Genomic DNA, 72,089 nt, shown 5'->3' on the forward strand with positions numbered 1-72,089 from the left:
CTGATCAATTTGTTTTATTTACTTAGACCTGTGCACATCAAAATTAACTCTGTGTGTCTGCGTAGGTTAAGTCACAGCAGACATTTCTCAAATGGCTGCCTGTGTGTATATCCTATCGGCTCTGTTCACCTGTTTGACGTGAGAGCCTACAGTCCAATGCACTTCACCCCAGTGTGAAACACTGCCAGTATTCTTGTTGGTTACTACTCTGCTCTCTGATCCCCTGTGCTTTGACATCAAAAGGGGGAGGATCTGATCCGTCATCAGAATTCCCATTCTCCTGGTGAGGGCCACGTCTCTCTGGAGCCTGTCTCGGCAGCGCAGGGACCACGAGCCAGATCATGTGATCTGTCCTGTTACCTGCCATACTGATTGACACAGTGCTGATGGTGTTTCCCTGAAGGTCCCTCACTGTGTAGCTCCCCTGGTCAGCTGGAGTGAGGGAGCGCAGTGTCAGAGAGCCGTCCTGCACTGACACTCTCTGCTCGTACCCGGGGCCGGGGAGCCCTGAGCTGCTCAGGAAGACTCTGGGAGACAGGCCAGATCCTGCAGGATCAAACAGCACCTCCACTGGACCAGCAGTGTGGAGAGGGAGAGACAGACTGTCTCCGGACCGCAGGGTGAGGACTTCTGATCGAGCTGAAATTCAAGGTACAGAGTAAGACGGATGCACACAGCAATCAGTCAACTGTTGAGTTTGAGAGCAAACTATTTTTTTAATCATATTTAAGTCTGGAAACTGAAGCTAGTTTCATAACAGCATTACCGTTTTCAGGTTTTGTCCGAGTCAAAATGCATTAAAGTGTTGCAATTCAAAATGTTTGATATAGCGCACAGTCCTTAGACTGTGACAGGGTACCTGTTTTTTTTCTAAAAAAAAGGTAGAAATACTCCAACACCTTTCCTTTATGTTTGTGAATGTGTATGTGCTGAAAGTGTATCATTACACTTCACACTTGTCCCCCAGATCACTGCAGTGATCCCCACTGGAGTATGTTATTGTGTTGGACAAGACGGCCACCTGTCTCCTTTCTGATCAGTCTGGGCAGGCTGGTTTCCCCACACTGCAGTACTAAAAACAACTGCTGACCTTAAAAGGAAAGGTTGCTGAATAATAACTGACGGATGTCTATTTTTTCTTTTTTAAATTTATGAAAAGCCTCACATGTCTTTCTTAAAGTTTATCCAGCATAAACATACAGACTTACCTGTATTAAGTTACTTTGTTTAAAAATGGTCCACCTCTGTAAAAGCTATGAGCAAGTCTCTTTAAGAGAGGATGATTAATATACTGTTTATACTGTGGTGCTTTCAATCTGTATATACCCATGCGCATTTTGCACATATTTTATTGTTTTACAGTGACTATGAGCATATTTTGCACACACCTAACTCTATTTATTTTATGTTGTATTGCTGTACTTATTTTATTTTAATTTTTCGTCTATTCTGATGTCTGTTTTTGCTTGTCTTGGGCTGGGCTGCTATAACACCTCAGATTCCCTTCAGGATCAATAAAGTCTTATCCATGATCCTGGGAAAGGAGGAGCTATTGGAGGGACTGGGAGATGGTTACTTGGTGGAAACGTGGACTGACAGGAGTGTCTGTGAGGGTTTTTTGGTGATCGCTGTCTGATAAATAAATCCAGTTTTGTTGGGACTGTTTGTTATGAAGCCCAACTTTGTTGCTTGGTTGGTGACAGACGTATAGTCGGAAAATCAGTAACCAATCCCTTCTTAATAAATAACACCTAACTCCTCCTATTAACCCCACACATCAGGGACTGACACTCATGAAAGAGTCACATTGTGCAAGTTTCCCACTGGAGCCCAACTCCTCACCTCCCACAGTGATGTGGACAGTGCTGATGGGGTTCCTCTGGGAATCCTACACTGTGTAAGTGCCCCCGTCTTCAGCTCTCACACTGGAGATCTTCAGCACCTGGTCTTGAACCCAGGCCTTCAGCCTGCTGGAGTTCAAGATCACAGTGCTGTCGAGCACAGAGCACAGCCTGCGAGACTCTCCTCCCTCAGGCCTGAACCACAGCTCTAACAGCCTGCTGTGTGTGCAGAGGGACACTGAGGGGGTCTCCCCAGGAGAGACTGATGTTCTCCTCGTGTCCTACAGGAAGACATGACAAGTGACCGGTCAGCAACACCCAGCAAGTCACATGGTTGTGTCCCAGAATTCCCTGTCTGTTCTGAAGAGAGAATTCAGTCATATACCCCAAAATCGTCTGAGTTGAGCCCTGGCTAAGATTGACCAAAGGCCCTGATCTGGGGTTTGGGATGAAGGAGATGGAAGACAAATTATAAACAGAAGATGCTGGTGTACCCTAGAGAACTGAGAGAGAAAACAACTGTAGGTCAGGTTAGCTGACACGAGTCAGGAATCACTACACTGTAAACACTCAATTCCCTCAAACTGCTCAGATCACAAGGAAGGAAAAGGACATTACCTAGAACTGTGAGCTTCACATCTCCGAGGAATATCCTCTCACTTCTGTCATTCACAAATCGACACTCATAGATATCTTCATCCGAGAACGTCACGTTACGAAGGATCAGGGAGCAATCTCCATCTCTGATCCTCTCTCTGGACAGCTCAGTTCTGTTCTCGAACCCAGGGCCAGTGAGGTTTAGCCCTCTGTTGAACTCCAGCACACAATGGTCAGCTGTCTCCCACTGGATAATCTTTCTCTCCTCAGGAGTGTGTCTGTAGGAGCTCCCATCACAGGGCAGAGTGACTGTGTCCCCATAGAGCCCAGACACAGAGTCGAGATCAGAGCACACTGGGAGACAGAGGACAGAGACAGAGAGAGACTTCAGCTCCCTTAAAACAGTGAGACACAGCACTCAGGACGTGACTGTAACTGCTTGTGGACAGCATTTCTTCACAGGAGAGCGAACGACAACTCTGATCTCTTACCTTGAAAGCAAAACACTGTCAGGGCAACAACCAGGACCGACAGGCTGAGGGACCTGCAATACGATTGCAATATGAGTGAGGGAATTAAAGCTTAAAAGAAAACCCATGTCCCAGGTGGTTTAAATAATAAGTTAGGAAAAATACAAGAGAAGAGAAAGCTCTTTGTAAAATGATGAAAAGACACCAGAGTAGTATAAAGCGACACCTTTCGTCAAACTTTTGACAGGTACCACGCCCCCTTTTCCAGCCAATGGTCGTCCGCGGTGGTTGGCTGTCCCGCCCCCTTGCCAGCCAATGCCGTGTTGTTATGTGTGCATGTCCCGCCCCCTCAGGAGCCAATGGTGTGGGTCGGAACTCCCGCCTCCCCCCCGGCCGGTCGGTCCGGCGCCTCAGGGTCCCAAAGCCCCAAGGCGGCGCATCCCTCGCTTTAGGTGTGTGAAAGTGTGTATTGGTTTGGAAGGGGACCATGTCTGCCGCGGGGTTGAGTGCGCTCTATTATAACCCTCGGAAATCGGGTAGTTACTGCGGCGCGGGGAGTCTGGTGCGGGCCGCGAGATCCCGGGGTGTGAGCAGCGCCAGCCGCGGCCGGGTGGTCGAGTGGTTGTCCGGCCAGGCTGCTTATACGCTGCACAAGCCGGCGCGCGTACGTTTTAAGAGAAACAGGACGCTGGTGTCCGAAATGGACTGGCAGTGGCAGGCCGACTTGGTGGACATGAGAGAACACCGCGAGTTCAACGACGGTTTCTGTCACATCTTAATGTGTATAGACATGCTGTCTAAATACGCTTGGGCCGTGCCGCTGAAAACCAAGACTGGAGGGGCCGTGACAGGCGCCTTCGGAAATATACTGCAAGAGGGGCGTGCTCCTAAAAAGCTACAAATGGACGAGGGTAAAGAATTTCTTAACAGGACCCTCCAAAATTTTCTCAAACGTGAGAATATTGAACATTTCGTTACGGCCAGCGATGTGAAGGCTAGCGTGGTCGAGAGGTTTAACAGAACTATTAAAACAAAAATGTGGAGGTACCTGACACACAAAAACACCTTTCGATATATCGACGTCCTTTCAGATCTTATTTACGCTTATAACCATAGTTACCACACGACTATTAAACGAACCCCGGCTTCTGTTACGTCCGACAACTCCCCTGAGGTGTGGAGAAAGGTCTATGATGAGCACTTTAAGAGAAAACCGTCAAAGTTTTCATTTAATGTGGGTGATCGCGTGCGGGTGTCCAAAATAAAGGGAGTGTTTGAGAAGGGATATGAACAGACCTTCACAGATGAAATTTTCATTGTCAAAGAGTGGACCGCGGCTCTGAGACCCTATTACAAACTGCAGGACTACGCAGGCGACGACATTAAGGGCTCCTTCTATGCCGAAGAGCTACAGAAGATAAACCCAGATGCTGAGAACGTCTACCGCATCCAAACGATTTTAGCAGCCAGGGGTCGTGGCAAAAACAAACAGCTTTTGGCAAAGTGGCGCGGCTGGAGCGATAAATTCAATAGTTGGGTGAAGGCTTCTGAGGTCCGAGACATATAGAGGTGGTGAAAAATGAACCCCAATGGTTTCTATGTGACGCTGGCTAGTAATTCATCCTCAAAGATGTTTCCAAAGAACACTAACGCGTGCTTCACAGAGCATCTGGCAAAGGCGATTGACCTGGACGGGGGCTGGGAAGTGGGCCTGGTCGAGCTGCACTATCCGCATACACTAAACACTTTTGATGAAGACGAAGTTTTTCTGTTCGTCAGCGAGGAGCTCAAGACTATCTGGACCTGTACCTTACAGAGAGGGTACTACGGCAACATCGAGCAGCTCTTGCATGAAATGAAACGGGCTGCTGAAAAATCCAAGTTAACGGCTGTAAGTCTTAAATACAACCCCATTAGCCGGTCGGTAAGGATTGTTAGTGATAAACGGTTTGTTATGCAGGTGCGTAACCGCCTAGCGCGGATGTTGGGTTTCAATTCGGGTGTCGCGGGTGTAAAATCACCGCACCCCGTCGATATGACTGGCGGATTTAACACCATGTATATATACACCGATATCATAGAACACCAGTTAATAGGCGACGTCTACGCACCGCTTTTGTGTTGTGTGCCCTTCAGAGGCGTGGATGGTGAATTTGTCACAGTATTGTACGACAAACCCCATTACGTGCCGGTGAGCATCGACCATTTTAACAACATCACTATTGTAATAAAGATGGATCAAAACGAACACGTGTCATTTGCATTTGGAAAGGTCATCGTCAAGTTGCATTTCAGACCTGTGAAAGCGACAAACATCTAAAAGGATGACGGTCATCAAGAGCTACGGGGATCCTTCTTTATATACGCACTACTACAAACAACAGGCTGGTTATGGATTACCAGGATTTTCAGGGCTACCGGTTCAGTACGGTGCTGGTATCGGGGGTATTTTCAGAGCGCTATTTAGAAAAGCCGTGCCTTTTCTGAAACGCGGGTTTGAAATAGCTAAGCCTCACATGGCATCGGCAGCTAAAAACATCGCCAAAGACGTGGTCGGCAACGTTACAAGCGCGGTCATGTCTAAGGTGGCTGCACATCAGCAGGAAGGTTCGGGTCTAGCATACATCCGCAGGGGTGTCAAGAGAAAAAGACAGATGTCATCATCTCACCGTCGGGGGCCGCCGAAACCTGATAAAAGAACGGCTAAGCGCAGACAGGCAACTCATAAAAGCTTCAGGTCGACCAAGAAGAGCGTGACACACCGCAATCAACGAGACACGAAACGAGACATATTTTAAGGATGGCTTTTGTTCACGGCGGGTCTGCAGAATGCACCAAGTTGGAGCTGGACATATTTCAATTAGCACCTACCCAAACAAGCGTCGAGAAAAGCTTTTACATAGAAGTTCCAACCCTCACGGCCCTAACGGAAAACGCACCTCTGGAGTTCTACGTCGCAGGCAACGGTGAAGATTATTTAGATTTAAACAACACCCTGCTCTATTTGACCTGTAAAATAACGGAAGCAGACGGTCGGGACATTGATGCGGCAGCCCGTGTGAGCCTGGTGAACTACCCCATCGCAGCCATCTTCAGCCAGGTTGACATCACCGTAGGAGACCGATTGATCAGCCAGAGCAACAACTGCTATCCTTACAGAGCCTTTATAGAGTCGGTCCTGAACTACAGTGAAGAGACGCTGAAGACGCAGTATTCAACAGGGCTCTTTTACAAAGACACAGCCGGGGAACACGAGTCCACAATTTTGGATGGTCCCAATCAGGGGTTCCGAAAAAGAGCATCATACACGACGCAAAGCCGAAAACTGGAGCTCCTGGGTCACATTCACGCCGACCTGTTTTTTCAGGACAAACTACTATTGAATGGCGTAGACCTGAAAATAAAACTCACGCGAAACAGAGATGCTTTCTGCTTAATGAACAACGCCGGAGAACACAAACTGAGCGTACTCTCTGCATCTTTGTTTGTGAAAAGAGTCAGAGTGTCACCCGGGGTCAGGCTGGGACACGCCGAAGCACTCCTGACGGCCAACGCTAAATACCCCATAGACCGCGTACAGATGAAAGTCTTCAGCCTGCCTGCAGGGAGCCGTGTGTGTAACCAAGAAAAAAAAAAACCTCTTTCTCGGACAGTTACCCAAAGTGGTCATTTTGGGGTTTGTGGACAACGCGGCATTCAGCGGCAGTTTTACCCAAAACCCCTTCAATTTTAAACACTACAACGTTAACTTTCTGGCTCTCTACGCGGACGGTGAACAAATCCCCACTAAACCGCTTCAACCAGACTTCCAGAATGGACATTGCGTCCGTGAATATTTTAATCTGGTGGAAACAGCCGGGAAGCGTCTGAAAGACAACCCACTTGTGGTGGACCACAAGGAGTACGCGCGCGGTTACACATTGTTCGCTTTCAACCTCAGCCCCGACGACGAGTGCACAGGACATTATTCACTTATCAAAACGGGTAATCTGAGAGCTGAAATACGCTTCGCGCTACCGCTACCCACTACAGTTAACATGGTTGTGTACGCGCTGTTCGACAACGTGATAGAGCTGGATATGAGACGTCAAGTCATTTACGACTTCAGCTAAAAAGCACGGGAGGCCACACAACCTGCACATAAAGATGAACACCAAACAGCTGGAAGACATTCTAACCCGAGACCGCTACACCCGAGACAGTTTTCTAGGCGTGTTCCCCAGTGATGCCCTACCACGCGAGAGACTGGCGCAGCGCCCGTTGTGTTTAATAGTTAATACTTACCCACACGACCGCCCCGGTGAACACTGGCTGGCTATTTACTTACCCGACGACGAGGGCGCAGAATTTTTCGACTCCTACGGATTTTCACCCGAAGCCTTTTTTCTTTCCCAAGAACATTATTGATTTCTTAAACAGAAATGCTAACTCCATATTTTACAACAACAGACAATTGCAAGATTCTTTTGCAGTGACCTGCGGTCTTTTTCCTATACCATAGATGTAAAGGCTTATCTTTTAGAAACATTTTAGAACTTTATTCTACGAATGCAATCCAGAATGACCGCCTGGTGGAAATGTTTCTGAAAAACCGACGTCGTGTGAGACGGAGACCCCTGTACCCTTTCAAGCCCTTTGAAAATACGAATGTTCAATTATGCGGGTGTTTACGACAATTTAAAACATGTCATAAATGTTAATCGACCGTCTAAAATAAAAATGAAATCGAACCATTTCGACGTCTGTGTGGTTATTATTTAAAAAGAACACAAAACATGAATTAAAATCAACACAATATTTTTATTATACATTCGCTGTTATAGAGCTCAAGCTTTTTTTAATACATGTTACAGCCAAGCCATTTTTAACCATATTGCGCTCGCTTTTTAATATACATTTCAAGTCATTTAACACAAACACACATACCCAGAGAAAAAATGTTACAAAGACAACCTAGGTATTAATGATCGTCTCCTTTCAGCGGTTATCTTAGAGACCGGGTCGACCGGCGACAACTCTACCGGTTGTTATAAAGTTTTGACCGACGCGGCACACCCCAGCGGGGCAGCCTTGAGTTTTTCAAGTAGCTCTCGGTTACCAGCGTTGGCTAGCAAGGTGCCTTGCACGTTGATTTCTGCCATAGCCTCCATGAACACATCCCAACCTTTTGGCTTCTTACCAACAGCAACTGCTTGCTGCTGCGTGAGAGCCCTGACAAGATCAATCATGTGAGAGCCCTCAACGGGTACCCCCTTGTACACAAATTCCCCCTTTTCATTCCAGGCTATTAATGGTTCATTGCGGGCCATGGTCTTTAACAATATCTCAGCATTTCTCCGGAACCGCTGAGACACGCTGTCCAAAATATACCCAAAGTCAGCGTCGCTCGATGACGGCGGTTGTGCTAACGTGGGTGATAGTTCGGTGGGTGCATTTTCCGGTAATACAACGGTTAAAGTCCCCTTTTCGGAAGTCTCCTGGCGTACTAATGTCAAATACCATTGTAACACCTGGCTGTACAATTTCACTTCTTCATATTCGGCCAGATGCGAGTTCTGAAGAATGTCACGCATTTCATCATCCAGCCGACGGGTTGTTATTTTTCTTACATCGCTTTCGAACCCAGACCACTCTTGGAGTCGATCGAGCTGTTTCTGAGGTACCAGGTACATTTTTTCAGCGTGCTCCATTATCGACGTTGTAGAAGCCCCGTAATCAATGGTACTGCAATACTCAACAGGGTCCCGATAAAACCACCACTCTTGGTTCACCAAGAGTCTCTTTCTTTTAAGAGAAAGACCCTTTCGACTCAAAGTCTTTATAAGCTTACGCTTTCTCTTCAGGGTCCCAAACTGCTTAGCAGATAACGGTATGTTCCCTTTCAAGGTATTCAAAGCGATTTCAGCTATGGCCTGTACAAGATCATTTGTAGCCCAGCAGAGAATAGCTTTCCGCTGCTTGGGAGGTGCTTTTACCAGAAAATTTAAGAGAGTCAGGTTTCTCCGAACGCGTGAAGACATGATGACGCCCCAAACGTGTTTTTTCGACTGAGTCTGTGGTTGCGAGATCACCGACTTTTAGATTTTTTAAATACATAAGCCGTGGGTACATCTGGGGGGAAAAGACCTGTTCGCAAGCGATAGTCATCTGGGGTGTCGGCATTTAAATCCACCAACAAGTAACCGAAAGGTTTTTTAGTAGAGTCATCGAACGCTTCCAAAAAAATTTGGCTTTACCGGGGTACATCTGACGGGACAGGGTTGTAATCTGTAGTTTATCTCTAGGGTTTTTAAACAGCACCATGTACTTTGTATTTAACGCGATGGTTCTACTTTTCCGGCCTTGACAAAACACATTTTGGATGATATACATGATGCTGAGGTTTCGGTGGTGTACGTATTTGGTAAAAGCTTTTTCTATCTCATTATTTTCACACGCAGACTCCATCAAATCATCAACTATAATCAAATTTACTCTACCCGGCGGCAGTAGCTGATCGTCGGAAAACGACGTCGGTAGTCCTTCTATAAACTGAATGTATGGAAATTTCACAAGCAACTCAGCGTATAGAGGTTGCCAGCAGCTGTAACACCGCTCTCCAAGAGCTGTTTTATAAAATAACTTTTACCGCAATTCGAGGGTCCGGACAAAATGCATGAAAAAGGGTGTTTTAACCTGACACCCATCGTGTTAATATCCGTAGTGAACGATGTCAAATTTTCTTGCAGCACCCGCTTGTCGTACACCACCTTCTGGGTTTTCTTTAAGGTCCGGGTCTCAATGCGCCAATCCTTTTTAACACGCACGATCATCGGCTGTTGAATAGAAATGTGTTTAAATTCCCGGCACTCTGCATAAGGGTTAACACCATAGTCATAAACCAAGTCCCGCAGACTCTCAAAGTTAACTTTTTCACAATTGTTCACATTGAGCGTAATGCCTTTTACCTTTAAACAGGCTTTCCCTCCAGACAGTTTGTACCCGTACGACTTGGGTCCTGTTGACACAAACTCGGTGATGTGTTGTCCAGCAGCGATTTCGCTGGTCAGCTCACCCAAGTAGTCACCCAGTTCCGGATTCCACTCACCCTCCCGGCTCACAAAGATAACGGAATCTGTGTCGTGGTAGAGACAGCGGCCTTGCAAAGCATTTAGCAGATTGTATAACTCCAAGAGGGCATAGGCGGTTGTAAAGCTAGCGATGAAAATGTTAGTGTTTGAATGGCCCGTATAGTGGTGTTTAATGTGTTTCCACGTAACACAGGCTGTGTTTTCATCGATAAACTCGCAGGCTGACACCTCATGATATGGCGTAAATAAGTACCTGAACAATTAATCGGGGTTTCTCACAATGATGGTCTGTGGTAAATTGTCTCTTTGCCCATACTTGCCCCACAAACTGTTCAAGGCAATTTTTGAAAGCTGTCTTTTGGCCGGATTCTTTTTAATGTTGCAGGGGTCCAGCCGGACACCCTCTTTTTCATAATATTCGCTGATATATCTTTGTTGTTTCGCGACATCTGTACACCACTCTGGAAACCCCGAAGCTTCCTGTTTCCCTTTCAGATGCAGTTTGATCTAGTCGGTAAAAAGATCGTGTGAGGCCTTTTCGAAATGCCAAATTTCGTAAATTTTACACACTCTATACCCCAGATCTAAGGCCATCTGTAATTCGGGGGTGCACCAGACACCAGTCAAGGCGCGATCTTCATCACCGTGCTCACAGAGGGTGGTCTGTTTTGTTTCAGCACACGTACGACACAGTGTGAAAAACAGTTTTTTGTCAATTTTGGTTGGAAGAACTGGAAAGTACAAACGTCTGGGTGGGTAAACTTTCACCTTCGTTATATATTATTCGGGGGTGCCCCAGTGGGTATTTTTTAGTTTTGTTCACAAACGGATACAGACTGGTGAAATCATAGTAATGAATTTTTTCACCGGGCTGCGCTGTGTAATGAAAACAAATCGCATTTGTTCTCCCCCCAAAAAGCGACTCGTGAGGTTGCAGAGGCTCTGGTAATTGCGCAGCTGTTAGAAATTTAGCCAAACTCCCATTTTTAACAAGCGTGTCTCTGAACTCGTGCTCCCACAAAACACGCACGTTAAAACCTCTCATTTTGAGAAAATTAATTTTCACCATCGTCTTTCTGTACAACCAGCCAAAAGTAGTGTTTGTCAGCGGATTAAAATCGTTTTCACAATAACAAACGCTACAACCGTGAAAAAAGCAACCGTTGAACTCAAAGGCTGTCGGCACGCCGTCAATTACAGCATAACCATCCAGAAAATATGGGCCAACCTTGAACTCACCGGCCGTGGTTAACGCGTGTTGGATTTTAACGCGCTCTGTGAGTTCGATGTACATAAGCCATTGAATGCTGGGTGTAGAAAATCGTTTTTGCTGGCGGTGGTAATTGTCATGGGGTAGCAACGCAATCGTCTCTTCCTGTAAAAACATAAGTCTGAACATGACCATGCAGACACTAGCGATGGTCACAAACTGAAAGGAGTCGATGCAGACAACGCAGGCGGCCCCTGACTCAGTCACCCGTGTCTGTCTGGTCATATTCATGACCTCATCCCGAAACCTGATACAGCCTTCTCTTAGAATTGCCACATCCAACTGGCAGTAACGTTTCAACTCTCTAAGTTAAACACACTTCCCCTGCATTCTTCATACCAAACCAAAAACTCGGCTTTCTCGCTCGGCAGCATGTAGTTAACGCCGTAAAATTCTGGCGGCGGCATCGGTCCGACATAATTTTGGTTTTCTGAAGTGTTCATCAAGTGTGGAAAATGACCCTTACACCCGGGGAACCCCATGGCGGCCGGCAGTTTGCTTAATTTCATAGGCAGAAAGTTTAAAGAATCGATAAATCTGATGTTCAGAGCTTTTACAGTCATACACATTATCTTGCCACCCTGATTAATTAGTTCAACGTCCATCTTTCCAGCTAACAACTGCCTGATAACTAGGTAATTGTCATATCCCTTGCCATTGTGCGATATGAACGTATGGTTTTTGAAACGTCTATCGATAAATTTACACACAAAATCATTTAGACAAGTTTCACGATAAAATTCCCAGCTTCGTTTATTGTTAATATGAAGGGCATGGACGTAATTTGGTATGTGTGTCCCCGTTTCTTGCATGCATTCAAAGTCGAAAAAAATGTACTTGTTTGAAATTTTGGGGTTGTCCAAAGGCGGTATGTAGCACAAATGCGTGTCAGGGGTGTCGATCACATTGTTACAACGCGAGCACAGTTTCTCTTTACATTTGTGACTTGCGAGGTTATAAACCCCACATTTCTCACAAAAGACCCTGCGCTCACACTTACTCACACCCGTCGCCGCATTCCGCAAGTGTCTCGCCAAACACTGAGAGCTACGACAAAAGACCTTACAGGCCGGGCAATTCTGAATTTCTGCATCAATTTCACAACACTGGGGATCTAAACAGGTTTTACAAGCTTTAACACAGGCGTGTGCGTTCTTGTGGCTATACGCCGCATGGCAGTTAGTGCAAAAATACGCCGCCCCCACAAAAGCTTTAATATTTAAAACCCCATAAAAATGCTCTTCATGCAGTAGAACAAAAAGTATTTTAGAAATTTGGTGGTGTGGGCCCCGTTGTAAAATATTTCCAATCACCCTGGTCGTGGTACAAAATTTTAATGACCACCTTTAAATGTTTTTCAAAAGCGGTAATGTCTGACAAACTAATTTTCTGATTCTCTGGAAAACCCAACTCTTTGTGCATTCGTTTAGCGCCCTGTAACATTTCCCCATCGGTACAACCCTCATTCAACAAACCGTACACACACCCGGCGAAACAGAGATTACCGCCCGTGTAATGTAAGTCGATAAGGTGCGCTTTTTTCTGAGCAATTACCCGGCTGTACAGAACAGATTTAAATCTTCGGCGGGCACCCCCCTGCATATTCCTAACTATCGTCACCACTAAGCGGTGGCTGTCATCGGTGAGAACCTCTGTGTGGCTCTGTAAGAGGTCCGAGATGTGGCTTAAAAAATCGGCAGCATTTAATTCTCCGGGTTGTCTCCTGCGTGAGAACAAGGGTTTGTTAAAACCACCCGCAGTCAAACGCAGCTGTACAAAATCATTCCCCCCGATGTTTGGAGAAAGTTCATCCAATATTCTCTGGACTGCACCATGCACAGCGTCTATAGCCTGTACATACGAGGTTATTCTGTCGAGATTAACAAAACGAAATTCTTCATGGTGCTCTGTTGCTCTAAAATTATTATAAGACCTGTTATAACTACGTATACGCTCCAGGAAAACTAAGGGGTCTCTATTCGCCCCTGCACCGCCACCAACCTGATTCAGATCGTTCAGTACAACCGGTTCTCGGTTACCGACATCCTGTTCTGCTACAACAACCTCGGGCCTTAAGTTATTTTCTACCACGGCATTCTCATTGCGTGGTTCGGGCGGCCCTTGGGAAATCTGATGCCTCTCTCTGAATCTTTGACGATGCAACAAACATGCTTTTGCCAGTTTAATTATTTTATTTCACCCAACACCAAGTCTTTAGGCGTGTTATGATTTCTCTCCGCAGGCTTGACACGGCTGGCTTTGGTCAGCGTCTTAACAGCCGTCTCCGATGCAGTCACCACCTTAGGGTCCGACGTTTCCGCCACATTTGTTTCGCCGCTCGTCGATACAGCGGCTGTGTGAAAAAATAAAAGACTTTTTATTACCACGCCAATGCTCCACATCTCAAAATCAGAAAACTACACGGTGATAAAAATAAAAGACTTTTCAACACAACAATCAATGAAATCTAAACTGTCAAAATCCGAAAACTACGATAACTATGATAAAAACGCCACACATGTGGTGCATCCTTACACACAGGGCTGCGGGTGAATGGAACAAGTTACCCGGACATGTTGTTACACCGGTTTCCTTTACGGCTGTGGTGGCGCTACTGGGTCAAGCGGCGTGGTTAACGGCCTATAGACCCGCGCACAGACCAGTCGCTTTTAACTTTAAAAGCTAAGCAGTTTTAAAATAAGGTTTTTAACACTCCCAAACAGAAAACTACGCGAAGTAGGATCTTTCAGCGAATTAACATCCTAACAAAAGAAGTAACGTTTGCCGTAAGTGGATCATAACACATCTTGACCACGCTTAAATTATATTAACCTTTGCTTGTTGATTTCAGACGTTTTGAGCTCGTTGCCCCAGTTAACTTGTTGGCTCGTCGCAGTTTATTTTTTGAAGGTCCGGGGTCTGCACGGAGTGGGAAAATACCATTAGTGAAAAAATAGAAAAACGGTGGGGATTTTTATTATAGACACGTTTAAATGGCCATGCTAAAAGAATGTTTTATATAATACCGACCTCTTCTCTCAGGCGATCTGATAATATCCCCCGCACCGTCTGGTATGACGTGAACATCTGCATGTGTCTCCACAAGGTTTTGGGTTGGTAATGCAAACCCCAAACGAGGTTTTTTAAATGTGTAGCGACTTGTCCCTTCGCCCGCGTCTGCGGAATAGACACATACGAGTTTTGGTGTGGAGTATATACCCCTGTGTCTTTAAGACTCACATGGTCGTAAAGCGTTATTCAAAACATTGTCGTAATTACTCACCAGTGTTGAGCTGCGCCGTAACTGGTCTTTTTACAGCTGTGGTTTTCGGGACTAATGGAAATGAATGGATACACACAGTCACGACCACATTACGGCACAACTCCCCGGTAATTCCATTATAATCATTCAATATTGCCTAGTATACAAATATTATACAACGTTTTGTAACTATAGCTAACACAAGACATGCACCGTGACGTTGTAATTGTCTCACAATAAGCCAGATATACATACCGCTGAAATTCGTGGAGTCCTCGTCTTCGTCTATCAAGTCGAACAGTGTTAAGTCTGTAAATAGACTATCTTCAGACTGTTGTAATTGATCGGCGTGATCCATTCTGACGAGTTAGGCGATAACGTGAGACTGTAGGAATTGGAATCCAGCCAAAACTTCGCCTGTTAAACCGCTGGTACTTATACTCAATCCGATAAACATTCTCTTCTAAGAAACACACATGGCCCCCCATAAAACCATTCATCTTAGGTATCGTTGGGGGTGCACGTACTGGTCTGTAGAAATTATTTTAAGAAACATTTTAGAAAACGTTTTAGACCGTTATAATGTTAAAATCTATATTATTTTAAGGCATACAACGGTGTCTAAATTTCATAGCTGTTAAAACGTGTCGAAAATCTTTGTTTGATTCACCAACAGACCGCTAAGAATATTATCAAGCAAAATGTTTTTTATTATGTATCTGTTCTTTATAGGGACGTGTTCACAAACCAAGCTTGACGTTTTGAGGTTTTATTTTTTCGCGCTGCGCTGTTAAGAACATTTTTGCGTGAAATACATGTGGTGCTTGTAAATTAGAAAACTTTACATGAATTTAAAATGTTTGTAAACTTTCCCTGGGGTCAAATTTAGCCCCCCTCCACCACTCTGCATTCCAGAGCCTTTAACTAATCCCCCACACACACCGCCCGTCTCCAATAACATCACAAATTATCTCTACTGGGAAACAATTTTAAAACTTTAGGACCAATCCGTTAAAGTATGAAGAACAACACCCCATCATTTGTTGCCTGTTAATACCTTAAAGACTTTTATGCTTGCGCTGTGTGGAAATTTATCTCAAACTTTCGAAAAAGCTGAAAAAATGTGTTATTAAAAATAAACTGTGTCTTATTACGTTATTTTAAAAACTTTAAGACCAACCCCGCGTGTTTAAAATTTATTTTCTGGTGAAACACATCATTTGTGTTTGCGTTGTATGTTAATACTTTAAAACTTATAAACTGATATGTGAATACTTTTCGCTCTCGATAAATCAGGGGGGTCATCACAACCAATTGAAAAATGTCTTGTGTTATGTAGGCGTGTTACACCATTGGCGCATATTCTTAAACGCTCCGGCCTGACAGGGTTGCAGTGCGTGCTTGGAGCTGTCAGACACCGCGGAGCTGCTGAGATGGCTTCTTTGTGTGGAGAAACAACGGGGTCCGCTACTCTACAAAGTGAAGAGGTAGGCGGCTAAAATATTTTTTTCTGATCGTGGAATTGTTGTATCGGTGCTTAGCGTATGTCATTTTAATACTTGGTCTTCTTTTTAGCAAAACCAGACCCCACACTCTGCGCCCTGTGACAGCGGCGGGGATGTGAGTTCAGCTGGGGTACCAGATGTTGAAGAACAGCCGGGTGCTAGCGATGATACCATGCTACAAATGGTAAATATTAACGAAAAACCTTAGCTCAAAAGAACAACACCCCATCATTTGTTGACTGTTAATACCTTAAAGATTTTTACGCTTGCGATGTGTGGAAATTTATCTCAGACTTTTGAAAAAGCTGTCGCGAATGTGTTATTAAAAATAAACCGTATCTTATTACATTATTTTAAAAACTTTAAGATCAACCCCGCATGTTTAAAATTTCTTTTCTGGGCAAACACATCATTTGTTTGCGTTGTGCGTTAATACTGTTAAAGTTTAAAACTTATAAACTGATATGTGAATACTTTTCGCTCTCGATAAAACAATGGGGGGGGGGGTCGTTTTAAAGCATCACAACCAATTGAAAAATGTCTTGTTATGTAGGCTTGGTTACACCATTGGCGCATATTCTTAAACGCTCCGGCCTGACAGGGTCGCAGCGCGTCCCTGGAGCTGTCAGACACCGCCCGTTGTTGGGAGCTGCGAAGATGGCTTCTTTGTGTGGAGAAACATCGGGGTCCGCTGCTCTACAAAGTGAAGAGGTAGGCGGCTAAAATATTTTTTCTGATCGTGGAATTGTTGTATTGGTGCTTACCGTATGCCATTTTAATACTTGGTCTTCTTTTTAGCAAAACCCGACCCCGCCCTCTGCGACGTGTGACAGCGGCTGTCGTGTGAGTTCAGATGGGGAACCTGGTAATGAAGAGCTTCCCGGTGTTAGTGATGATACCTCGCTCCAAATGGTAAATATTACCGAAAAACCCTAGCTCAAAAGAGGCGTTAAATGCTCGATATTTTAGGTACAAAGCATGTCTATTTTGTTAAGCCTTCCTTTTCTTTTTCCTTTAATAGAATAAAGAGCATGTGGACGGGTCAATCTTCAGCCTACCGGCACAAGTGAATGTCTCGTGTCTAAGCTTGTGTGTTCGCCCAAATGTTAATAAAGCTGATGCCCATGTCCCTAATGAGCCCGATGTTATGCCCCAGATTGTGAAAGCAGTAGTTTATTGCATCTTCAAACACTGTTTAAAGGGGGTCCTGGTTGATGACTGCCCGGCCTGTTTGATTGACCATCCCGGTCAGCAGGGTCACACATGCCTGTCTGTCGCCTACACAGATGGGTTTGAAGATGTGACGTTTGCAGCTTTAGAAATTTATAAGTCTCTCAGTTTAGCCCGAATTTTATCGGCTGTTCTGTACACCACCCGGTGTCTGGGTTCGTACACCATTACAAATGACACTGAGCGGTGCATAAAACAGTTGCTAAAAAATATAATTATACGATATATAAACATACGAGCATGTACACGCCACCCTTGACCAGCTGGATGAAAAATTAGTAGACGTGACTTTTGATGAGTTGCAAAAGAAACACTATTCTTATTTTTACAGACGCAAAAAAAAAAGATCTATGTAAAATGTGAATACAGATTTCATTCTGTTTTACAGACCCGGGTGTGCCATCGTCCAAAGAATGAAGAATTTCGAATGTATACGTCTGAATTCTTACTAAGAGTGCTTTACACACTTCTCTCTACAAAGCTTGATATGCAAAACAAAGAGTCGAATGCTAATGTCCTTAAATTTGTTAAAGAGATAGATGTGTATGTCGAGAACTTGAGTGAAATTATTGCAGATCTGATGTTTTCAGATCAGAAAAGGAAGCCTGGGGGGTTCTACAGTGTGTATTCCAAAATACAGCGTGTTTTGCACAGAACCTGTGGTAACACCATCCCGCTGATTACGCTGGCAAATTTTTTTGCTCTGCTAGATCGGATCGCCCAGTGTGGTTCGCATGGCTTTAGACACGGGGAGCAGAAGGGGGTTATGAATGCTTTTTCAGATGCCGCAAAGTTTCTCAGCAATGTGGGGGTGGTGGTTACGCGTACCGAACTAATTTTCCGCACCAACATTTAATTGTTGAATGCAAACAGGAGCCGGTAACGCATGTGTGCTGCGTTGTTTCAGTGTTTGAAAACCCCTGTTGAAATAAAGCGGTTCACATTTCACATACTTGCAAACTGGAGTCTGTAACTTGTGTGAAAAGTGCTGCTGCGCTGTTTCTGTGTTTGAAAACCCACTGTTGAAATAAAGCGGTTCACATTTCACTTGGTGTTTGTCCTGCGAATTCTTTCCGCGAGACTTTACGCAGTCAGTGTGTGTGTGTGTGTGTGTGTGTGTGTGCTTACACCCCTGCTGCTTTTGAGACACGGCTTGTGCAGCGTATAAGCAGCCTGGCCGGACAACCACTCGACCACCCGGCCGCGGCTGGCGCCGCTCACACCCCGGGATCTCGCGGCCCGCACCAGACTCCCCGCGCCGCCGTAACTACCCGATTTCCGAGGGTTATAATAGAGCGCACTCAACCCCGCGGCAGACATGGTCCCCTTCCAAACCAATACACACTTTCACACACCTAAAGCGAGGGATGCGCCGACTTGGGGCTTTGGGACCCTGAGGCGCCGGGCCGACCGGCCGGGGGGAGGCGGGAGTTCCGACCCACACCATTAGCTCCTGAGGGGGCGGGAACTGCACAAATAACAACACGACATTGGCTGGCAAGGGGGCGGGACAGCCAACCACCGCGGACGACCATTGGCTGGAAAAGGGGGCGTGGTACCTGTCAAAAGTTTGACGAAAGGTGTCGCTTTATACTACTCCCAACATATGATGTGAGAGTGAGGAACCTAACCCACAGTGCCACCAGAAAGGTTGCACTAGAAGTGTTGAAAAAGCCCTACAAACATTATCAACAGACATCGTACAGCGTGTACTATTCTTGTGTTGCGGTACATGAATATAATTATATCGTTATTAATTTCTTTAGATACGCAAATCCATATTATATTCCCTTTTAATCAAATTCTAAAAGTTTGCTTGTTGACTCCGGTATCACGTTAGTTAAAGACTTCGATGCTTAAAATGTTTAGGGAGAAATGGAATACTGGTGTGTATGTTTTCTTTAAAGTACCGAGACCAGCCATATACTGTATGTTTATGTTCCAAAATTAATATCGTTTATGGCCTTCACACACGTTACAGTATGCTCCTATTCTTTTTATGCTCACCTACTAAGATTTCCCTTCGGTGGTAAAATTCCATATAAATCGGGCACAGTAAAGACATTAAATATACATATACAGTACATACTGTATACAGTACAGTTTGCATACAGTTTATGTTCCTAAATCAATCTCTTTTATGAGCATGTGAAAGGCATGGCGAATCGGAGATTCTCAAAAATTACTGTACTTTGCATGATTGGAAACAAATGCCTGACTGCGAAATGCTGTGGTGTTACTTTTACAAAGACGGTCAATGAAAAACAGAATGTGGACCAGGGCAATAATTTGAGTTTACAGCTTGTCCAAGGTCATTCATTATTAAGGTGGGTAGCTGCGTCAGCATGCGTAGGCTGCAAAGGAACAAGTAATAGGTTTATTCCATGCTGAAAAAAAGAAGAAAGAGAACACAACGTTTCGGCCGTGGAGCCTTCTTCAGGTGTGAGAGAGACAGGGCAGTAGGCAAAGGTAAAGTAGCGGGAGAACAAAGGTTGGGAGGGAGGAGGAGTGAGAGGCGGGAGCAGGGGACAGAAAGAGAGGCCAATCAAGAGGTGTGAAGTCAGAATGGGTGCAGAGAGGTGTGAAATGAAACTTCCAATGAATGGAGAAAATTTAAAAGAACAGTAGTCTGTCGTTAAGGGAAGGGAGAAGGTGTGATCCTAGCTGCAGAATAATTTTAGTTTCGGTGGTCTTTCTGATGTATGAGTTTGGAAAACCGTCTTTGAGAACACAGACGGAGAGATTAGAGTGGTCGTGGCCGTCAGAGGTGAAATGAGAAACAATGGGCTTGGAGAGATCTTTAATCTTTACAGCCCTGACGTGTTCTCTGAAACGGTCTCCGAGTCTCCTTCCTGTTTCTCCAATGTAGATGGCTGGGCATTTACTGCAAGAGATACAGTAAATAAGGTTGCTGGAGGTACAAGATGCTGTCTGGGTGATCCGGAATTGTCCTGAGGGGCCTTGAATGAGTGTGGTGGTGGCTGTGTATTTGCAGGTGATACAGCGAGCTCTGTTGCAAGGGAAAGTGCCTGGTGTGGATGGTTGTTGAGGGCGGTCAAGGGAGCTGTGAACAAGGAGGTTACGCAGATTAGGTGGTCGGCGATATGAGATGATAGGGCGATCAGGAAAGAGGGCCCCAATGGAGGGATCATCCTGTAGGATGGAAAAGTTGTGGTTAATGGTCCTGGGGATAGGAAGTGTGTTAGGGTGGTAAGGAAGCACCAGAGGAATGCAGTTGTTACGGCGGGAGTTCCTGATCGGGTTGATGGTCCGGGGGGTGTTTTTGGCTCGGGCAAGGGCCCTGTCAATCACACTGCTGGGGTATCCTCTGTTGATGAAAAATGAGTACATTTCGAGGGCTTGGTTCTCGAAGTCGATGTCGTCGCTGCATAATCGTCGTAACCTAAGGAACTGTGAAAAAGGAAGAGAGTTTTTAGTGTGGTTGGGGTGAAATGAGCTGTACAGGAGGTAGCTGTGTGAATCCGTGGGTTTGTAATAAACTGAAGTGGACAGTCGGGGGTAGTTGATAGACAAGTGGATGTCTAGAAACGGAAGAGTAGTGGAAGATATGTTAATCGTATATTTGAGGGACGGGTGGAAGTTGGTGAAATGGTGCAGGAAGAACTCAAGCTGATCGTTGGAGCATGTGGCGGCACCGACGCAGTCATCAATATATCGTTTGTAGAGGTCAGGGACATAGCCAGTGTAGGAAGCGAAGAAGCGTTCTTCTACCCAGCCGACAAAAATGTTGGCATAGCTGGGTCCCATTCTGGTGCCCATGGCAACTCCACTGACCTGTTGGTAAAAAAGATTATTGAAAGAGAATGCGTTCAGTGTGAGGACCAATTCTGCAATTCTCATTTTTGTCGGCTGGGTAGAAGAACGCTTCTTCGCTTCCTACACTGGCTATGTCCCTGACCTCTACAAACGATATATTGATGACTGCGTCGGTGCCGCCACATGCTCCAACGATCAGCTTGAGTTCTTCCTGCACCATTTCACCAACTTCCACCCGTCCCTCAAATATACGATTAACATATCTTCCACTACTCTTCCGTTTCTAGACATCCACTTGTCTATCAACTACCCCTGACTGTCCACTTCAGTTTATTACAAACCCACGGATTCACACAGCTACCTCCTGTACAGCTCATTTCACCCCAACCACACTAAAAACTCTCTTCCTTTTTCACAGTTCCTTAGGTTACGACGATTATGCAGCGACGACATCGACTTCGAGAACCAAGCCCTCGAAATGTACTCATTTTTCATCAACAGAGGATACCCCAGCAGTGTGATTGACAGGGCCCTTGCCCGAGCCAAAAACACCCCCCGGACCATCAACCCGATCAGGAACTCCCGCCGTAACAACCGCATTCCTCTGGTGCTTCCTTACCACCCTAACACACTTCCTATCCCCAGGACCATTAACCACAACTTTTCCATCCTACAGGATGATCCCTCCATTGGGGCCCTCTTTTCTGATCGCCCTATCATCTCATATCGCCGACCACCTAATCTGCGTAACCTCCTTGTTCACAGCTCCCTTGACCGCCCTCAACAACCATCCACACCAGGCACTTTCCCTTGCAACAGAGCTCGCTGTATCACCTGCAAATACACAGCCACCACCACACTCATTCAAGGCCCCTCAGGACAATTCCGGATCACCCAGACAGCATCTTGTACCTCCAGCAACCTTATTTACTGTATCTCTTGCAGTAAATGCCCAGCCATCTACATTGGAGAAACAGGAAGGAGACTCGGAGACCGTTTCAGAGAACACGTCAGGGCTGTAAAGATTAAAGATCTCTCCAAGCCCATTGTTTCTCATTTCACCTCTGACGGCCACGACCACTCTAATCTCTCCGTCTGTGTTCTCAAAGACGGTTTTCCAAACTCATACATCAGAAAGACCACCGAAACTAAAATTATTCTGCAGCTAGGATCACACCTTCTCCCTTCCCTTAACGACAGACTACTGTTCTTTTAAATTTTCTCCATTCATTGGAAGTTTCATTTCACACCTCTCTGCACCCATTCTGACTTCACACCTCTTGATTGGCCTCTCTTTCTGTCCCCTGCTCCCGCCTCTCACTCCTCCTCCCTCCCAACCTTTGTTCTCCTGCTACTTTACCTTTGCCTACTGCTCTGTCTCTCTCACACCTGAAGAAGGCTCCACGGCCGAAACGTTGTGTTCTCTTTCTTCTTTTTTTCAGCATGGAATAAACCTATTACTTGTCCCATTCATTATTAATACTATTTGTAATATCTTCATTAAAGACTTTGATGGCAACAGCTCAAACATGAGAGGTTGATTCCAGATACTATTATTTTACTTGCGGTACTAAACGAGAATTTACGGTAACTCGCGGTAGACTGCGTAAAGCGCACCAGAAAATAATGCGGTATCACCTGCTTGTTTTGAATGGCTGCATCTGTAACTTCCATCAAAGAGAGATTTCATCAGTTGCATAAAATTGAAACTTTCGACTTTTTGTCTGGTATTGAAAATATGTTAAAAAAAACATAAACAATTTTCTAACGAACAACTAGATTATTGCCAGGATCTATATTTAGCGTTCGGTAGTGATAACACTGCTGATATTGATTGAGTAGAAATCTATGATGTATTGACAGCTTTATCTGAAGCGAGAAGTCCTAGAACGCCATCTATGAAGTTTTAGGATTCATACCAAGAAATGCCTTTTGTTTCCCACCCCAACTGCTGCTTTTGCATTACACATTATGTGAACATTACCAGTTTTGGTAGCTTCTGGGCACGATTTTCCTAAACTGAAACTTATTACAAAATTCTTTAAGATGAACCATGTCCAAAACTTGTAAATCAAGACTAATTTTAATATCAAATGAAATTACTACAGAAGAAAAGGTTTAACTGAAATATGAATAAGACTATGCAAGCCTGAAAAATAGAACAATTCAATTTATATAACTTATTTTTTTATTTTTTGAGAGATGGGCTCACACACCGGAAGACACTAACGTTTCTCTTCGTTAGAGTATGTGAATAACAGTTTAACCCCAAATGTTTGTAATTGTGATTCTGTTAAAATTTAAAAAAGCATCTATCAATAGTAAGAAATTATTAAGAAAGTAAGAAATTGTGTTATTTCATAAACTGTAAGACATGAAGACATTTACAGGTTATATTCTTTGCTTTGTCTTTTAACGCAAGCGGTCAGGATGTTCGGACGGTTGTGTTTCTCTTGTAATCATCAAATGTCATTGTTTTATCCGTCAGTTCTTTCTCAAGTTGTACCATGGATATTTTATACCATCAATACTTTTCATGCTCTTTTGCATTTTCCTTCACATACGGAAAAAAACTCAAGGCGTTCTTGTCACTGTGCTACACAGTACAGGACACGCAGTGAGGAATTCGCGCAGCTTTCAGCTCAGTGCGGAATCCAGGGGGAGGACTCACTCGGTGAATGATCTCTCAGGAAATCCCGGGTGAGATTCAACATCCCGGGTGAGGTTTTTCTGCAACAGCCACGACAAGTGTGAAGACGTTCTCTGGATTTCCTGAATGTGACTTTAAATAAGTTCACATTCTTTGGTAGTTAACAAAACTAAATGCTTTGGAGGTACATTTAAAACTGCAGAGAACACTGTAGCACTTCGAGTTTAATTGTGTAAACCTGGCTCTCTATGAACACGAGCAAAGAGATCTCACTCAACAGAAGACTGCGATGTGAGCACAGTAACATAAAGCACTTCGAGATGCCAGGGATTGAACCCAGGATCTCATACATGCAAAGCATGCGCTCTACCACTGAGCTACATCCCCGACATAGTAGGCTGTGGAAGTGACTTAGAGATGTGCAGGTGCTCACAGAACACAATCCATCTTTTGCATCTTTTAAGTGCTCTTGATTAAACTATGCATAGAAAAACAGCAGTACTGATGATTTTCATGGACTGATGCACACTTGTTCTGTACAACTCCAGTGATAAAACCTTGTCTGTAAATATTGTAGAACGTAAAAGGGTGAAACAACGCTCCAACCACAGGAATGGTAACAGAAAGGATCATTTTCTTAAATAATATGTCCTTTTGAGATGCCTTGTCAACGCACACAGACGTTAGAGCTGAACAAATATTTTGTGCACAAGACGGCAGTGCGATATTAGAATTCCTGTCTTCTTGATGGATTCAGACTCCTTCTCAGAGGTCCATGCTCGCCAAATAACTTTACAGCTGTAGCGGCAATGCTTGTTAATAAGACAGAATTAAGCTTTGCTGTGCTTTCCTAAATGAGGCCCCATCTCACCCTCCATCTCTGTGGTGCACAGAGAAAGTATTCATGCAGGCTGATTTAAGATGTTTTCTTTTGATAAGGGACAGCTCCCAAAGGGGGATGCACTTAGCTAAGCCTGGCTATCATGATCAATGGTCATCCATTGGCGCCTATCTGTCTAGGGAGTGCCGAATGGACATCTGGACTGCATTCCTAAGTGTCAGGAGTAAGTGACTCATATCTCACCTTGATCAACCAATCAGGGACTGGTAGGGCTGAGTAACCCATGTAGGGCAGGGCGTGGTAGGACCACGTGGGTCTCCAATGGCTCCAATGTATTTCTGATGGAGCGCTATGAGCAAAGATTTAATAAGCTACTCCTGCCGATGATTCAGCTTAAAGAAGTAAAAGCTTCACAAACAAAAGCAGCTCGCTACCACAGCCAATATTAAATGTACTTGGTGGCACATTACCATTTGCACTGGCTCAAAAGTGATCTCGGCAGACGTTGTTCCCTATGTAAAGCTGAAAGCGCCAAAGAGCATTTCCATTGAGAAAAAAGAAATCTGCCTTGATGTTAAACATAGAGAGCCTGCCTTTTAGAAGTTCTCCCTCTAAACACCTTGTGCAGCCTCCCGACAGCCTAACAAAAAGTGCCTTTTCGCCAACTCAATTTATAATACGCCCCTCAAAACTCACAACCGAATAACAATTCATCCGTATATTTGATTTCCAAGATCCATTCAAGGCAACTTGACTCTTCGCAAGCAAATAATTTCAGGGAAGAAACTCAGTTTAGTCAACTACTGGTGCATTCAGCACACCCCTTGCTCTTGCTTGTCAGGGTGGCTGAGTGGTCTAAGGCACCAGACTCAAGAACGTGTGTCTTTCGAGCTGGCTTGGTTGTTCTGGTCTCCAAATGGAGGTGTGGGTTCAAATCCCACTCCTGACAGCTTCTGTTTTTACCTCTCTTGAATTGTTCCAGTGCTAGCTGACAGTGAATGACTGAAATATAAAAGCAGCAGAAGAAAGCAAGCAACTCAGTGCAATTTGTGAGTATTCTGCACTGTTAAAATGCACACGAGTAGTATAAAGCGACACCTTTCGTCAAACTTTTGACAGGTACCACGCCCCCTTTTCCAGCCAATGGGAGTCAGCGGTGGTTGGCTGTCCCGCCCCCTTGCCAGCCAATGGCGTGTTGTTATGTGTGCATGTCCCGCCCCCTCAGGAGCCAATGGTGTGTCATTAAGGGTCGGAACTCCCGCCTTCCCCCCCGGCCAGTCGGTCCGGAGCCTCAGGGTCCCAAGGCCCCAAGGCGGCGCATCCCTCGCTTTAGGTGTGTGAAAGTGTGTATTGGTTTGGAAGGGGACCATGTCCATGCATGACCATGCAGCGGGGTTGAGTGCGCTCTATTATAACCCTAGGGAATCGGGTAGTTACGGCGGCGCGGGGAGTCTGATGCGGGCCGCGAGATCCCGGGGTGTGAGCAGCGCCAGCCGTGGCTGGGTGGCCGAGTGGTTGTCCGGCCAGGCTGCTTATACGCTACACAAGCCGTGTCTCAAAAGCAGCAGGGTTGTAAGCACACACACAGTCTGCATAAAGTCTCACGGAAAGAACTTGCAGGACAAACACCATGTGAAATGTGAACCACTTTTTTCAACAGTGGGTTTTCAAACACAGAAACAGCGCAGCATCACTTTTTACACAAGTTACAGACTCCAGTTTGCAAGTATGTGAAATGTGAACCGCTTTATTTCAACAGGGGGTGTTTCAAACACTGAAACAACGCAGCACACACGCATTACCTGCTCCTGTTTGCATTCAACAATTAAATGTTAGTGTGGAAAATTAGTTCGGTACACGTAACCACCACCCCAACATTGCTGAGAAACTTTGAGGCATCTGAAAAAGCATTCATAACCCCCTTCCGCTCCCCATGTCTAAAGCCATGCGAACCACACTGGGCGATTCGATCTAGCAGAGCAAAAAAATTTGCCAGCGTAATCAGCGGGATGGTGTTACCACAGGTTCTGTGCAAAACACGCTGTATTTTGGAATACACACTGTAGAACCCCCCAGGCTTCCGTTTCTGATCTGAAAACATCAGATCTGCAATAATTTCACTCAAGTTCTTGACATACACATCTATCTCTTTAACAAATTTAAGGACATTAGAATTCGACTCTTTGTTTTGCATATCAAGCTTTGTAGAGAGAAGTGTGTAAAGCACTCTTAATAAGAATTCAGACGTATACATTCGAAATTCTTCATTCTTCGGACGACGGCACACCCGGGTCTGTAAAACAGAGTGAAAGCTGTATTCACATTTTACATAGATCTTTTTTTTTTGCGTCTGTAAAAATAAGAATAGTGTTTCTTTTGCAATGCATCAAAAGTCACGTCTACTAATTTTTCATCCAGCTGTTCAAGTATGGTGTGTACATGCTCGTATGGGGAGCGGTCGTCAATTATGTTTTTCAGCAACTGTTTTATGCCCTGCTCAGTGTCATTTGTAATGGTGTACGAACCCAGACACCTGGCGGTGTACAGAACAGCCGATAAAATTCGGGCTAAACTGAGAGACTTATAAATTTCTAAAGCGGCAAACGTCACATCTTCAAACCCATCTGTGTAGCCGACAGACAGGCATGTGTGACCCCGCTGCCCACGATGGTCAATGAAACAGGCCGAGCAGTCATCAACCAGGACCCCCTTTAAACAGTGTTTGAAGATGCAATAAACTACTGCTTTCACAATCTGGGGCATAACATCGGGCTCATTAGGGACATCGTTAGCTAAACCTGGTTGGGCATCAGCTTTATTAACATTTGGCCGAACACACAAGCATAGACACGAAACATTCAGTTGTGCCGGTAGTCTGAAGATTGACCCGTCCACCTCCTCTTTATTCTGTTAAAGGAAAAAGAAAAGGAAGGCTTAACAAAATAGACATGCTTTGTACCTAAAATATCTATCATTTAACGCCTCTTTTGAGCTAGGGTTTTTCGGTAATATTTACCATTTGGAGCGAGGTATCATCACTAACACCGGGAAGCTCTTCATTACCAGGTTCCCCATCTGAACTCACACGACAGCCGCTGTCACACGTCGCAGAGGGCGGGGTCGGGTTTTGCTATAAAGAAGACCAAGTATTAAAATGGCATACGGTAAGCGCCAATACAACAATTCCACGATCAGAAAAAATATTTTAGCCGCCTACCTCTTCACTTTGTAGAGCAGCGGACCCCGATGTTTCTCCACACAAAGAAGCCATCTTCGCAGCTCCCAACAAGGGGCGGTGTCTGACAGCTCCAGGGACGCGCTACAACCCTGTCAGGCCGGAGCGTTTGAGAATATGCGCCAATGGTGTAACCAAGCCTACATAACAAGACATTTTTCAATTGGTTGTGATGCTTTAAAACGACCCCCCCCCCATTGTTTTATCGAGAGCGAAAAGTATTCACATATCAGTTTATAAGTTTTAAACTTTAACAGTATTAACACACAACGCAAACAAATGATGTGTTTGCCCAGAAAAGAAATTTTAAACACGCGGGGTTGGTGTTAAAGTTTTTAAAATAATGTAATAAGGCACAGTTTATTTTTAATAACACATTCGCGACAGCTTTTTCGAAAGTCTGAGATAAATTTCCACACATCGCAAGCGGAAAAATCTTTAAGGTATTAACAGTCAACAAATGATGGGGTGTTGTTCTTTATACTTTAACGGATTGGCCTTAAAGTTTTAAAATCACGTATTAGAGATAATTTGAGATGTTTTGGAGACGAGAGGTGTGGCGTTTAGTTAAAGGCTCTGGAATGCAGAGTGGGGGAGGGGGGCTAAAATTGACCCCAGGGAAAGTTTGTAAACATTTTATATTCATGTAAAGTTTTCTAATTTACAAGCACCACATGTATTTCACGCAAAAATGTTCTTAACATCGCATCGCGAAAAAATAAAACCTCAAAACACATCAAGCTTGGTTTGTGAACACGTCGCTATAAAGAACAGATACATTTTCTTATAGCGTTAATAAAAAACATTTTGCTTGATAATATTCTTGGCGGTCTGTTGGTGAATCAAACACAGACACCACGGCACATTTTCACCACGTTTTAACAGCTATGAAATTTAGACACCGTTGTATGTCTTAAAATAGTATAGATTTTAACATTATAACGGTCTAAAACATTTTCTAAAATGTTTCTTAAAATAATTTCTACAGACCAGTACGTGCACCCCCAACGATACCTAAGATTAATGGTTTTATGGGGGGGCCATGTGTGTTTCTTAGAAGAGAATGTTTATCGGTTTGGGTATAAGTACCAGCGGTTTAACAGGCGAAGTTTTGGCTGGATTCCAATTCTTACAGTCTCACGTTATCGCCTAACTCGTCAGAATGGATCACGCCGATCAATTACAACAGTCTGAAGATAGTCTATTTACAGACTTAACACTGTTTGACTTGATAGACAAAGACGAGGACTCCACGAATTTCAGCGGTATGTATATCTGGCTTATTGTGAGACAATTACAATGTCAAGGTGCATGTCCCATGTTAGCTATAGTTACAAAACGTTGTATAATATTTGTATACTAGGCAATATTGAATTATTATAATGGAATTACCAGGGAGTTGTTCCGTAATGTGGTCATGACTGTGTGTATCCATTCATTTCCATTAGCCCCGAAAACCACAGCTGTAAAAAGACCAGTTACGGCGCAGCCCTACACTGGTGAGTAATTACGACAATGTTTTGAATAACGCTATACGACAATGCGAGTCTTAAAGACACAGGGGTACATTCGCCACACCAATACACATATGTGTCTATTCCACAGACGCGGGCGAAGGGACAAGTTGCTGCACATTTAAAAAACCTCGTTTGGGGTTTACAATACCACCACAAAACCTTGTGGAGACACATGCAGATGTTCACGTCATACCAGAGGGTGCGGAGCATATTATCAGATCGCCTGGGAGAAGAGGTCGGTATTATTTAAAATATTCTTTTAGCATGGCCATTTAAACGTGTCTATAATAAAAATGTGCGGTGTTGAGTTCTTTCACTAATGGTATTTTCCCTCTCCGTGCAGACCCCGGACCTTCAAAAAGTAAACTGCGACGCCAAGCCAACATGTTAACTGGGTCAACGAGCTCAAAACCTCCGAAATCAACAATCAAAGGTTAATATAATTTAAGCGTGGTCAAGATGTGTTACGATCCACTTACGGCAAACGTTACTTCTTTTGTTAGGATGTTAATTCGCTGAAAGATCCTAGTTCGCGTAGTTTTCTGTTTGGGAGTGTTAAAAAGCCTTATTTTAAAACTGCTTAGCTTTTAAAGTTAAAAGCGACTGGTCTGTGCGAGGGGTCTATATGCCGTTAACCACACCGCTTGACCCAGTAGCGCCACCACAGTCGTAAAGGAAACCGGTGTAACAACATGTCTGGGTAACTTGTTCCATTCACCCGCAGCCCTTTGTGTAAGGATGCGCCACATGTGTGGCGTTTTTATCATAGTTATCGTAGTTTTCTGATTTTGACCGTTTAGATTGCATTGATTGGTGTGTTGAAAAGTCTTTTATTTTTATCACAGTGTAGTTTTCTGATTTTGAGATATGGAGCATTGGCGTGGTATTAAAAAGTCTTTTATTTATTCACACAGCAGCTGTATCGACGAGCGGCGAAACAAATGTGGCGGAAACGTCGGACCCTAAGGTGGTGACTGCATCGGAGACGGCTGTTAAGACGCTGACCAAAACCCAAACGTGTCAAGCCATTGGAGCGAAATAATAACGCGCCTAAAGACTTGGTGCTTGGTGATGTGGGATACTCAGTGCGGTATATTGCAGACTTAGTATCAAAGGTGGGCACTAATGAGGTGGATAAAAAGCGGTATTTAGAGAATCTAAGAGCCACTTTAGCAAGTGTACATTCAGTGTTTCCAAAAACGATCCAGGTTTACGCCGCTAGCCTCTTCGACGTTTTTTCTAAAGAGGATGTCAATCTAACCTCTGACTAAACATGCGGTCTAAAAAGTGTTTAAAAGACCGACCGCTTGCCAACATCAAGCGTTTGTACATAAATAAAAGAATTAAACTGGCAAAAGCATGTTTGTTGCGTCGTAAAAGATTCAGAGAGAGGCATCAGATTTCCCAAGGGCCGCCCGAACCACGCAATGAAAATGCAGTGGCAGAAAATAACTTAATGCCCGAGGGTGCTGTAGCAGAACAGGATGGCGGTAACTTTGAAAACCGAGAACTGGTTGTACTGAACGATCTGAATCAGGTTGGTGGTGGTGCAGGGGCGAATAGAGGCCCCTTAGTTTTCCTGGAGCATATACGTAGTTATAACAGGTCTTATAATAATTTTAGAGCAACAGAGCACCATGAAGAATTTCGTTTTGTTAATCTCGACAGAATAGCCTCGTATGTACAGGCTATAGACGCTGTTTATGGTGCAGTCCAGAGAATATTGGATGAACTTTCTCCAAACATCGGGGCGAATGATTTTGTACAGTTGCGTTTGACTCCGGGTGGTTTTAACAAACCCTTGTACTCACGCAGGAGACAACCCGGAGAATTAAATGCTGCCGATTTTTTAAGCCACATCTCAGACCTCTTACAGAGCCACACAGAAGTTCTCACCGATGACAGCCTCCGATTAGAGGTGACGATAGTTAGGAATATGCAGGGGGGTGCCCACCGAAGATTTAAATCCGTTCTGTACAGCCGGGTAATTGCTCAGAAAATGCGCACCTTATCGACTTGCATTACACGGGCGGTAATCCGTGTTTCGCCGGGAGTGTGTACGGTTTGTTGAATGAAGGTTGTACCGATGGGGAAATGTTACAGGGCGCTAAACGAATGCACAAAGAGTTGGGTTTTCCAGAGAATCGGAAAATTAGTTTGTCAGACATTACCGCTTTTGAAAAACATTTAAAGGTGGTCATTAAAATTTTGTACCACGACCAGGGTGATTGGAAATATTGTACAACGGGCCCCACACCACCAAATTCTAAAATACTTTTTGTTCTACTGCATGAAGAGCATTTTTATGGGGTTTTAAATATTAAAGCTTTTGTGGGGGCGGCGTATTTTTGCACTAACTGCCATGCGCCGTATAGCCACAAGAACGCACACGCCTGTTTTAAAGTTTGTAAAACCTGTTTAGATCCCCAGTGTTGCGAAATTGATGCAGAAATTCAGAATTGCCCGGCTTGTAAGGTCTTTTGTCGTAGCTCTCAGTATTTGGCGAGACACTTTCGGAATGCGGCAACGGGTGTTAGTAAGTGTGAGCGCAGGGTCTTTTGTGAGAAATGTGGGGTTTATAACCTCGCAAGTCACAAATGTAAAGAGAAACTGTGCTCGCGTTGTAACAATGTGATCGACACCCCTGACACGCATTTGTGCTACATACCGCCTTTGGACAACCCCAAAATTTCAAACAAGTACATTTTTTTTTACTTTGAATGCATGCAAGAAACGGGGACACACATACCAAATTACGTCCACACCCTTCATATTAACAATAAACAAAGCTGGGAATTTTATGATGAAACTTGTCTAAAGGATTTTGTGTGTAAATTTATCGATAGACGTTTCAAAAACCATACGTTCATATCGCACAATTGCAAGGGATATGACAATTACCTCGTAATCAGACTGTTGTTAGCTGAAAAGATGGACGTTGAACTAATTAATCAGGGTGGTAAGATAATGTGTATGACCGTAAAAGCTCACATCAGATTTATCGATTCTTTAAACTTTCTGCCTATGAAATTAAGCAAACTGCCGGCCGCCATGGGGTTCCCCGGGTGTAAGGGTCATTTTCCACACTTGATGAACACTTCAGAAAACCAAAATTATGTCAGACAGATGCCGCCGCCAGAACTTTACGGCGTTAACTACATGCTGCCGAGCGAGAAAGCCGAGTTTTTGGTTTGGTATGAAGAATGCAGGGGAAGTGTGTTTAACTTACAGAGAGAGTTGAAACGTTACTGCCAGTTGGATGTGGCAATTCTAAGAGAAGGCTGTATCAGGTTTCGGGACGAGGTCATGAATATGACCAGACAGACACGCGTGACTGAGTCAGGGGCCGCCTGCGTTGTCTGCATCGACCCCTTTCAGTTTGTGACCATGGCTAGTGTCTGCATGGCCATGTTCAGACTTATGTTTTTACAGGAAGAGACGATTGCGTTGCTACCCCATGACAATTACCACCGCCAGCAAAAACGATTTTCTACACCCAGCATTCAATGGCTTATGTACATCGAACACACAGAGCCCGTTAAAATCCAACACGCGTTAACCACGGCCGGTGAGTTCAAGGTTGGCCCATATTTTCTGGATGGTTATGCTGTAATTGACGGAGTGCCCACAGCCTTTGAGTTCAACAGTTGCCTTTTTCACGGTTGTAGCGTTTGTTATTGTGAAAACGATTTTAATCCGCTGACAAACACTACTTTTGGCTGGTTGTACAGAAAGACGATGGTGAAAATTAATTTTCTCAAAATGAGAGGTTTTAACGTGCGTGTTTTGTGGGAGCACGAGTTCAGAGACACGCTTGTTAAAAATGGGGGTTTGGGTAAATTTCTAACAGCTGCGCAGTTACCAGACCCTCTGCAACCGCACGAGTCACTTTTTGTGGGGAGAACAAATGCGATTTGTTTGCATTACACAGCGCAGCCTGGTGAAAAAATTCATTACTATGATTTCACCAGTCTGTATCCGTTTGTGAACAAAACTAAAAAATACCCACTGGGGCACCCCCGAATAATATATAGCGAAGGTGAAAGTTTACCCACCCAGACGTTTGTACTTTCCAGTTCTTCCAACCAAAATTGACAAAAAACTGTTTTTCACACTGTGTCGTACGTGTGCTGAAACAAAACAGACCACCCTCTGTGAGCACGGTGATGAAGATCGCGCCTTGACTGGTGTCTGGTGCACCCCCAAATTACAGATGGCCTTAGATCTGGGGTATAGAGTGTGTAAAATTTACGAAATTTGGCATTTCGAAAAGGCCTCACACGATCTTTTTACCGACTAGATCAAACTGCATCTGAAAGGGAAACAGGAAGCTTCGGGGTTTCCAGAGTGGTGTACAGATGTCACGAAACAACAAAGATATATCAGCGAATATTATGAAAAAGAGGGTGTCCGGCTGGACCCCGGCAACATTAAAAAGAATCCGGCCAAAAGACAGCTTTCAAAAATTGCCTTGAACAGTTTGTGGGGCAAGTATGGGCAAAGAGACAATTTACCACAGACCATCATTGTGAGAAACCCCGATTAATTGTTCAGGTACGTATTTACGCCATATCATGAGCTGACCAGCGAAATCGATGCTGGACAACCCATCACCAAGTTTGTATCAACAGGGCCCAAGTCGTATGGGTACAAGCTGTCTGGTGGGAGAGCCTGTTTAAAGGTAAAAGGTATTACGCTCAATGTGAACAATTGTGAAAAAGTTAACTTTGAGAGTCTGCGGGACTTGGTTTTTGACTATGGCGTTAACCCTTATGCTGAGTGCCGGGAATTTAAACACATTTCTATTCAACAGCCGATGATCTTGCGTGTTAAAAAGGATTGGCGCATTGAGACCCGGACCTTAAAGAAAACCCAAAAGGTGGTGTACGACAAGCGGGTGCTGCAAGAAAATTTTACATTGTTGCCCTACAGATATTAACACGATTGATGTCAGGTTAAAACACCCTTTTTCATGCATTTTGTCCAGACCCTCGAATTGCGGTAAAATTAATTTTATAAAACAACTCTCGGAGAACGGTGATACCGTTATGACTCGTAATCCCGAAAACATAATCTGGTATTACAGGTGCTGGCAACCTCTATACGCCGAGTTAATTGTGAAATTACCATAGATTCAGTTTATAGAAGGACTACCGACGTCGTTTTCCGACGATCAGCTACTGCCACCGGATAGAGTAAATTTGATTAAAGTTGATGATTTGATGGAGTCTGCATGTGAAAATAATGAGATAGAAAAAGCTTTCACCGAATACATACACCACCGAAACCTCAGCATCATGTATATCGTCCAAAATGTGTTTTGTCAAGGCTGGAAAAGTAGAACCGTAGCGTTAAATACAAAGTACATGGTGCTGTTTAAAAACCCTAGAGATAAAATACAGATTACAACCCTGTCCCGGCAGATGTACCCCGGTAAAGCCAAATTGTTTTGGAAGCGTTCGATGACGCTACTAAAAAACCTTTCGGTTACTTGTTGGTGGATTTAAATGCTGACACCCCAGATGACTATCGCTTGCGAACAGGTCTTTCCCCCCCAGATGTACCCACGGCTTATGGATTTAAAAAAATTTAAAAGTCAGCGATCTTGCAACCATAGACTCAGCAAAAAAAAAACACATTCGGTCCATCGACATGTCTTCACGAGTTCAGCGAAACCTGACTCTTACATTTTCTGGTGAAAGCCAGCCCCAGTCAGCGGAAACCTATTCTCTGTGTGGCTTTAGGTGATCTTGTACAGGCAATAGCTAAAATCACCTTGAACACCTTGAAAGGGAACATACCGTTATCTGCTAAGCAGTTTGGGACCCTGAAGAGAAAGCACAAGCTTTTAAAGACTGAGTCAAAAGGGTCTTTCTCTTAAAAGAAAGACTCTTGGTGAACCAGTCCGGCAGTTTTATTGGGACACTGTTGAGTATTGCGGTATGAAGTGGAAATCTAATAAGTAAATTGATTCTTAAAAATGTAGAGAGCTTTGAAAAAAATATATTGGTGCTTTTAGATAATATATTTCAAGGATGTAACTGCTGTGCTACAGTGCGTGCAGAATTTTAGAAAACAGTTCGTCAACAAAGTACACTGTTTAGGTTAGTTTAGAAGACAATGTACCAAAACAATATATGCTGTCTGGGTCATTAGAATTAGCTGAAAGTAACCGATAAGCTTTGAATAACAAATCTAGTTTTTCTTCTCTCGCTCTATGATGTAATCTGTTTTCTCTTAGAGAAAGGGGAAGTTTTAGAAGGGACCAAGTGCTGAACTTTTTTACAGCGCAACGTCTTATAAAAACCCTGTACTGCTTGTAACAAATTGAGTCTCTGGTTGCACTTTGCGAAGTGGCAGCAGGGCTCCCAATATTGCAATATTGAAATAAAGACCTTACTCAGGTGAGAACTCTCTCTTGTGGCTTCCTTGATAGTTATATTTCCATGACAATTTGGGGGCTCGTCTGGGATCACAAACCTGAACGCGAACGGCTGCTGAAACTCCATCCGGACCCGGACAATTTTAGCAAATTGGACGAACCTCGGAGGATAAACTGTTTATCCTTCCAGAGACACGTCTGGAGAATTGGCAGCTGTCTGACGTCAGTAAGTGATCCTTTAAAATTAATAGTTTGAGAAGCGAGCCACAGGGGTGTTCTCACGCGGGTTTGATGAGTCCAGGACTCATATAAAGAACTTATCTTAACACAGACGTGTGGTTTTTGCTCTGCGGAGTAGTTAATGTGATAAGGTTCTAAGTAAGGCACCGATCGGTAAAAATGGGAAATTAAAATTCAGAGACGAAAATGGGACCGAGCAGTCCAGCAAAAGTACATGTACGACAAATTCAGAGAAACAATTATAGCCTGGGTGAGAGTAAAAAAACATTTTATGTTCATTAACTGTAAAGCTAGGGTAATAGGTGCAAGGGCACATAATTTATATATGATAATTAGGGGCCCATAACTATGAAGGATCTTTGTAAGTGAATCAGAATGGACAGAGGAAAGTTGAATTAGGAAAAAGAAGTTTCCTGAAGAAGGGGAAACTTAGGAGAAGAAAGGAAAGAAATTGAATTGGAAAACTTATGGAATGGAAAGAGGAATCACAGAAATAATGGGAAGCTTCAAAAAAGACTAGTCTTGAAAGTAAAGAACAGCAAGCTGCAGCTTAAGTCATGGCCATGCGTACTAAAAAGAAAAAGTCTCCACCGAAATTAGAAAGCGGTCCGGAGCCAAAGCCTTTTCACTTGTTTGTGAAATGCCAATGTGCACTTTTCCAGGTCCAGAAGGAACTCCAGCATATGTACATTGACATTGGTCTCCTAGTGAATTATTTGCATTAGTTAAGTCTTTTCCTAAATTGCCTGATGACCGTAAAGAATTTAAAAGAAAGGTAAGCCTTGTTCTTGATTGTCTTAAGCCTAATTACAGTGACATAACCTTGTTGCTAGATCATATTGTTCCTAAAGGTTTACAACGTCCTCTAAAAAGGAGGAGGCAGATTGGCGGATACATGACCCAAATGATGAAGAAGTGTCCATCTAAATTAAACCACACGGACATGGAGAGGAAAAGTTAGGCGGCCGATTCTAAAAAGAGGTAAGGACTCCTCTTTTCTAAAAAGTCCCTTGTCCTCTCCATGTTGCTGTGGTGGGTTCAGGGTTTTCCTGAAGCTGAAGCAAGTACAACAGAAAAATGAGTTAATGGTGTATGTGTTTTTAGATGCCTGTTGTGTGAAGGTGGGGTAGAAAAAGAGGGATTGCTGAAGGAATAGCATCTCGCCCTGCCCGTGCGAAAAAATCCAGGTGTTGCATCCTGGTACACGACTGCAGTACGGCTGAAGGTAGTAACTAGAACTGTACTCGCAGAAGAGCCGAAAATGGTAACTCGATTCAACTGTGTGTTTAAAGCCAGGATTTGGAACCTGGTCCGTGTTCCCGAATTGTGATAGTTCGTCAGTTTGTCTCGACTGGGGGATTCCGCGGGGCGCGTGGGAGACGTGAAAATGGTTTGGTGTGAAGAAAAAAAAAGTTTGATTAATCCAAAGTGAAACTTAAAAGAAATATTGACTGTCAGACGGAATTTAGGCTGAACAGGAATGTAGAAAAGTGTATGAACATTTGGATAAAAATAAACAATAGTTAGAGGAATATTTGAGAATTCAACAGAATATCATAGATGAGACGCAAAAATCCCTGATGGAAAAGCTAAAAGCAATGGCTGAACGAAACGAAGTTGTATATGTAGAAAAAGAAAAAGCAAAAGAAGAAATAGAACGCCTTGAGAGAGAATCTGGGAGAAGGGTGGGAATCAGTGTGGAGATTTTTGAAAGAGCATTACCCACCGAAAACTGATTAGAGAAAAGTAACAGCATGTCAGCAGAAGGAAGTGAGGATGTTTTCAGATTTTACAGAAAGGTTTATAGCTTTATGGATAGTATACTCGGGGTTAGCCGATGAAAAGGAAGTGAATGAAGATACTTCCGCAGTAATAAAACAAATGTACTTGAATGGGTTAAAACCTGATGTTGCCAAGAATGTACAACTATGCTTTCCTGATATTACGGAGAGCGGAGACAGATTTGATTTAATAACTCGCGAAGCATGCATGCAGAAGTGCGAGCGCTGCAAATGGGAGGTAAAAAGACTCCCAAGGAGGCGAAAAGGGAGCCGCCAGTTTGTCGAAATTATTGTGCGACTTTCATGTTATACCGAGATATAAAACCCCAAAGACAAAACTACGAATAAGCTGGTGTGCAGTTACTAAAAAAAAAGGTGTTTTTTGGAGAAATTGGAAGAAAGAGGCTTGAATTCACAATTAAAGAACATGTCAGAAGCTGAAACGAGAGCCGTGCGTGAACTAAAAGTTTTAATCTAGTAAACCCCTCTGTAGCCTTCCTAAATTTATCTCAGGATTGAAATAAAAGTGAAATAATCTTACAGTGTGCAGTAACTGGGGGACACAGGAGCACAGCTGTCCTGTTTTTAGACTAAAACAGCATAAAAATGTGATATAAAGTTTTCTAACGGGTAACAGGAGGCTACAGGAGAAGGAGTGCAAGGGTTGTGTTTAAAGCAGATACAAGCTGTCACAGTCTGCTTGGGAAAAGATGTACAGTTTCAACTACTGATGTGGGTGGGGGACACCCCAGACCTATTTTAGGCCCAGACTGCAGCATTTTATAAGGAATTACTGCATGAAATAGCATTTATGTAAACCTAACTCAATAGAGTTATGTGATATTGTGATTGTTTTACCTAATGAGGGAATCCATAAGGGCTACTCCAAGTACTGGATCTTGAAAAAAAAGGAGTATAAAACCAACTACGTGATAAAGCCAGGGTGAATGCCTTCTCAGAACGAACTTGTCTAGTGACGTATTGGTTTAAGGGGGGTAGTGCAGTCTAAAGACAAAATTGCCTTGACCCCTGCAGCAAAAACCGGTTTTGATGTTTTGAGACAAGCTTTCTTGCAGGCACTGGCCCCGGACTGGATTCCCTCAGACGGATCATCTGTATGTAATCTGTATGTAAGTGAAAGAAATGGGTTGTGAGCTGCTGTGCTGGTGCAGGAGCATGGAGATAGGCATCGTCTGGTGGGTTATTATTATTCAGGACCCCTTGATGCGGTGGCCAAGGGGCCGTGTTTATGTGTTGTGCAGGCTACCTGCCTGGCTGTATAAGCTGTGAATAATCTGGTGTAGAACTAGTAGACCGAATGAAAATATTTAATTGAAATTTGTAAATATGCTAAATGGAAAATTGTAGCAATTTATATAGACTGTATATATACATTTGGTGGATGCCACAATTTTGGATGGCGGTGAAGGAATAGGGATTTCCCCAACATGGCAGGGACTCCAGCTAAGAATGCTGGGCTCGTCTCTGAACTGTTAGAAGCTTTGCAGCTGCTTACTGAAGTAGCTGTGGTAAAGTGTAAATCACATAATAAAGAAATGTTTCCAGTAACTCGAGGGAACAACTTTGCAGATGCAGCCGTCAGGTGAGCAGTCCTGGTAGAGCAGGAGTCTGAGACCCCTGTGAGACCTCTGTTGGTGAAAAGGGGACAGCTACAGGATATTCAGGCTGAGGCCTCTAATGCAGAGAAAAGGACATGGTTAGAAAAGAGTGTGGTGCTGCATGATGATTGGGTGTGGTGCTGCCAGCACACTGGAGGCCCTGCATGCCCTCACAGCCTAATGCCCTTTGTAGCTCGACAAATGCACTCTGTCGGACACCTGGGTGTGAGTCAAATGGTGTGCCGGTTACCCAAATCTGGGTGGGGACCGTGTTTGAAGCAGTAGCCACTTATGTGGTATCTCAATGTGATGCTTATCAAAGGAACTCAGCTACAGTTCAGGTGCGGGTGCTACAGCTCAAAAGGCCTGCTCCTGAGGAACCTTTCATGCACTGGCAAATTGACAATTGTCAAGAGAAACCTGGGCTCTTATAATCTGTTTTCCCAGTGGGTTGCTGTCACTGCCTCTGTGTCTACCAAACACTTGATGATGGAGATAAGCCCTCGGTGGGCACTGACCTACCGCTTGTATTATGATCAAGGGACAGGCTGTGGCTGGATTATTCGGGGTGAGATGGACTGAGATCACCCTCAGTCTGCTGGAACAGTGGAATGAAGGAACAGAACTCTAAAAGATCGACTAGACATCAGACTGAAGGAACGCCATGGAATGCGGGCTGGATCAAACAGAACTGTGTAATAGAGCCTGTTTGCTATCATCACAGGCCAATCAACGAAACTTCCTGGAGGGATGAATTTGGCTAATGGATTGTTGAATTTGCTAATTCTCTATTGTAGTATTGTAGGTTGTTAATTGAAGTGGTGCATGGGGCTGGTGAATAGGTGCTGGACGCTTGGAGACCTCCAGTAGAGGGAAGACACGACCTGATACCTGGCAAGTGGGTGTGGTGAGGAAGATATACCCTGCCAGATGTTGCAACCCTGCTGGGAAGGACCATATCAAGTGCAACTGACTACCGACTCTGCCATCTGAGTGACAGGATGAGATCGCTGGATCCACGCATTGCGCCGACACCGAACCACTGCGCCAGAGACTGAGTGAACATTAATTATTATATTGTCACTGTTTCTGTGTTTGTTGAGCTTCCTGAGGGGGGGCGACAGTGTACCTGTTAAGTGTAAGGAGCTTTACTTTGATAAAATGGGGATATGGAATCAATACTTTATCAGTCAGCCACAAATAATAATCAGAGCTCATGTTGGGATTGTATTGCTATAAAAGATGCTCATGGGAGTAATCCCCTTTGATAGAGGTGATTATTTAGGTTTATTGGCATGGGTAAATAGCCCTGCTTTTTGTCTGAGTGTAACTCAGAAGTATTAGAATGGAAATAACTGTATGCTCCTCGCTATAATCACAGTTTTAGGCCGTTCTCTATTAGGGTGATAGACAGCTGTTTAGGTGACCCAGCTGTTGACCAATCTTGTAAAAAAAAACCCTAAGAAAAATGCTGGGCTCCAGCCCACAGGGATTTACCTGTGCTGTAAGAACTAATGCATGAATAAGGAGACTGGATTCTGGTGAAAGACTTGAGGAAAAAGAAATGGTGTTCGCTCAGGTGGAGGGGGCCGTGCCAGGTGCCCTGAATTCATGCTTCCCACTGTAAAAAGGTCACAAACGAACTGAGCAAAGAGCAGGAGTGATGTCTCCACAGGGATAGATGGGGATCACCTGCTTGGGACTGATGTGCACAGCCTTTTTCCTTTTTATGTGGAAGCCTGTCACCCAGAAGCCCAGAAAGAGGAAGAATCTAAACGCGAAGCCTCTTTGTATACAAACTGGCTGAATGAAACTGATAATGAGGGGGATATGAGTAATTTGTAGTATAAATTTATAAATCATACTGTAAAGTTAAAGAAATGTAATGCATCTTGTTATGTATGTGCTTTAATGCCTCATTCTACAGCCTCACCCATTTCTCTCCTGGTTAGAATCACTGTTTGGGCCAGGGGGGAGTTACTAACACCGATTATAGGGGCTGTGATACTTGTCTTCCTGTTTTTGTGTTGCTGTACGAAATATATTATTCTAGTGCTTTGAAATATGGTAATGAATATGTTTGCGCATCAGTATGTTCTGGTAAGAACGCAAGAATCCGAAGTATGGGAGCCTCCTGGGAGTCCATATGAAGAATCTAACTTTTAATCATTTTCAAGAATAAAAAGGAGGGAATTGAAGTGGAAATCTAATAAGTAAATTGATTCTTAAAAATGTAGAGAGCTTTGAAAAAAATATATTGGTGCTTTTAGATAATATATTTCAAGGATGTAACTGCTGTGCTACAGTGCGTGCAGAATTTTAGAAAACAGTTCGTCAACAAAGTACACTGTTTAGGTTAGTTTAGAAGACAATGTACCAAAACAATATATGCTGTCTGGGTCATTAGAATTAGCTGAAAGTAACCGATAAGCTTTGAATAACAAATCTAGTTTTTCTTCTCTCGATCTATGATGTAATCTGTTTTCTCTTAGAGAAAGGGGAAGTTTTAGAAGGGACCAAGTGCTGAACTTTTTTACAGCGCAACGTCTTATAAAAACCCTGTACTGCTTGTAACAAATTGAGTCTCTGGTTGCACTTTGCGAAGTGGCAGCAGGGCTCCCAATATTGCAATATTGAAATAAAGACCTTACTCAGGTGAGAACTCTCTCTTGTGGCTTCCTTGATAGTTATATTTCCATGACAGGTACCATTGATTATGGGGCTTCTACAACACCGATAATGGACCACTCTGAAAAAAAATGTACCTGTACCTCAGAAACAGCTCGATCGACTCCGAGAGCAGTCCGGCAAAGAAAGCGATGTGAGAAAAATAACAACCCGCAGGTTGGATGACTAAATGAGAGACATTTTTCAGAACTCGCATCTGCCTGAATATGAAAAAGTGAAATTATATAATCAGGTGTTACAACGGTATTTGACATTAGTACGCCAGGAGTTTTCTGAAAAGGGGACTTTAACTGTTGTACTACCCAAAAATGCACCCACCAATCTATCACACGCATTACCACAACAGCCGTCATCAACAGACGCTGACTTTAGGTATATCTTAGACAGCGCGTCTCAGTGGTTCCAGAGAAATGCCGAGATCTTGTTAAAGACTATGGCACGCAATAAACCGTTAATAGCCTGGAATTAAAAAGGAAAATTTGTGTACAAGGGGGCACCTGTTGAGGGCTCTCACATGATTGATCTTGTCAGAGCTCTCACACAACAGCAATCAGTTGCGGCCGGTAAGAAGCTAAAAGGTTGGGATGTGTTCACAGGGGTTGGGATATGTTCACAATGTACCAGGTACCTTGCTAGCCAATGCTGGTAACTGAGAGCTACTTGAAAAACTCAAGTCTGCCCCACTGTGGTGTGCAGCGTCTGTCAAAACTTTAAAACCCCATGTCCCGCCCCCTTTTCAACCAATGGTGTGTTGTTATAGGGCGAATGTCCCGCCTTCCCCCACCGAGCAGTAGTGTGATAGAGAGGTTTAACAGAACTATTAAAACAAAAATGTGGTGGTACCTGACACACAAAAACACTTCGATATATTGCCGATCTGTCTGATCTTATTTACTTTTATAATCATAGTTACCACACGACTATTAAACGAACCCCGGCTTCTGTTACGACTGACAACTCCCTTGAGATGTGGAGAACTGTCTATGGCGAACACTTTAAGCGAAAACGGCTTCAATGTTACGCTGGCCAGTAATTCATCCACAAAAATGTTTCCAAAGAACACCAGCACATACTTCATAGAGTATCTAGCAAAGGCGATTGACCTGGATGGGAACTGGGAAGTGGGTCTGGTCGAGCTGCACTATCCGCATACGCTTAACACGTTTGATCAAGATGAAGATTTTCTGTTCGTCAGCAATGAGACTATGGACATGTACCCTCTAGGTAAGGTACTACAGCAACATCGATCAGCTCATGCATGAAATGAAACGTGCTGCGGAAAAATCCAAGTTTTAATAGTTCTGTTAAACCTCTCTATGACACTAACCTTCACATCGCTGGCCGTAACGAAATGTTCAATATTCTCACATTTGAGAAAATTTTGGAAGGTCCTGTTAAGAAATTCTTTTCCCTCGTCCATTTGTAGCTTTTTAGGAGTACGACCCTCTTGAAGTATATTTCGGAAAGCACTTGTCATGCCCCCTCCAGACTTTTCAGTGGCATGGCCCAGGCATATTTAGACAACATGTCTATACATGATAAGATGTAACAGGAACCATCGTTGAACTCACTGTAGTCTCTCATGTCCACCAAGTCAGCCTGCCACTGCCAGTCCATTTAGGGTACCAGCGTCCTGTTTCTCTTAAAGCTCAGGCGCGCCGGCTTGTGCAGCGTATAAGCCAGCTGGCCGGACAACCAGTCTGACACCCGGCCGCGACTGGCGCTCACACCCCGGGAACTCGTGGCTCTCGCCAGACTTACCATGTCGCCGTAACTCCCCGATTCCCTAGGGTTATAATACAGCGTGCTCAACCCCGCAGCAGACATGATCGCCTTCCAACCCTCGTCGCTAATACGCGCTTTCATACACTTATTTATAAATCATTAGCTCCGGTGGAGGGCGGGACATCCGACCATAGCAACACACCATTGGTTGAAAAGGGGGCGGAACATCCGCCAACCACGGCCTCCCATTAGCTGAAAAAGGGGGCATGGTACTTGTCAAAAAGTTTGACGAAAGGTGTCCCTTTATACTACTTACAGGTCTTACTTAATATTATTTTGATTAAAAATAGTACTTTAATAAGCAATAAATGGCACCTAAAATAGTTTGAAGGTGAAGATCACGTAAAATCAACTACAAATGTGGGAACTTAAAATTTGTAAGATTATAAATTGCATGTAGCACATTAGCAACACTACAGTAATGCTAATATAACAATAGTGTAAGAAAATCCTGATCCAATTCCTTTCAAATGTTAATACAAAATGTGAATTATTTCAGAATTTCAGAAGTGGGTATTGGGTCTCCTGATAGAGATCAGAGATGAACTGAGGCATGTGGGAAGGTGTACAGAACTGTTGGACTCCCAGTTCCACATCAAGAGGCTGAGCACAATGGATGAGTTCTGTACACACAAGCGAGTCTTTGCTGCTGGTATGATATTACTGTATATTCTCTCTGTGGTGTAGAAAATATTCACTAGTATTCTAGGTTACAGATGGGTCAATATTTGACAGCCTACATCTGATTAATAGGATCCGTCTCTGACATACTTTCTTATTTTTAGTTTATAATGTATAATATTACTTATCTTTTAATGCCAAAATAAAGTGTTTTACATAATGTTCTATGTTCTAAAACGTTACTACAATTTAACTTTGAAATATGGTCACATTGTATTCTAAGACTGAGCAAATACTGCAGAAAAGTGCAGTTAATACGTGAAAATGTGTTCGTTCCATTGAGTGGTCATGGGTAATGTGTATGTCTGATTAGTTGATTAATGAAGATCCAGTAGTAAAAAAGCTTCCAATATTATTTCAAATATAATATTATTTCCAAATAAACCAACTTTGGAGAGTAGGTGGCAGTGATGTCAGAGGGAGTGTGTTCACAGTGTTGTCAAGGTATTGCTTATTGATTTTTAAGATGTTTTTACATTACATTTGTACTTTGATCAAGTTAAAATATCCACAAAATTTAGTTTATAGATATTTATAGAAGAGATAATCATCATTTATTTGAGTACTAATATTATAAAATTTTCTCCTAGCTGCAGTGCTAAAGTCCCACCCAACAACAACAGAAAAAGAAGTAAAGGAGCACACAATGCTTTGTTTGAAGATTGCGTATGCAAGGCAGGGGGCCTGGAAGTCTGGACACTGGAAATGATAAGTTGCTGGTTTTAACTGTTAGGACAATTCTAGAGGTCTTTGCAAATGGTGAACAGCAAAAGTTGGTCTTAACTTCACATTGTAATAATATTTTCTTGGAAATATAGAAGTTATAAGCTTCAAAAATTACATTTGAATTGAAATGTGTTTTTGAGTTAAATATTAGCACGTTCAGGTAATTAGTTTGTGTTTGTCTTTACTATATATATATTGCCATGTTACAAGAATTTGTAGCTAAAGTTTACTAGTTGTGTTTTTTTATAAATAGCCATATGTTGATTACAATATTGTATATAATGTATAATTTGAACTACATATTTTTCAGGTGTGAATGATTGTATATTTTCAGAATAAATTTCTAAAACAAATCATTGGCTTGATTTACTAGTTTCTATGCCTATAAAATCTATCTTTGATGTATAATAGACCTTTAAACATATGTACAATAGTCCTCTAAAGTTATCCGTATAATAGAACTCCAACCATTTATGTATAATGAACATATAATCTTAGATGTATAATTGACATATAACGATATATTAGAATTTCTTTCTAGAGGAATTACGGACCACATTTATATGTCTAAGGTATGTGTTTAATAGAAGTATAATCTACATCTTTTGCCCACTGGGCCAATTGCTGTTCACGAGCTCCTAGCCCCACTTGTTCCCAGTGGAACCAGCCTGGAGCAGCAGAACAGAGGTTTTGTTTCATTATATTGTCTGCTGTTGTAAAACAAGTCATCCCTTAGGGATAAAAACTCTCCCTCGAGTAACGCGTGTCTCCCGTATTTGCCCCATACTCCCAGGGCTCATCTCTCAGCTGAGTGATCAAAAGCTGAGCTCCAAGATTCAGAATTTCATGTTGGGGTACAACAGACCCTGCTGTGAGATTGGGCAGGGGAGAGCCGGTTGTGCTCCTGAACTAGTCCCTCCTCTCTCAGTAATTCCTGTATTTGCATCACAGTCTATAAACTCCAGCAGTGCCCTATTGCTTTTCTTCCAGTTCCCATATTTTGTTATAAAAACAGCTCTGGTGAGTTAGGTATCTAACTCAAATTTCACAAACTTATCCAAAACGAATTCTGGTACAATTCCTTTTTTACTTGAAGGTCTTTAGCTTAGTTGGCAAGACCTGGGTTCGAGCCTATACAGTGAGGCACGAACTAGGGCGGGAGCGACAAGGGCACAAACCCTAGAACCCGAATCCGTTACAATAACAAAAGGACAGAATTATATGGGGATAATTTCGAAATCGCAAATATGAGATACCATAGCTCGTTTTTTTTTCACTCCCTGGCGGAAATGGGCTTCATTATTATGTGTATTCTTGATACATCACAAGGAGATACTGTTCTCTTTATCGCACGTAGCCCCGAACACCGTGTATGGAGTTTGCGTGAGTGAGGTCAGTAACGAACTCGATCAGACCCAATCTACTGCTTTCATCCAAAACAGCCCTTTATTTGGCTTTAAACTCCACCTGTTACCCCTCACACTTAATGTTTCAGAAAAAGGTTTTAATTTAAGCTTTGCCCAGCAGAGTATTTGAGTAGAGAAAATAAATAGAAGCGCTATTCGCGCCAGTCTAGCACAGTAACCACTAACTCCAATTAAAAAAAAAAATAATAATAATAAAATAATAATAATAATAATAACAGCAGTGAAAAATCACGGCTTCTGCTTAAAAAAACAACTATTGAAATTGTACATCTCCAACACTGGCTGGAGACTCTGTATATCCGGGCTCAGCGGTTATATAGGACAGGACTCGGCGAGCTGCAGGTGAAACTCATTGCTCCGCGCTCCCCGTGCGGAATGCGCATCTCCTCCCTCCAGACTCGTCACACCGCCTTCATACTCTACAGCGGGGAAAAAAAACTCCCCTTTACTGTCTTCATACATCCCTCTTAAATCCCTGAAACACCGAAACTCTGGGGCGTTTCTGTGAGTCAGTACTGGGTTTCTCTGTTCGAGGTTACAAGCAGAAACAATAAAAGCGCTGAAAGCAGGAAGTTATTTCTGCTCTTAGGCATAAATGTGTAAAAATAAATTTTCTGATTCCTAAAGCCTAATAAAATCCATGTAAGTTTCCCTTTTGTTCCCAATGCACGTAACTGAATATAAACCAGTCAAGTTCAGGTACTTTTCTAATGTATATGAATACACTAGTTCTGGCGCAGTTCTTACAACAAAGATACTTTTTTTTCATACGAACTCTTGCCATTTTTAAATTGAATATTTTGTTTCAATTCGCTAAATCACACGAAACACCAGCAACACTCATCGTAAGCTTCTGACCAATCACATTCCTGAATTTTAAAAGTATTTAGTATTTATTTTTAATTTTTTTTTTTAATTTTATACACCTGTTTTACATATTCTTGCCATTTTTGGCATATTGTAAGTGGATTGTAACTTCAAATTGATAATTCCTGAGCTTTATAACTGTGTATCATTTCTTTTAACCTTATTTTAATATTTTTTTAATTATTTTTGCATTTTACAGAACTTTTTTAATATATTGTGAGCATTTTAGCATAATTTTAAAATAGGACTATCAATGCTCCTGACTTTTAAACCTGTATTTCTTCTGACATTAATCTCTCCACCTGCAGATGAGGAGGGAGGTATTTGATTTTAAATTGGTTGATTTGGGAGGGAAATGTACATTAATTTCCTTGTGTGTATCACCAGTGGGAAACTTGGCATTTTTGGATGAATTGCAATCTATACTGCAAGGCCTTCAGACTGATATAGTAATGACTGGAGATTTAAATAACACATTTGATACATCACACAGGAACAGCATAACATCTAAAATGGCAGAACCCTCTAAATCACTGAATAAATTCAGGCACATTCATAATCTATAAGATGTTTGGTGGTTACTGTGTCCTGCTACCCTTTCATATTTTTTAGTGTGCACGAATCTGTCCCACTTCTTTTACTAGTTTTTAAGGAATATTCTGAAATCTCTGATTACAAGATCAAGCCAGAAAAAAATGATGACAATTAGTAGGAAGAAAGATACAGTACAATGTATTGAAAATGTAATATGTTTTAAAGGATTAAAGGGAAAAGAAATACTTTATATACGCAAACTAATTCAACTGAGCTCCTCTAAACAATATAGCCTGAAGAATTGCCAAAGCACAGTGTATCAATTTGGGTGACACTGGGGGAAAAGGATCACAACATTGAGAACCACAAGGCTTATTTTCAACAGCAAACTTTGTGCTTGAAAATATTTGACAAAAAAAAGGAATATTACACGCACGGAAACCGATATTTACCACTAGGGTAGAATGCAGCATAGAACAGTTGGATAGAAGGTTAGTGTAACTCTATAGTGCATCACAGAGGTCAGTCTCTTCTCCCTCATTATGCAGGCTGACTTGTTCACAGTGAACTGTCCTCCAGCGACAGTCAGCTGTAATCACCGACGCAGACATGATGTTAATACTCTGACAGCACCTTGGCTGATTTGGTTAAAGTGTTTTCCCCCTGGTTATAAAAACGTCTCAAAATTCTGACACTGAGGTGTAAGACACAATGTAACAGGCTCTCATAATCCCGAAGTACAAGAAATTTTACTGTATTGTTTTTTAAATTTGATCCTGTGAACATTGCATGTCCCTCCTTCCTCATTACCAAAACATCTCAATGTCACCAACAGTATGTACATTTGTTATTACAACACTTCACTGTTGCATTTCTGAGTTGTGACATTGTGAACATGGCATGTTAAAGTATATAGAATATCTAGATCAGAACAGGCTAAATGCAATTCATAGTGATTTATCATTTTCTTATTTTCTCAATGAAAAAAAATATTTTTTCAGTGATTATGACACTTCGGTATGACATAAAATATGCTTCAATGACAGAATAAATAATCATGGAAAAAATACCCACAGTGGTATTCATATTTGTGATTATAGGAATGTTAAATATCAGGTGAGTAGCTGCGTCAGCATGCGTAGGCTGCAAAGGAACAAGTAAAGGATTATTCCTGCTGAAAAGAGAAGAAAAGAATCACAACGTTTCGGCTGTGGAGCCTTCTTCAGGTGTGAGAAAGACAGGGCAGTAAGCAAAGATAATTTTCTTTTTATCTTTGCTGACTACAGTTTATCTTTGATGACAACATCAAAGACATTAAGTAATTTTTACTGCTAACAGCTCCACATCAACTTCCTTTTATATCTAACCCCATCAGATCTCTCAACTCCCAACTCTTCCAGTTTCTCACTTCAGAGAAGGATAAAACATTCAATCATCCTCTACAGAGAAAAACCATCAACACCCCTACCACCTCCACCAATCCTAACCTTGTTGTTACTATACCCTCTGACCTTTCCCTTTCACCCCTTTGCATCCTCAGCTAACATATTTTAAAATTACAATAGACTGTATAGTATTTATGTTTAAAATTAAGGTAAATATGTCAAAATATGAAAATCCAACTGCACAGTGCTATCGTAACAATGCTTGTCAAGTTCTCAAACAAACCTGCATTGTATTTTTAAAATATTTCAGCAGAGGATTCAACTAGAGTATAAATGACGATTCGACGATCATTTCTCTTGGGTGAATGTGGTTTTCTGGGGAGTTACGATGTTGGGCATTATTGGACATTTCCTGGTGATCCTGACACGTGTTAAACACTCGCATTTGTTGCAAATATTAAAATGGCTATGGTTTCGCTGAGAAATCCAATCGACCGAAGACAATGTTTACATCGCAAGAGAAATCCGTCACTGGGTGGACTCGAACCACCAACCTTTCGGTTAACAGCCGAACGCGCTAACCGATTGCGCCACAGAGACTGACTTGCAGGCTCGTCTCTCGAATCAGAAATTTCCGGTTAAAAAAAAAAAATCCCTTACCGTTTATTTTGCCAGCCGGTAATATTTCTTCTGCACTGATAACCAAGAATTGGATTTCATTTTCCGCAAGCTGTGTGAATTTCATCAAAAATAAGTTTTCCAGAAAGGAAATGAACACATGCATTTAACGAAATCAAGCCCTTTGTGAGTGCCCAAAATGGTACGTTCTGTACTACAAGATAGGAAGAAATACACGGCTGGGTTTTGAACCTAGGTTTTTTTGTTTAATAAAGAGGTGCGTTAACCAACTAAGCTACGGTGACAGGACAACCGTCACCTTTTACAGCCACTTAGACACACCGCTCTGAGACATCTGCGTTCAGTAAGCGCTCAACCTGCTCTCAGAGCAAATTGCCTCTTTTGCATAGCAGCCCCGACACTGAGAAACGAAGAGAACTGGCTTTAATCTGGCATTTTTCATGTCCAATGCGTTTGACATCTCCCAAGGGCGACAGAGTTCTTTTGCGACACTATTTCTTCTTCTTTTTTCTTTCTGTACGCTTTGATAAAAAACGAGAAATCGTGCAAGGGAAAAATGTCTTTTTTTCATAGAGAAAACGTGCACCAGGAAATGTTGTGTTGAGAAGAAATTATTTAACATGATACGTGACCTAATTTATCGGAGCAAATGCTCACCCAGCAAGGTCTGGAGAAGTTGGAGAGTCTGGTGGATGTGATAATTATACGGTGTTGTGGAAGAAAACAGTCTTTCTTTGAATTCTCAGTCAATCGGAATTTCAGTGCGAAACATAAACCCCTTGTCATATTTAAAGAGATTATATTTTAAAACTCATAAAAATCAGAAAACATGTTTCTCACTTTGAAATTTTAGACGGAGCGGTGCATTACTAGTAGCGGCGCTGAGCACACTATGGGGGAATTCAGGTTATGTGAAATGCCAGCGGTTTAATAAATAACGCGTCTGATTTCGGATCATAAGATTGTAGGTTCGACTTCTACCTGGCTCGTGTAAATTATATTCAAGCTCCTCAGTAATAGATGTCTATTATGTAATGAACCGCACCTGAAAGCAAACGTTAGGGCTGTTTCCTTTGTTTTCCAGCATGAAATAGCAAATCGTTACAAAAAGCACCTGCTAATGTACAATAGCGTTTTTTTTTTCAAATTACATTTTCAGGCTTCAGACACTTTTTAATAAAACAAAAGTGTCCGGAAACTCATTAACTTTCAGGTTTGCTTGAACCTGTATTAAAAAAAGTTACCTGAAACTTCCGGGATTCCATTCTCTGATGTAGCTGTCTCTAAAGTTGGACGTGATGTTTAGCAGAAGTGAACTGTGCCTTTTCTCTTGTGTTCAAAGCTATTCGCTGTGTGAGCTCCACACTGCGTGTCCTGTACTGCTCTATTTTGTTTAGATAACCTATGTGGTGTACAGATAGAACTCAACTGCATGGTGTGAATTCCGTGTTCAGGACCAGCAGAACCTGAAAAACCGATAGCTGACCTCGACGTGATTTGAACACGCAGCTTTCTGATCTGGAGTCAGACGCGCTACCGTTGCGCCACGAGCTCATAGCTGTCACCGCCTTTGAATTCCCCAAAGGAGACAAATCAGCTTCACAAAAAAAAATCTCCTGTGAAGAGCGCCGCTCTTCCGAAGAGAGTCTCTTCTTCCCAGACCACATTTTATTCTTCCTCTGCAGCTCTTGTGCAGGTGTTGTACTCAATTACAGATCCAGGAACACTGATTTTTTTTTCTATTTTTTTAAATTAAGTACCCCATGGTGCAACGGTAGCACGTCTGACTCTAAATCCCCAAGTTAATTTTCAAAGTATATCGGAGTCAACTGATACTGATCAGGTTCTGCTGCTGCTGAACCCGCAGTCTTCACCTTAAAGTTCAATTCCCCAAGCCTTTTGACCTTATATGTCCACCCCTTCTCGTCAAAACTCATATTTTCACAGGGTACCCTACAGAAATCGCAGTATAGAATGAAAAACTCCAGTAGATCTCGGCCGCTGTTGGTGATTTTCCTTTAAAAACAAATTAATCTCCGGAAATTTTACGGAGTGTATCACTTTCACCGAGACCGAGAAGTGTTAAGCTGTATATGAGTCTTTGTGGCTCGGTTGTTAACCAAAAGGGTGGTGGTTTGAGCCCTCCCAGGGACGCTATGAGCCTTTTAATGTATACACCCGTCTCACTTCATCTCCACAGCCGGTCTTGTACCACAATTAAATACGGAGCCCACAGGGGGTAGGAGGCTCGCAAACATAGCTCACTGTGTATATAATGAAGAAACACAGGTTAGTTTCTTACCTGCATGTTGCAGAGCTTTACGCAACTCGTACCATTAGCTGAGGTTTGATCCCTGCACGGGTTATTAGTTGAAAGGCCATTGTAAATGACGTGTAACAGATTTATCCAGCGGCTTTTATGTTTCACACTAAATTGAGATCTTGAAACCAAATTAGTTAGAAATATGGAACACAACCGTTGTTCCCCAAGAAGGAAAGCTGTTTTGTACTGACGTCACTCCTTTTTATTTAACCCAGATTGTGAAGACAACTCTGCCCTATCAAAGGAAAATGTTACACAAAAGTTGGAAAGCACACTCTGAACCCATCTGTATATTTGATTCCCGCGATCCGTTCAAAGCTGCTTAGTGCTTCGCAAGCAAATCATTTCAGGGAAGAAACTCAGTTTAGTGAACTACTGTTGTATTTTCACTCATTGAATTTGATCTTTGTACTCTCTTTGCATTCTCAGCAATGATATTTCAAAATTACAGTTCGGATTTATTGGAAAACTTCACAAGCATTATTAGGTTAGGACTGTAAAATTGTATTTTAATATCTTGGTATATTTACCTTCATTTTAATATAGATATAACCATAAATGTTGTTAAGCATATTGTACTTTTGTCGTACTTTTAAAAACATTTTAGCTGAGGACGCACGGCGACTATTATACCTTGTGATACATGCAAGACATCTGTAAACGAAGATGTAATTACAATAAAATTGGCAATTAACAGAAAACCACAATTTGTATAATATTATTCCTCGATATCGATGATCAGTTGAAGGATTTGAAGAAACTATCAAAGAAACAGCAGCAATAGCAGATAATTTTGATTTTAAACCTCAATAATCCATGTGTCCTCGAAAAAAGAAAAGACAGGCATGTTTTGAGTCTCATAATTATCCTCTTCTCGATCCAAAAGAAACGTATACATTTGATTGCTCCCGTGGTATTTTGGATTTTCTTACGAAGATTTCACAAAGTATTGCCAGGATCTATATTTAGCGTTCGGTAGCGATAACACTGCTGATATTGATTGAGTAAAAATCTGCGATGTATTGACACCTTTATCTGAAGCGAGAAGTCCTCGAACGCCGCTTATGAAGTCTTGGGATTCACACCAAGAAATACTTTTTGTTTTCCCACCCAAAATGCTGCTATTGCATTACACATTATATGAACATTACCAGTTTTGGTAGCTTCTGGGTGCGATTTTCCAAAACTGAAACTAATTACAAAATTATTTAAGATGAACCATGTCCAAAAATTGTAAACCATGACTAATATTAATATCAACTGAAATTACTACAGAAAAAAAGATTTAACCGAAACATTCATAAGGCTATGCAAGCCTAAAAAGTAGAACAATTAATTTAATATAACTTTTATTTTTTTAGAAATGGGCTCACACAGCTGAAGACACTAACGTTTCTCTCCGCTAGAGTACGTGAATAACAGTTTAACCCAGAATGTTTGTAATTGTGATTTTGTTCAAATGCAATAAATCATCTATCAGCAGTAAGAAATTATTAAGAAAGTAAGAAATTGTTTTATTTCATAAACTGTAAGACGTGAAAAGAGTTTTGTCTTTTAATTAAGCGTTCAGGATCCAAGCCCGTGTGCGGACGGTTGTGTTTCTTGAATCTCTTGTAATCATCAAAAGTCGTTGTTTAGTCTTCAGTTTTTTCTGGAGTTGTACCATGGATATTTTATACGATGCAGCTTTCAGCTCAGTGCGGAGTGCAGAAGGAGGACTCGCTCGCTGAACGATCTCTCAAGAAATCCCGCGTAAGACGAAACAGGTGGCTTCTTCAACAGCCACGACAAGTCTGAAAACTTTCTCTGAATTTCCTGAATATACTGTAACATTAAATTAGTTCAAATAATTTGGTAGTTAACACAACTAAATGCTTTGGAGGTATATTTAAAACAGCATAGGAAGACTTCAGGCACTTCGAGTATGCATTAAATTAATTGTGTAAACCTGGATCTATATGAACAAGAGTTCTCTTGTTCATAATATCTTTTTATATTTGTTAATTGAATAAATCAATTGAGTATATCTGTTATATTTTTGAATGGGATGGGACTATACACTGGTGGTTCCCAGGGGAAAACAGGGTTATTGAGCCATTGGACATTCAGAGATTATATGTTGTGTGGGCGAATGTAACCGTGTGCGAAAGTAAAAAAAATCCTCTTGGATGATCAAAGAATAAGTTGGGTGGGTGGGTGAATGTAACTGTGCTCTAACAATCCTCTTAGATGAAGCGCTACAGATGCAGCCCCTGAAAGTGTATTCGACTTACCTGTATAGTACTGCTGACACAAATGTAGCCTCTACATCAGACAGAAAAGGCAATGTGTTCACTTAATCGTGTGAAGGATCTCCTTGTGAATCTGTCTCATTCATCAATGGAAATAGAAGACATTAGAATACGATACATGTTCACCTTCAACCCCGCAGCTGCCGGACGTGCTTGTTTTGGAACTATTTGCAATGAGTATCGCATTAGTAGGTTTGTGTCCTTAAAAATGTAAGGGACGTTCAGTTATATACAAACGGGACAGAGATAAAGTAATAATCCTATTTTAACATGTCCTGCATTTTAACTTACTGAACAGATAAATTGAAATGTTCTGATTCAGAGCCCCTGCAAATTAGAACCACAACAATACTCCTGAGTCTTGAGCACCACACTGAGCACACGATCAGCTGGGCTCTGACTTGTTCAGCACGACTTCTTGTTGCAGTTGAGCTCAGAGCTGGAGATGATCTCCATATTCTACCACACTAACTAGTCCTAAACGTAGTACACAGTACACACTTTTTAAATACAATTTAAAATATTACACAAAGGCTGTAAAGCACACTCTGAATCTATCCGAATATTTGATTTCCGCGATCCATTTAGGCAACAACAGGCAACATGGCGCTTCTCCAGCAAAGCATTTCTCAGTTTTGTGAACTACTGGTGCTTTTAGCACAATGACATTAGGTAAGGATGGTTGAGTGGTCTAAGGCGCCAAACTCAAAGACTCCTTTTTTTCCATTGCTTGGGTGTTCTGGTCTCTGAATTGAGTGGGTTCAAGTCCCACTCCTACAACCGCTCTCTTTTCCTTTTCTTCAATTTTTCCCGTCTTGTTGTGCTCGCTGACAACAACAGGAAGAGGAAAACGGAGAAACCGGCTTGCGGGCACATGATGGGCAGGGAAATTCTTCGTGAACACTTACACGTTATTAGCAGAAAGTCAAATAGGCTTCGATTTCTGCCTTAAGAACTGTTTGGGGTGCCTGTAATTGAGTAAAGATTTACGGCCAAGGTATGCATTCAAAGGTGAAAGATTGAAATATAAATCAAGAAGAAGATTTATTGAAACATATTGTTTTCCTTGCGGTTTCTCCTGTATTTAATTAAATGTGGCATTGTGAAATCAACCTGTAGCCCTACGGAATGCAGAGTGACAGCAGCAGGAGCAGAGAGGATTATATCAGAGCTCGAACTGAGAATTCGAAAATATAGGCAAATTGATTTATAGAACATTTGATTTAAACTTTCCTATCTGCCCGGCCTTACTGAAGTATTTGTAGCTGTATTTCATCTTCTGTCTAGAGAAGAGAGATACAGTACAAGTGCTATACCCCCACAGCAGCCGCTGATTCCGATAACCTTAACTAAAGCAGGAAGATCAGTTTCTGCTTGAGACAGCTGTTTTCTGAGCTGTAAATCTCCAACACGGGCTGGAGACGCTGGGTGTCCGGGTTCAGAGGTTATATACAGATGCAGCCATTCAAAGTGCGCGTTACAGGCAGGTGGCGTCGCGCATTGTGACGCAAGATGACGCGCGGCATCGCAGTACGTGATTGGTTGACCGACAGGGGCACTCGTGGTCCGTTGGTCTGTCGTAGAAATACTTACAGTAAATGTCTTTGCTGTGCCTGTTGTAGATATTGAATTTTACCACTGAAGGGAAATCTTAGTAGCTGAGCATAAAAAGAATAGGAGCATACTGTAACGCGTGTGAAGGCCATAAACGATATTAATTTTGGAACATAAACATACAGTACTGTATATGGCTGGTCTTGGTACTTTAAAGAAAAAATACACACCAGTATTCCATTTCTCCCTAAACATTTTAAGCATCGAAGTCTTTAACTAAAGAGATACCGGAGTCAACAAGCATACTTTTAGGATTTGATTAATAGGGAATATAATATGGAATCGCGTATCTAAAAAATTTAATAACGATATGATTATATTACTATATGTACTGCGACAGGGCTGTGTAGGGCTGTTTCGCCTCCCTCTTCATGCGACTTCCCTTGTAGCCTACTGGTCTACGTGCCTGCTTACTAACTCATGGGTTGTGTGTTCAAATCCAGCTGGTGCTGGACTTTTCTTTTAACAAACATTTCTTCGAAAAAATAGAATAGCGATATTATGGACAATCAATTGACTTTTATATTTCAAAATATCACAACATGATCGATTCTAAGTCATTTTTGATAACAATGAATAGTCACCTTCTGACTATAGTTCTTCCCTTCTGACAACGGTCCCTGCTTCTGCTTCCTGCTTCTATTGTGTGTGTGTGTAATAGAGTAAATTTTTATAGAAAATGGAGGCTGGACAGTATGCAATACAATATAAACATTTATATTGATTTAAATCATGTTTTGATTTAAATCGCAAACGCGTGTTTAATTATATGTGTTTTTTTAATCATAATCAGGCTAATGCAACATAAATTGATACAGTATCTCTGTCTTATTTTTAGTAAATAAAGTGCATTTTTGCACACTATATGTGCAAACGTTTTATGATATGTCGCTGTTGTGAATGTCTGTGGACATGTGCTGGCTGGACAGGAGGCTCCACTGTACACAGAGAGCTTAGAAGACAAAGATATCAATTTATTTTAGTCAAAAATTTATATATCACCTTTAAAAGTGGAATCTCAAAGCAAAGTAAATACCCAACACTGATTGAACCCATCTGCCATGCTAATAAAACACCTTGAATTGAATTGAATTGAATTGAGGGAAAGAGGGGGGGAGGGCGCGCGGCAAATAAGATACACTCCACAGGCATCCACAACAGCAAAATATGAAACGTTTGCACATATAGTTAAGTTATTACTTGGTTTTCTCTTCATGCGACTGTACCAGGAGAGGATTTCTTTCTATTCGAAACGTGTATTTTAAAAGTTTAAGAAGTAAAAACCTTACAGCGTACACAGATTTCTAAACTGATCAGGATCGTTATCTTTGTCTTATGCATAATAATGTTCACCGCTCTGTCCAGCAAATTAATAATAAACTTTATTTTATATAGCGTTTTAAACGAATAAGTAATTAGATTGCTCATAAACCTAATCACTTGCTTTTTCTTTTTATTTAGGCTCAGATTTCAACTATAGATCATATTATTAATAACCATAATAACAACCAACCAACAAAAACAACCATATAAACATAATACCAACCAAAAACATAGATAATGACCACAATACAAAATCAAATATATCAAACCATTATACTCTTGCAAATTCCTCCAATTATCATAATCCCGCCCCTTATGCAAAACCAAACCCTCCTCCCATCCCAGTTTATCCTCTTTATCATAAACAAAATCCACCTCAATTTTCAACATAAAGCATTACTGCTTACTGGGTTTTTGAGGGGGGGGGGAGGTGTCTTTCGCTGGAAATCTCGCCTGCTTCTACTTTACGAGTACAACCCCCTCTCTGCAGGAGTGCTGGCTGTGACGAATTAAACCGGTTTCACAGGTATTTTCAAAGTAGGAAGTACAGTGTTAACTGGTAGCTGGGCTCCTCAATGAAATCGCTTTAACATGCTAATGCTTTGGTGTAACAGTCCAGGAGTGGCAAGCTTCTAATGTCAACTCGACTCGATTGGAAGACAATGAACGTATTTTAGCCCTAAATGAATTAATAGCAAACATGGTTTACATAAAATACATTTTTCCAAGAAAGTTTATAATAATGCGATCTATAGTTGAAATCTGAGCCTAAATATAAAGGAAAAGCATTTTCAGAGAGCAATCACGCTGTGTTTATGTAGAAAAAGCGATTAGGTTTATGAGCAATCTAATTACCTATTCGCCTAAAACGCTATATAAAATAAAGTTTATTTAGAGATGAATGATCAGTGTCGCAGTTTAAATAATTTTCATAGGAGGGCTTGGATTCCAAGTGCATTTTTGCAATTTACGTTGTAATACAGTTTAGAATACAGTTAGTCTAAGCTTTATCAGCTTTATTTATGGGTTGCAATTTAGAAAAAGTCAAAAACCGCACTCAAAATGCAATTTAGAGCTTTCTAGCAAGGGGAGACACCCAAATTATAATGTAACATGCCACTGTTTGTGCATGAACAAAGTTATACTGCAATTTTCCTTAGATACGCGATTAAAAAAAATAAATTTTTTGAATCCCCGGCGGAACACACTCCATAAGAATCAGCGCTTTTATACAGTATATCGCCTTTAAACACATATATTTAAACACGCGTTTACGATTTAAATCAAAACGCGATTCAAATCAATATAAATGTTTATTTTGTAACGCATAGGTGACTATTCATTGTTATTAAAAAGACTTAAATTCGATCATGTTGTGATATTTAGAAATATAAATTTGTTTGGTGCGAGTGAGGTTTTATTTAATCTCTGACCAAGGGAAACGTTTAATTTTTTCAAAGAAATGTTTGTTAAAAAATAAAGTCATAGTTCCATGGGATTCAATCACAGACCATGTGACATGGGAGTCAGGAAACTAACACACAGCGCCACCAGATTTGATAACACTATAAAAACGCTATAAAATAATGTGACTAGGCACAGAACAAGTTTACAGCACAGTACAATAATAAATGCTGACCATGACTTTAGAAGCATAAATTACCTTACACTCAATTTATACACAAGCTGTCTTTAGCCCTCTAAGCTGGTTCATACAGAAATGTAGAGATCCAGGCTCAGAACACACAGCTTCATTAGCGAATACATATGCAGGACAACTAGAGAAGACGTTTTACAGAGGATGGATTTTTAGAAACATCCCATCAGTGACATCACTGAAGTCAACTCCTACTGTAGGTAACTGTCGTGTGGATAGTTTCACAAGAATCAGACAAAGGTTTAAGCATCGCTTGTTCTAGATAAAACTGCAAAAAAAAAACAACAACCCATAATGTACTTCTTTGCGGCTCTGTTTGCCCAAATCATATATTCACAACGTGAAATTAGAAAATAATATTACGTAACCAAAATCCGCAATATGGAAACAGAACCTGTGTAATTGTTGACAGATGATGTTCTCGTAACATTTTTACAAGACAAACTACAACATTTAAAAAATGACTTGTATGTACTTGATATCTCTAATCAATCCACGGCGATATAGTTAAAGCAGTCCCCGCACAAAACGAAACTAAAACGCCCTGGGCATACCATTTCGCGCTTCTTATCAGTTACTCAAAAGTAATTTGACCGTATGAAATGCATAATATAAACCTAGAAACATATACAGTACGTGAGCAGTATTTACGTAGTATCGGTGTCAAGACATACCTCTCAAATACTGTAAATCAAGTTAAAAATATCTCAAGACCGATTCTGGTCATAATGAAACCATGTTTCGTGTATGTTTTCTTTAAAGTACCGAGACCAGCCATATACTGTATGTTTATGTTCCAAAATTAATATCGTATATGGCCTTCACACGCGTTGCAGTATGCTCCTATTCTTTTTATGCTCAGGCACTAAGATTTCCCTTCAGTGGTAAAATTCCATATAAATATTCAATACTTAAACGGGCACAGTTAAGACATTAAATATACATATACATACTGTATACAGTACAGTTTGCATACGGTAATATGTTTATGTTCGTAAATCAATCTCTTTTATGAGCATGTGTAAGGCATGGTGAATCGATTCTCAAAAATTACTGTACTTTGCATGATTGGAAAAAAATGCGTGATTGCGAAATGCTGTGGTGTTACTTTTACAAAGACGGTCAATGAAAAAAAGAATGTGGACCAGGGCAATACTTTGAGTTTACAGCTTGTCCAAGGTCATTTATTATTAATACTATTAGTAATATCTTCGTTAAAGACTTTGATGGCTACAGCTCAAACATGAGAGGTTGAGCTTTATTAGCTCCACCTTGCGGAAATTCCGGATACTATTATTTTGCTAGCGGTATTTACCGGTAACTCGCGGTAGACTGCGTACAGTGTACCGGAAAATAATGCGGTATCGCCCGCGCATTTTGAATGGCTGCATCTGTATGTGCAATGGGATTGAATTTCCTCAGGAAGGATTTTTAAGGCCTTTACATATCTTTATAACGTGTCAAGATATCTCGTTAATCTTATGTTATTAATACACAAATCAACGTCTGCTTTCAGATGCCAATATGTTATTAACATCAGTCAAAATCCTCAACAAAGTGAGACTGCCGTTAGCCTCAAAAAGGTAAGGGTTTGGATAGCTTTTAAAACTTCCACCTTTCCGTCTTGATTACTCAGCTCTCATCCTTGGAGTGCTATCTGTTTCAAAATTGCTCAGAATCAGCTGGAGCACTAAAAAGACCTGAGAGTTACTGAGATCAAAGACCTATAGAGGAAAAAGGAGGGAAGATTAACAGATGACTTCTGACAATTCCAAAATCCTGAGTTTCCAACTGCTTGATTTCAATTCCTCACCCTCTTAATTACCTAACTGAAGCCTTAATTTAAATAACGTGTTGATTCATTGGAGTATTTTTAGACGTTTTATTTTTCTACCCCAAATGTTTTAGATTACTTATGAGTATGTGTTAAAAGCGACCAGACGTTGTCATTTCAAATTAATCCTGTTGCTGAGCCAGTAAAGGATTCAAGTGTGTAACTGAAAGCTTGGTTCGAACAAAATCCAGTTCCAACCATCAGAACAGTGATTGGAGAGTGATTAGAGAACCTGTCTTGATTTATAAACTTAAAACCTTAATCAGAAAACTTTCTTCCTACTCATTGCAAAATTCTATGAAAAACAGGAACACAAAGATGTATGCAAAATCCAGCTAAATAATAATAATAATAAATGGTGAAAAAGAAAGAAGCTAGAATCACTATCAGGAAAACAGGGCATCAGGAAATTTGGGGGATTTTCCAAGACATTATTTTAGAGGCATCAGGCATGAAGACCAAATACTGTAAATCGCTAATCTTAGAGAAAACATCGGATATCACTCAGGAAGTGAAAGTGCATTAAAAATTGGAGTTATCAAGTGATATCATGAAAGGAAGACATGAAAAGAAATATTGGCACAAAAGTTTCCCAGATATCAACAGTGTTTTCAGGGCTTTATTTTACATTAGCATTTGAGAAAAAAATCTAGGAAGCTAGTTGTCTTTCAGTGTGTACCGGTGTTGTAAGATGACCAGAGGAAGGGTCATCCAGGACAGGTATTTCAGGAACGATCTGCTCACTATACTTGACTTAGACCTGACCAAGATGGCCGCTAAGAGAAGTCAGCTGACCCGCAGATGGAAAGAGCCCAGTTTACAGAGTGGAGATCCAGGAGCTTTGCTCTGTCTCTAAGAGACTGTGAGGAAGGAGAAAAGGGGGAGATGTGACCTGAGTCCAGGCTGTTCTATCTGATATTATTCATGTAGCAGCACTGATTGTCTGAATGTCCTCTGGTTCTGGATTGTCAGGATAAAGAGAAGGATGGAGATGAGCTTCTGTCTGTTCAGGAGGTAGGAGTTTGGGTAAAGTACTGAGGGACTCAGAGCTCTGTGTGTGAGTCTAAGCTGTGAATCTGACTGAGAGGAGATAAAGATTTTGTTTTCTGCCTCTGAGAAGTCTTTTCCTTTGCAAAGCAATGTTTCATCCCCTTCAGATACTCTGCACAGACTGTCAGAGTTATATGAGAGGAGAGAGAGAGATGGACAGATAAGAGCACACGCAGCGAGAGAGACTGGATGGGGGAGAGAGGAGAAAGAGCAGGAAGACAGTGCAGGTGTTCAACCACATTGTGACCACAGGAGACAGGACGCTTTTCTCAGCTGTTGAGGAGCTCAGTGCTCATGGCCACTCAGGCTCAGTGGGTCTGGCAGCAGTCAGGTCTCTCCTCATACTGACACTGGAGCTCTGAGTCAGCCTCCATTCTGACAGGAACAGCCCCTCCTGTTCAGCCCTGAGAGACAGACTGAGAGAACTGTGTGGGGAGAAGACCTGTCACCCTGTAGAGCTATGAACACTGGACTCTCCTGTGTCTTCCTGTGCAGCGCTGGAGCTCTGAATACTGGGCTCCCTGTGTGTCTCTCTGTACAGCTCAGCTCTCAGCTGCCTCATCACACTGACACCCACAGCCTCACAGTACAGCCTGACTTCCTGTGCTGGAGGAGCTCGGAGGAGCACAAACCACAGACTCACTGCAGAGTCTGACCTGCAGCTCCAGTGAAGCTCTGCCTTAAATCACCATTATATTAACAAGGACTAAACTTTGTTTTTCATAATTTTGTTGCTTTTTCAAATTTGAAACTGACTCCTGCTCTGCGGCTCCTGCTGCTGCAGCTGTTATGATGAAGCTGTAACACAAGAACTCTGCTATTTTGAACAGTAGAGTTTAAATACAGCATAACTGCTAATACTACTACTGCTACCACAACTGCTGCTGCCACTGATACTACTAATATTTTACTGCTGCTCCTACTGCTGTTACTACTACCTATAAGAATAAGGTGGAGGAGGTGAGCTGTGTCCTCACTCTGTTCAGCCCAGTGGTGTATCAGTGTATCAGTATCAGTTCAGCTCCACTGTGCTGTTAGAGAGTCTCAGTCATGCAGTCGGCTCCACACAGAGAGACATTGGGGCCACAGTTGGAGGGGTTGGAACATCTGTGTGGACTGGTGCTGCGCAGGGATAGACTCAGGGTCTGAGGGACTCAACTGGAAGAGCTGCTGTCCAACAGGGTCAGTACAGAGGGGACAATCACTGCTGGGCTTTTCTTTCTTTTTCATTTAAATTATTGATCACAGTCACAGGACAGCCAGTTCTTATTCAGTCCACCTTGTCTCTGGATTCCTGTGCTGACCTGAATGACCTCACTGCCACCTTGAGCACAGGCTCTCCTCACACTGCCCTTGACCAGGACCAGAAGACATTACTGTCTGGAGACACAACAACTCTGTGACTCACTGCAGGACACCAGTCATTGGACACTGCCTGACACTGACAGCAAGACACACAGGACCATATTCAGGACACCAGTCACTGGACACTGCCTGACACAGACAGGAAGGCACACAGGACCACATTCTGGACACCAGTCACTAGACACTTCCTGATACAGACAGCAAGAATTACAGGGCAATATATACATAATTGATTATCTTGATACTGATTTAAAATTATAATATTTGTCTACAATTTTTTTAGTTTAGTATCTGATCTCTTCCTGCCACTGCAGCACCTGCAGCCCTGCTGTCTGTATCTGTATCTGTGTTTCCTCCAGTGAGACACAGAGCTGCTCCTGTCTCTCCTCTCCTCCGCACTGCTGGGAGTGTCTTCAGGGAGAGGAAACAGTGATGTGTCTCTGATATATATGGAGAAGACTGAAAGGGCCCTGTCTGATTGGCCGTCCTGCCTGTGTGAGAGGTTCCTGCTGTCAGTCTGAAAAGGCAGTGCTGTGTGTGATTGGCGGGGCGGGGGGCTGTGTTGTTACTGGGGGTCTGGGGTGCGGAGCAGCAGCTCAGTTGCCCTGTGGGCTCAGGGGTGAAGACAGGGGTCTCAGCTGCGCTCTGTCCTGATGACAATGGAGAGCTGCCTGTCCATCTTCTCTCTCGCTGTCCTGGTGCTGCACAGCTCAGCCGGTAAGCAACAGTCTTCTCCTGTCCAGACAGACAGACAACAACTGGAATTAAATTAATTAGATTTTTTATGTAAATGGAGCAATAAGTGGGTTGAACAATTTTTGAATTTTTATTTAACATTCAGCTTTGTGGGTATTCATCAAAAATATTATAACTGTATTTTATCTTGTTCTGTAATTAAGGAAATATAATTAGTTGTGTCTAAATATAATTAGTTGCTTTTAATTTTTATTGGATTTTTTAAAAATATTCTTAAGATTTCTAAACATTATATAATAATAATGTTATAGATGGATAGAGCAGAAGCTGGCCATTATCACCCTCTATTGATAATTTGTGAAAACATGGAGTGTATAAAATCTTTAAAAAGTTATTTAACTTACTCGTTACTGTAATAATAAACTTTATATATAAGTGATAATTTGAGTGATATGCTGTGACATGTGAAAAAGTCTTCATTTACTCGAAAACAAAAAAAGTGTGAGCAATAAAAATGTTTCTAGAATAATATCATATTATACAGGATGATTCAGAAATACCCTGGGTTGTTTATTGTTTTATTGTGTTCAATTCTGATTCCTCTGTATTGTCTTATTACAGACTGGTGCATTAATAGAGATACACGTGTTTTTAAATAGTGAATTATTATTGAGACTGATATTAAATTATTACAGACGGATGTATTAATAGATATACAGTACATGTGTTATTACCACCTAAAGTGTTTATGCTAGAGAATTAAGACTGGAGTTTTAATGCTGCCATTATATCTTTGGTGTATTCAGACAGTCCAGGTTTCTATCGTTAAGCTGTGTGATATTCAGTTGCTGTGGAAACAAGTAGTTCCTCTAGGTGTTATAAGAATATGTGTTCCAATATGATAGGAAGTTATGAATGTGAATTCTTCATTTTAAAGACGTACAATTACATTTTGAAAATGTAAAACATTTTCAGTCATAGGACAATTAGCTCTTGTATTTTTATAGTGTGAAAATAAAATTTGTATACTGTATGTATAACCTGGTTCATAAAGACCAGGTTTGCTTGTTTTCACATTGAAAAGCACAGGCTGATAAAAGTTACATTCATTATTGGTTTATAAGCTATAAAATGAAAAATATTAACAAAATTGTGGAAATTCTTAGTATTGTAGGTGTATTATTATTAACTGGGGTCTCATCAGAAACTGAGGTGTAACATTAATAATTTAACAACTACAAGACATTGTGGCATTACAGGAAGAATTAAAAAATGGTAGTTGTGTTTTGTGTTTATACAGGATTTGTCTATTATTTAACAGCTAAATAATTTAATTTGTGTTTTTAGGTTACTTATCTAATGACAGGGTTTTTTTGTGAATTGTGAAGTTTTAATAAGAATGCTTTATTGTTTTTGACTACATTCGAAATCTGAAATTATTATCAAATGCAATTATATAAGTGTAGCGGCGAGGCTTAATAATAAGGCAGAATTAAGTGTTTCTGAGCTTCCCAAATGAGGCCCCATTTCTCTGTTCATCTCTGTGGAGCAGCCACAGAGAGACCATTAGTGCAGGGTGATTTAAGGTTTCCTAGGACAGCTCCCAAAGGGGGATGCATTTAGCTAAGTCTGGCTATCATGATCAATGGTCATCCATTGGCGCCTATCTGTCTAGGGAGTGCCAGTTGGACATCTGGACTGCATTACTAAGTGTCAGGACTAAGTGACTCATATCTCACCTTGATCAACCAATCAGGGACTGGTAGGGCTGAGTAACCCACGTGGGACTCTGATGCCCATGGAACTTTCAGCCAATGAATGAGCTGAAGTTCCTCCAGGTAAAAACAGGCAACACAGAGAGCCTGTGAGATTCAACAAGATTCAGATTAGGGAGATTCAGTAAGATTCTGGAGAGGATTCTGTGGACTGTTCTAAAGGGAATTCAAAGGAGAATTCCAGGGCAGGACGGCCCAGGAGCAGAAGGCTCCCAAGGGCAGGACATTCTCGCAGCGCGCCTCCTGACCATCCCGAGACTCAGCCCGGACAACCACGGAACGGCCAGTGTGTCCGAGTGCCAGAACTTTCCTTTGTTCTAAGAGTCTAGAGTGGAGGTTGCCAGAGAGTAACCAGCAGCAGGCCTCGTGGACAGGTCAGAACTGTGGACAGCTGAATCACTATTCAGAACTAGCTCTTCATCAGGAACGAACCGGTCCTCTTCCTGACTTGCTGGGATCCACAGTCATCTTTTCTCCTGTGCACAAACTTTGCTAGTTAAAGCCAACACTAACTAGCCGGTCAGTGAGCATCAGCAGCGCACCGTCGCAAGCCGCACAGCACAGCCTGGCACGGAGCCAGAGAGCGCGGATTGGACAGCAACAAGCCTGCAGCTGATTGTTTGTGCCTGCAGGAGATCTGAATCCCCAGAAATTGGATGAGTATTCAACTTCAATGCATTACAGCTCGAGAATTCAATTGTTATCCCAACCAGTTGATATCAATTTAATTCCTAAGAGTTATGTACTTGTTTTGAGTATCTAATGTAGAAGTTATAACCAAGTTAATTTACGAAACGGTCTTAATGAATGATATACTGAACGTATGTCCTCTTGATGTGTAACACTTCGTAACTGATTGAATATATACCTTTTGTATTCTGATAACCCTCTCGATAAGATCTGTTAGGTTTACATGCATATTCTATGTATTAATAAATGTATCCTCGTGTATTAGTACCTGTGTGTGTGCGTTGTTTGAGTTATGTCGCATGGTTGGATTCTAAAGCCATCAAAAGAATCAATTTTGTGATTTACTGCTACAATTAATAATTGTCTCAGTAAATGCCCAAACCCTACAGAACTGGTGCCTTCAGAGAGCCACTATGATTACATATTTGGCGTCCCTGAACGGCTATGAAACACTACATAAGTATGAGTAATACAAATTAAATATTTAATTACATGTTATCATACAAATGCAATATCTAAAAATTAATTCGTAATCACAGGACTCAAGTTTAGATTTTTGAGCAGTTGCTCAGGACAACATCACAATAAATGTATCTGTGCCTATATGTTAAACCTGTCTGGTATTTTTGAAAAATGTTGTTCTTTAATATAATTTAATCTGATGATCATGTGTTAAGTTTAGATGTTGGCAGGTAAAGGCTAGAAAATCATTGTCAACAATTCACATACAGACAATGGGAATATACACCTCACACACATTTCAGCACAACATGTGAAGTACCTGTCAGCCTCTGACCACTGTAGTGACCACAGGTCCCACTAACACAGAAACACTGGTCCCAGGACTTGGAAGCCACAGAGTTAGTACAGTGTCCAGTACAGAAACCACAGTCTCCTGGAACCCAGGACCAGCCATCTGAGGTTCTACAGTCATTACAGCCACTGCCCACTGTAGTGACCACAGCATGCAGAAGTGCTTTTCTGTTTAATTTAAAACTCAGCTTTATGGATATTCCTTAAAATTATAATTGATTTTATTCTGGTGCTATAAATAAGGAAAAATAATAAACATTTTGCAGTATTAACAAGAATTTCGACAATTAATCATAATATTAATTCAGCTTATATGTTTTTTAAACTATTTTCTATTAATGCTGTATTAATAGTTTTATGTGCAGTTATACACTATTACACACAACACAGACTAAGGATAATGTTTTTTAAGTACTAACATATAATTATTATAACTATTATCAAAAATGTTGTACAACTTGACAATCCCTTATCTATTACCATAATAATAAAATACAAAATTTGGGCTGTAATTTGGGTCATGTGCTAGGACTTGTGGAAATTTTCCCATTTGCAAACAAAAAGGAATACAAATGTTTTAACAATAATACAACGTCTTTAAAATATTTACCAGGGGTTGTTTATTTCATTGTGCTCAATTCTGCCCTCTCTAACAGGTATAATAACAGACTAGTGTATTAACAGAGATCAGTGTGTTTTTAAACACTGTTGTATTGATCGGACTGATATTTTATTTTACACACTGATGAATTAATATGTTTTATTAAAGTAATTAACTGATGTGTTATTAAACACTGGAGTATTTTTAGACTAAAGAGATAAGTGTGTTATAAAATACTAGAGTATTATTGAGACTCCAGTATTATTACTATTGACACATTTTGTATTTACCGTATTATTAAAGTAACATTAATAATAATAACATTATAACATTATGGAAATGTTATTAAAAAATAGAGTATTTTGAGAGAAGGTGACAATTTTAGTGCAAAGAACTTTTACAGACAGGTGATCAGAGATAAAAGTATATTTAAGGCACGTTTCCGATTAACAAATAATATTAGTAACTATTGCAGGTGAATGTGCTAATACAAATAAGAGTACTGAAGGTAAATGTATTAAAATATTTTTGATCCAGAAACCCAGGAACACAGTCATTACACCCACTGACCACTTTACTGACCACAGCTTCCAGAAACCCAGAACACCGTCATTACAGTCACTGACCACTTTACTGACCACAGCTTCTAGAAATTCAGGAAGACCATAATTACAGCCACTGACCACTGTACTGATCACAGCCCCCAGACACCCAGGAACATCGTCATTACAGCCACTGTTCACTGTACTAAACACAGCTTCTAGAAACACAGGAACACCGTCATTACAGCCACTGACCACTGTACTGACCACAGCTCCTAGAAACACAGGAACACAGTCATTACAGCAACTGACCAATATACTGACCACAGCTTCTAGAAACACAGGAGCACAGTCATTACAGCTACTGACCACTATACTGACCACAGTTTCTAGAAACTGAAGAACATAGTCTTTACAGCCATTGTCCACTCTACTGACCACAGCTTCCTGAAACACTGGAAGACCATCATTACAGCCAACTGACCACTTCCAGAAACACAGGAGCACAATCATTACAGCCACTGTACTGACCACAGCTTCCAGAAACACAGGAATGCAGTCATTACAGCCACTGTCCACTTTACTGACCACAACTCCCAGAAACACAGGAACACACTCATTACAGGCACTGTCCACTGTCCTGACCACATTTTCCACAGGAACACCGTAATTACAGCTACTGACCACTATACTGACCACAGCTTCCAGAAACACAGGAACACCATCATTACAGCCACTGACCACTGTACTGACCACAGCTCCCAGAAACACTGGAACACAGTCATTACAACCACTGTACTGACCACAGCTTCTAGAAACTGAGGAACATAGTATTTACAGTCACTGACCACTATACTGACCACATTTTCTAGAAACACAGGAACACAGTCATTACAACCACTGTCCACTCTACTGACCACAGCTTCTAGAAACTGAGGAACATAGTCTTTACAGCCACTGACCACTGTACTGACCACAGCTCCCAGAAACACAGGAAGACCATCATTACAGCCACTGACCACTGTACTGACCACACCTTCTAGAAACACAGGAGCACAGTCATTATAGCCACTGTCCACTATACTGACCACAGCTCCCAGAAACACAGGAACACCGTCATTACAGCCACTGTCCACTGTACTAACCACAGCTTTTAGAAACACATGAGCACAGTCTTTACAGCCACTGCCCACTGTAGTAACCAGAGCAGAACAGCCCTCTGCACTCACACAGTGATATGGACAGATAGATATATAACACGATGAGGACTCAGGTGTGTGGAGGGAGAGGTAAGATGGCTGCTGGTGGACTTCCTGTCACTCCACTGTCTCTTCTTCCACATGGGAGGGACTAGCAATCCAATCAAAGAGGTAAAACAAAATAAAAATTCCAGATGTGCTTCTAAAATGTCTTAGTATAAAAATATCCTGTAGACATGGTGATAAGTCTTGTTTCTCTCTCTCTGCAGGCAGTGCTGATGTGAGGCTGGTGAAAGGTGCCAGTCCCTGTGAGGGGACAGTGGAGGTGTATCATGGTGGAGAGTGGGGGACAGTAGCTCAGTTTGACTGGGATCTCAATGATACTGCAGTGGTGTGCAGACAGCTGGGCTGTGGATCTGCTGTTTCAGCACCAGGAGGAGCTTACTTCGGACCAGGGTCTGGATCAGTCCTGCTGAGCTGGGTCGAGTGCAAGGGGTCAGAGGCTGCGCTGAGGGACTGTGGAAAACAAGAAGTGAAAAAGATTAGCTTTTATCAGAATCATGGCTATGATGCTGGAGTGAAGTGTTCAGGTAAGATACACAAACTCTCTCCAGTCTCCAGCACTGAGGATAATTAAAACTCCTGCACCAATCTAGTCCTTCATCATCTTTCCATCCTCCCATTGCTGCTGCTCCTGTCCTGCTGAGAGCTGTGACAGCACTCCTCCCTGTCACTGTGTGTCTTTTCTCCTTCAGGATTGTATTTCCTGCAGTGTGTAGAAAACATATTGAAAACTGTCTGAAACCCCCAACCCCACCTGTATGCTTTCTGTTAGGTTTTACAATTGGCCAATAAAGAGGCCAAAGGACAGTGTTTGATCATAAGGCTGTAAATCTACGAATAAATTTACAGTATGTGACCGATAGATCAGTATAAACAAATTTATTCTTGGTCTTGATTTGAAAACTACTGTTTGTCCTCCATGTAATTCACCAGCATCATTTTCACTTACAGTTCTGCTGTGTCTCTCTTAAGTCTCCCTTTTCTCTATTTAATTCAGATTCAAAGAGCTGTATTGATCAAAGAATTACAGCATTGACGTTGAACATCAGTTGCTTTTCTCTGACATATTTACAAACATTACAACAACGACCACATTCTGTGAGATTGAGTGAAACAAATTAGTTACAACAATATCTAAAAACTATAGAAATAAAAACTATAGAATAAAAACAATATGACTGATATGTATTCTCAAATTTTAATCTATTACAAAGTAGAGGAGATCTCTCAGCTTCCTGGTCCATTTGGTAGTCAGTATTGATCCAAGGATCTCATCCACTGTTTCTTCAAGAAAGCTGGGATATCTGGTAACCTGTTCCATATTCATACAATCCTTTAGAAAATGCGCCCTCAGTTCTCAGTGTACATACAGTATGGAATGTTTTAAATACATCATGAATACATTCACATTCTTAAAAAATAACAAAAAAATCTGATATAACATCTCTGTTTCTCTAGGGAAAAATGTCCCTCTCCCTCTGTTTTATGTTTTCCAGGGTTGAGGTTTCAGAAAATAAAAACGCTTTGTAAGTTAGTGTCAAACCCAGAAGCCAGCTGCTGTATACAGGCAGCTATTTGGATGAACACAAATAAAGCCTTTATTTCCAAAGTAGTGTTTAATTATTTACAGAACAATAAAAAACAACCCAAAAACAAAAAACTAAAGCTAAACATTTGAATGAGCATCTTCACATGAAGGAATACAACAGGCAGTTAAGCTGCTTACCAGCTCTTTAATATCTTTCTCAAAAGTGATCAGTCCCTTCCTTCTGCTCCCATCTCATCAGGGTGAACTGCTTCCTGCTTTTAAATGTCAGCTTACAGGCGACTGAGGATGGCAGATCAATCGTCATGGGTTTGACAGAAATCACAATCTTGTCTTGCCTCCACATGCTCATCCCTTTACAAATTAGAAAATAATATGTAGGCACTGTACCTGAAATAAGGTCACATATGCACACGTCTGTAGCCAATATATACTGTAAATACATGAAGAATAATACTGTTTCTATTAATCTTAATAGAAGTGAGCTTCGGTAATTGAGCCTATACTTCCTCAGGGTCTGTTTCTCTTTACTGTGTCTTACCCTCAGCTAGTGTGTGTTGTCATATTGTCCAGAGTGTCTGTCAGTGCCCAGGTCAGACAGTCCTGCTCCAGCAGTGCCAGACTGTGACAGTCCTGGTCTTGTCCAGAGTGTGTGTCAGTGCCCAGGTCAGACAGTCCTGCTCCAGCA

General features: G+C 41.8%; 3 protein-coding genes and 4 non-coding genes across 7 annotated transcripts in view; 2 read left to right on the forward strand and 5 right to left on the reverse strand.

Annotated features, from left to right (window-relative positions):
• The window catches only part of LOC148827846 (uncharacterized), a 9,192-nt gene extending 711 nt beyond the window's left edge, over nt 1-8,481 (reverse strand). The window contains exons 1-6 of the mRNA XM_088926386.1: nt 8,429-8,481; nt 8,007-8,119; nt 5,578-5,596; nt 2,930-2,982; nt 2,460-2,792; nt 205-639 (exon numbers count right to left, since the gene is read on the reverse strand). Of these exons, the coding sequence (XP_088782512.1) occupies nt 205-639; nt 2,460-2,792; nt 2,930-2,982; nt 5,578-5,596; nt 8,007-8,119; nt 8,429-8,481 (1,006 nt within the window). The remainder of the gene's footprint in view (nt 1-204; nt 640-2,459; nt 2,793-2,929; nt 2,983-5,577; nt 5,597-8,006; nt 8,120-8,428) is intronic.
• Nucleotides 8,482-14,591: 6,110 nt separating this feature from the next.
• On the forward strand, nt 14,592-18,272 carry LOC148827847 (uncharacterized). Its single transcript, XM_088926193.1, has 5 exons — nt 14,592-14,638; nt 15,850-15,997; nt 16,086-16,199; nt 17,037-17,081; nt 17,634-18,272. The coding sequence occupies exons 1-5, from the start codon at nt 14,592-14,594 to the stop codon at nt 18,099-18,101; spliced, it is 822 nt and encodes a 273-aa protein (XP_088782319.1). The 3' UTR covers nt 18,102-18,272.
• Nucleotides 18,273-23,987: 5,715 nt separating this feature from the next.
• On the reverse strand, nt 23,988-24,060 carry trnaa-ugc (transfer RNA alanine (anticodon UGC)). Its single transcript has one exon. It is a non-coding gene; the product is annotated as a tRNA-Ala (tRNA).
• Nucleotides 24,061-25,349: 1,289 nt separating this feature from the next.
• Nucleotides 25,350-25,462, forward strand: trnal-caa (transfer RNA leucine (anticodon CAA)). The gene is made up of 2 exons: nt 25,350-25,387; nt 25,417-25,462. It is a non-coding gene; the product is annotated as a tRNA-Leu (tRNA).
• An 876-nt stretch (nt 25,463-26,338) lies between these two features.
• LOC148827850 (uncharacterized) lies at nt 26,339-43,739 on the reverse strand. Its single transcript, XM_088926387.1, has 5 exons — nt 43,602-43,739; nt 27,731-27,832; nt 27,530-27,643; nt 27,370-27,420; nt 26,339-26,806 (listed from the first exon to the last, which is right to left on the reverse strand). Exons 1-5 carry the CDS (start codon nt 43,737-43,739, stop codon nt 26,339-26,341), a joined length of 873 nt encoding a protein of 290 aa, XP_088782513.1.
• Nucleotides 43,740-49,906: 6,167 nt separating this feature from the next.
• trnan-guu (transfer RNA asparagine (anticodon GUU)) lies at nt 49,907-49,980 on the reverse strand. Its single transcript has one exon. It is a non-coding gene; the product is annotated as a tRNA-Asn (tRNA).
• Nucleotides 49,981-51,501: 1,521 nt separating this feature from the next.
• Nucleotides 51,502-51,573, reverse strand: trnaw-cca (transfer RNA tryptophan (anticodon CCA)). The gene has a single exon. It is a non-coding gene; the product is annotated as a tRNA-Trp (tRNA).
• Between the last annotated feature and the right edge of the window lie 20,516 nt (nt 51,574-72,089).

The sequence above is a fragment of the Atractosteus spatula genome, chromosome 10 (genome assembly GCF_055471065.1).
Source record: "Atractosteus spatula isolate fAtrSpa1 chromosome 10, fAtrSpa1.hap1, whole genome shotgun sequence".
Lineage (NCBI taxonomy): Eukaryota > Metazoa > Chordata > Actinopteri > Semionotiformes > Lepisosteidae > Atractosteus > Atractosteus spatula.

Excerpts from the sequence above, each read along its gene's own strand:
- LOC148827850 (XM_088926387.1), bottom strand. The coding sequence starts at position 43,739 with ATGGTAAGTCTGGCGAGAGCCACGAGTTCCCGGGGTGTGAGCGCCAGT. Across the intron at positions 27,644-27,730 it reads CTGCTCTACAAAGTGAAGAG|CAAAACCCGACCCCGCCCTC; the intron begins GTAGGCGGCTAA and ends TCTTCTTTATAG. Across the intron at positions 26,807-27,369 it reads GACTACCGGCACAACTGAAT|ACCCGGGTGTGCCGTCGTCC; the intron begins GTTTCGTGTCTA and ends TCTGTTTTACAG.
- LOC148827847 (XM_088926193.1), top strand. The coding sequence starts at position 14,592 with ATGAATGGATACACACAGTCACGACCACATTACGGCACAACTCCCCG. Across the intron at positions 15,998-16,085 it reads CTACTCTACAAAGTGAAGAG|CAAAACCAGACCCCACACTC; the intron begins GTAGGCGGCTAA and ends TCTTCTTTTTAG. Across the intron at positions 17,082-17,633 it reads TCTTCAGCCTACCGGCACAA|ACCCGGGTGTGCCATCGTCC; the intron begins GTGAATGTCTCG and ends TCTGTTTTACAG.